Here is a 72,089-nt window from a genome sequence, read left to right as displayed (position 1 = left end):
ATCAAAAGGAGTTGACAACAATAAATTAATCAAAAAGGAATATTATGGTTTGAAAATAACAAATAAAATATGGCAATAAACAATCAAAAGGAGTTGACAACAATAAATTAATCAAAAAGGAATATTATGGTTTGAAAATAACAAATAAAATATGGCAATAAACAATCAAAAGGAGTTGACAACAATAATTAATCAAAAAGGAAATTATGGTTTGAATAACAATAAAATGGCAATAAACAATCAAAAGGAGTTGACAACAATAATTAATCAAAAAGGAATATTATGGTTTGAAAATAACAAATAAAATATGGCAATAAACAATCAAAAGGAGTTGACAACAATAAATTAATCAAAAAGGATATTATGGTTTGAAAATAACAAATAAAATATGGCAATAAACAATCAAAAGGAGTTGACAACAATAAATTAATCAAAAAGGAATATTATGGTTTGAAAATAACGAATAAAATATGGCAATAAACAATCAAAAGGAGTTGACAACAATAAATTAATCAAAAAGGAATATTATGGTTTGAAAATAACAAATAAAATATGGCAATAAACAATCAAAAGGAGTTGACAACAATAAATTAATCAAAAAGGAATATTATGGTTTGAAAATAACAAATAAAATATGGCAATAAACAATCAAAAGGAGTTGACAACAATTAAATTAATCAAAAAGGAATATTATGGTTTGAAAATAACAAATAAAATATGGCAATAAACAATCAAAAGGAGTTGACAACAATAAATTAATCAAAAAGGAATATTATGGTTTGAAAATAACAAATAAAATATGGCAATAAACAATCAAAGGAGTTGACAACAAAATAATCAAAAGGAAGATTATGGTTTGAAAATAACATAAAAATATGGCAATAAACAATCAAAAGGAGTTGACAACAATAAATTAATCAAAAAGGAATATTATGGTTGAAAATAACAAATAAAATATGGCAATAAACAATCAAAAGGAAGTTGAGAAATCCATCCTTTTGGTTGAGATAGTACTGAGGGATGTCTGATATCAACAAGAATATTACAGAACGACCGTTGCACGAAGAAGCCAATGAGATCAAAGACGCCATTGTGAAAAGCCAGAGAAAACGATCCGAGATCACTCTCCCACCGTTCATCAGCCTTTCAAATGAATATGCACTTGTCATCCCATGATGACCGAAGAATGGATCGACTATGTGCCCGACACCTTTTTCTTTGGCCAATTATTACGAGAATTCATTCCGTCATAATGAGCATTGTACCCCACCAGCATTTTGCAGATCTCACCTTAACTACTGTCAACTCTACGTTGCACACTTAGTGATGTTCCTGATCCTACAGGCTCATCAGAACCACGTGTTTAACCCAGAGATCCAACAGGTCTTAGATTCTTATCGTAGCTTAAACGTCAGCAATCTTCCATTTCCGGATTATTATCTAGAATGGAACAACGCAATTGGTGATGTCAAAGTTGCGAAAGAAAGCCTTCTCCTTCGTTTGCAATTGCCGAAAATCGAGAGATCTGGTCCTGTGTACAACGAGTATTTCCGGCACTCTTCAGTGGCAAATTTACTCCCTAACTTCCGATCAATTTTAGTGAAGGCGTATCTAATGTCTGATCTTCACTCTATTCAGAGGAATGATCGCTATTTAGAACGTTACCGCGACACAAGCCGTCTTTCCGAAAACGTTTTATTCTGTAACACTTTAGCGCGAGCGAACGACGCTCTGCTCCAGTCCTCATCTGAGAGCCTCAGAGTTGGTAGTCGGACGAATTGGCAACGTTGATCCAAAGTTTCCTGTTAAAACCAGATTCAAGGAATCCATATCTACGATTCAATGTGTAATCAGATCATGGAATATGCCTGCCAGGGAGACTCTCAGGAGGCATTCTTATCAGCGCTGGTCTACACCCGCTCTCCTGCCGCAAATGCCCTGGGAGGTTCCCCAGGCACGCACAGCTTAATTCCATAATAAAGCGTCTGCTCGAGACAACCGGCATCCCGTGCCAACTGGAGCCCTCTGGCCTTAACAGGGGCGATGGCAAGAGGCCGGACGGCGTCTCGCTCTTCCCGTTCAAGTGCGGCAAAGCGATCGTCTGGGACGCGACATGCTCTGACACTTTTGCGTCAACATGCCTTCTCGCGTCCGCGATCGAAGCTGGCACAGCGGCGAGGAGGGCAGAGACCCGGAAGAAAGACAAGTACGCCTCGCTCGCCGACAGATTCCTCTTTGTGCCTGTTTCAGTCGAAACAGCAGGCACATTCGACCCAGCCACGCTACGTTTTCTCACCGAGAGAGGCAGCCACCTCGGGAGGATTAGAAACGACCCCCGCGAGGTCAAACGGCTTTTCGAGCGCGTCTCAATAGCCGTACTCAGGGGGAACAGTTTCTCTATTCTCTCTGCGGCTAGTAGCTGACTTCCTGTTCCATTTTCTTTACTATTTGTTAATAATAATTAGTTCTTTGAAAAAAAAAATATGGCAATAAACAATCAAAAGGAGTTGACCACAATAAATTAATCAAAAAGAAATATTATGGTTTGAAAATAAAAAATAAAATATGGCAATAAACAATCAAAAGGTTAAAAGATTAAAGTTTATAAAAGCTTAAAAGATTTAAAAGAAATTGAAGATTTTAAAGAAAAATAGTTCAATCTCTCCGTCATAAATAAAAGTGTGTCATAAAGAATAACAATTTTCATTAAAAATAGGATGAAATTCAATTTTCAAAATTTCAAAATACAGTACCGCTCAAATGTTTCGGACCACCCTATTTTTCTCAATTTCCAAGTCAATCCTAAATTATTTTTATACGGTTCTTTAGAGAAACTTATTAGATAAGCTTAAATACATTTATTCTATTCTAAAATTTTCTTTAAATATTTTTGTTTGGCGCCAATTGAATATAATTGATTTTTGACTCGATCATATGTTCCGGACCAGTTGCAATCATATGTTTCGAACCAGTTAAATCTCTTTAAATTTAAATAATTTTGATTCAATTAAAAACAAAAGACTAATAAATAACAAATGCCGCGTGTTTCACTGGTTGATCGGGTCGCTATCATCACTTTTTTAAAGATGGAGCTTCACAAAGAGAAATTGCCGAAAAATTAAAAATATCCAAAACTGCTGTTCAAAGAACAATTTCCAGATATTCATCCGTTGGACTATATTCCGACAGACCCAAATCTGGTCGACCGAGATTGTTATCCCCAAGATCTGAACGCAAATTAGTGAGAATTTCGAAAGCAGACCCCACAAAAACGGCAAATCAAATTAAATTTGATATGAAATTAAATTCTATTGTAAGCACAAATACAATTAAAAGATGCCTACAAAGAAATAATTTGAATGGGCGAAAGCAATGCCCAAAACCAAGTCTTTCCATATGCCATAAAAAGGCTAGAAAAAATTGGTGCATTGAGAAATTAACTTGGAGCCAAAATGATTGGGGTAAAATTATTTTTAGTGATGAATGCAAAATAAATTTGCATTCAAACACAAAAAATTATGTTAGAAGGCTACCAAACTCTAGATTTGACTCAAAATATTGTTTAAAAACACGAAAATTTTCTCCTAGCATTATGGTCTGGGGAGCTATTGCTGCAAATGGATGGAGAAACATTGTCTTATGCATTAAAAATGTTGATTCCGGAGAGTATCAGAGAATTATAAATGTTGGACTCGAAAATTTTTATGATGAGACCATGTATCTCCAGCAAGACGGCGCTCCTTCCCATCGGTCCATGTCGACAATGAATTTTTTTCAAAGGAAACAAATTAAAATCTTAGAAACTTGGCCGAGCCAGTCACAAAAACTTTATGATCTGGAACCAAAAACAAAAACTTTATGATCTGGAACCAAAAGATCTTCCAGAGCTCTGGAATTTGACCAAAAAAATTTGGTACGAGATTGATAATTCGTACATTGAAAAATTATACAATTCACTTCCAGAGCGAATAAATGCTGTTATAACGAACAACGGAGAAAATATTAATTATTAACTTTTTATAAGTTAATAAATTTTCGGTTTTTTTTAAACTGGTCCGGAACATATGATCGAGTATAAAATCGATAATTTTAAAATTGCGCCAAACATGAATATCTGTCCAAGTTTTTAAAATAGAATAAATGTGTTTAAGCTTATCTAATAAGTTTCTCTAAAGAACGTATAAAAATAATTTAGGATTGACTTGGAAATGAGAAAAAATAGGGTGGTCCGAAACATTTGAGCGGTACTGTAAGTAGAATATACAGATTGAAGGAATAAACTTACAAATATTACAAAATGATGAAATTTCAGATAATTTAACCATTAAAAGAAACTACATCGCGAAATATCCCTTCTGAATCCAATTAAATAAAAAAATTATGATCTACCAAATAATGTAACAAAACAAGGCATGCCAACCGTGTGTTTACACGTGGCAAAATTTATTAGGTTTTTTATTAATAATTGGATAACCAAAAATTAAGAAATTTATTAATAAAAACAAACATTATTTTAATTAAAAACAATTCTACCTAGTAGCTTATAAAGAGTGTAAATATTAAAGCGCATATCTCAGTGATGCTCCAGATAGCTGAAATAAGGATACAAAGTGCGATCAAGATTGTCGAGGTGTCAAAAGTCGTGTTTAGTTATCTACAAATTCTCATAAACCAACTGTACTCTCAAAAATGACAGTGAATGCATTTTAGAGGTCAAAATGGATTTTTAAAGTATTTTATTAAACGGAAACAGCAGTGTTGTCAAAATCCTTGCAAACATGGTTGATCGACAGCTAAGGTGAAAACTCCACTACGCTCCTCGACTTGCCTGCCTTTAACGGACACAAGGAAGAGGTAAAATTTCTCATTGAGAATAACGCAGTCATCGAAGCCAGGTTGCATATTTGCATGAACACAGAAACTAATTTTTATGGACACCTCTCGACTGTGCGGCAACAAATGGCAATGTATGTCGAATATTGCTTAATGATGACACCCCAATTGTTGCAAAGGATCGTGCAAATTTTAAATTTTATTTATTGTGTTTATGATATTAACCTTATTCTTATATAAACGGATAATGGAGAATTAGACATAACAAAAACAAATGAGCAGCAAAATTTTAGTCATTCTTATCTTTTATATTTTGATCATTTTCATCTTCAATGTTTCCGCAATTTTCCATTTCTTCTATTGTATCATTTTCAGCATATTTATATGCAAAAAATTCTTCAATATCCAACGGATTAAAAAGACAGTGCTGGTAGAAAAATGGATTCTACCCTTATTCGGATTCTTTGACCCTTGAAGGAGAAAATGGTAAACTGAAGGAAAAAATAATCTTATGAATACCAAAATGCACTAAAAATACCCTTTCTTGCTATAAAATATCTGTTACTACCAAAACATACATAACTTTTGACAAAACTAAGAAGCTTGTATGAAAATAATGCCGTTTCTATGAAATCATTCGAAAATTTATACTGGAAACAGGCATTATCTATACATGTCTGTTCTGCTTACTTCTCGATTGTCTAATTCAGAAAGCTGTTTGATTTGATCACTATTTCTACTCAATGTATTGCCTCAGAATTTAAAACAAGTCCTCAGTGTCTCCCACCTAATGAATTGCCTACTACTCCACAAATAAATCCCTTTCATTCTCCCCTCTACTTTCAGACAAAATAAATTAATCAGTGTGGAGTATTTAGTTCATTAACCAAGACACTCCGATAGGCGTCAAACCCCTCAGAAATAATACTGACTTGGCCTCCATGCACATGCCACAAATCAGTGCACACAGAATTAAGCAAATGTCCCTCGTGGGAGACGAGGACAATCCCCCCCTTATAGGCCAATATTGCCTTTGCCAACGCGTCCACTGACTCCACGTCCAAATGGTTTGTCGGCTCGTCCAAAACGATAAAATTTGGACTACAAATTATTATAAAACAAACTTCTTCAAACACAAAGCAGCAAAGGCCACTCTGCTCTTCTGTCCTCCACTCAACGTTTTAATCGACTTGACCCCCATCTTGCCAGATATCCCAAAACACCCCAACTTTGACCGATAAGTCTCCACAGATTGGCCTACAATGCCCAATCAGTCTCACCAGGACAACAGGAGTGCATCAATTCGACAGGAGTCAAAGAATAATCCAACTGATCCACGTGATGTTGACTGAAATACCCAATTCGGAGACCGTGATTCACCACCAGGGTCCCCGAACTGGGTTTGAGTTGTCCAATTATTAGTTGAGGAGAGTGGACTTGCCCGATCCATTATCCCCCACCTACATCTCTCACTACTCTCCTTACTATGCAGATTCGACTAGTCATGGATATTGACACTGAGAGGTGCTCGAATATGGGTTTGTTGGGGTAGGAGAAACACACGTTGTTGAATTCCACCACCGTCAGCTCGGAGGGGGGGACCACTGGGAACTTGAATACCACCGGAGACTCCTTCTCGACTGGGGACACAAATGACATTTTTTGCAACATTTTTATCTTGCTTTGCACTAATGATGCTCTTTTGGCATTATAACGAAATCGATCGATAAATTCCTAATACTTTTGGCGCCATTTTTAAACTTGAGTGGTTTTCCGAAGTGCTTGTTGTGACTCAAATTCTTTTTGCTGGTTAACCAAATCTCTTTCCCGCGTTTTCGTGAATGTTTCATAATCCCCCTTGTAGTGAACCAGCTTCAAGTCCTTCATCAAATAAATGTCAGTGGCCACGTTGTTCAGGAACGTTCTGTCGTGGGAAATGACCAAAAGAGTGCAAGTCCATGTCTTCAAGTACTCCTCCAGCCAAACCACAGCCCTCAAGTCCAGCATATTCGTGGGCTCGTCCAGCAATAACAGTCCTGGCCTGAGAATATCCCACAAGCATTTACTTGACAAACAGAGCTCTCGCCAAGGCAATTCTCATCCTCCAACCACCAGAAAACTCCCTTGTGGGTCTTTTTTGATCCACGTGACTGAAACCCAGGCCAGAGAGAATTGAGGCAGCCGGGCTGGGGCTGTATGTGCTCCAATGGCCTCCAATTCTGCAGCCACTCTACTCATTTCAAGGTAGGAGGAGGTGTTTTCCAGTTTGACTTGCTGTTCTAACAGATTTGACCTCTCCGTGTCAGCAGAGAGCACACAGTCGATCACTCTGCTGTTGTCCCCTGAGACTTCCTGCTCGACATGCAGCATTGACACATCACCAGAAAATTGTAAATCTCGTCTATAAATATATTTAATTATTTATATTAATTTAAATATAAATAAATTGTATTTAAAATATGTTCTTGTGTGACCACGTTTAATTAATACATTGCAATGGCCTTCATTAGAGTAGTCTTCCCCACACCATTCCTCCCAACCAGTCCATATCTCCTTCCCTGACAAAGAATAAGCGAACTGCCCAGCAAAAGTGTACTAAACTAACATAAACATCACAAACTTGCTTCCATAGTAGAGATCAAAGTTAGTAATCAATATATCTTTCCCGCCATTTTCCAAATGGTCTTGTTGGACCACCGTCGGTGTCTCTTCCGCAGTCCGATCTGCCCGAAGTTGTTTGGACAGTTCCTCAAAGTCTCTCTCGTTTACTTTTTTTTCGTTTTTTTTATTGATAGAATTCAACTTTCGGTTGTCGAATGCCTAGGGTGACAGGTTGGGTATAAACGAGCATTCTGTCCTGGAATTTGGTTTCCCGCTCAATTCTATCCTCCTCCATGGCGTCCTTAATGCATTCTGGTGTGGCCAGTAGTTGTATTTCTGTCTCCTTTATTTGCCCAAAACTGGCGGGAATTATGGCGGGAAAACTTTGATAGAGATTGGAAGAGTATTTGTGATAAATTTTGTATTTTGTCTTGTTTTAAGTAATCTTGAATAAAAGGAAGAATTGTCTCGGATAGTGACTGAGAGTCGGTTATCTCCTGACGAGAATCAATGAGGAGACCTTGGGGATGTCAGTTATAAGAGTACTCGATATATATTCGAGAGTAGTGTCATCCAAGTCGGGGATCTCTGCCCTTAACGTGGACTCCAATACACCCACATCATCATTCATGCAACTTTTATTTCAAATAATTTATTATAATTTACTAATAAATAAAAACAAAAATCCTCATTAATAAATAATCAAATAAGTTTTTTGGCCAAGAAGAAACCCTTAAGATGCCAGGTCATAAAGAAGAAGGAAATGACCACAACCACAGCAAAGAAGAACATGAGCATAAGAATAAGGGAATGAATCCTCTTAGTGGCCATCACGTACCGCCCTTCCCGATACTACCATAAGACCCCCCCCTTACCTTCAATTCGTCCTGCTCTTGAATGATCTCCAGGAGACTGTCCACCACTCGCCGAGCCCTCAACTCCAATTTTGTGTATTTCTCAAATTCTTTTAATTCTCCGTAGTTCATGGCGTTTTCACCGTGGTGGAATTTTAGGTCCACTTCCTGGAGGTTAACCACACTAAAAAACCTTGGAGACATTCAGTCTCAAACATATCACGTATTCTCCCGCCAAATGTGTTTTAAATGTGAATTTCCCCTTGTTGCCGTATTCTCTGTCGAGGACGACTTCCTCTCGGGGATCTGACACGGTTACTTCGAACGAGACGGGTTCCGGTGATTCCACGGAATATATTCCGGCTGCCAACATTTTTTCTGGTAGGTCTTCTATGAAACATTTTTCCCGCCCATCCTGGAATTGCATTTTAATTGAATTTGAGTCAAAAACAAGCGCCAAAACAAACAACCACATCAACACGTTTACGTGTATATTATTAATTAATATTTATTAGTAATTAAATAATAATCCTTAATTATAATTAATTAAAATTAAATTAATCAACTGCATTAAATGCAATCATCTTCTTAAGCACTTGTGCCTGACTGGTTTCTCTAATAACCCCCCCAAGGAACATCTCATCCAAAATAAAATAAACCTGCCAACCTAACCCCCCCAAAAAAACCTTAAAAAAGTTGAAAACAATGTCCAATTCGCACACATTCTTGAAATATGTGTTCAAAACCTCCACAAAGTTATGAATTGCCTCAATATAAAGCAGATTGTTCTCCTCCAAGTCCACACAGAGGATGATATATAGTCCTGCATATCGTCTGTATATCAATTTGTCCCCTCTGAACTGAGGAATGACAGGAGGGGGGTACGGGGATGAAGTTTATGTGGTTGCTTGGCCGGACTGAGACACAATGTGGGCCTCTTCGATCAGTTTTGCTTCTCTTCTTCGTCGTAAAAATTGAACCACCTCCCAAGACGTGTTTTTCCCGCACGATTTTGAATTAGAAAAAATTTAATCTAAATTAAATATCCCACATCAACCATTAATAATAATTAAACAAAAATATTTATTAATTAAATATTTAATAAAAATAATTATAAATCATCTTCAAATGTAAATTTATTTCAACACGAGCCCTCATTTTACTACCAGGATTGAGCACACTCATTCCCCTTTTAGAGGACTCTCCTTTAAGGTCTCTGCCTTGTTTGGGGTCCTATACTTCTCCGATCCCTGCACTCCTGGGCAGATATTTTTGGAGGCCATTTCGAAGAGGAGGACAGAGAGGAGGGACTCTTTGATCTCTATATCCTTGACAATCCACAATTCGAATTGTTGTGGGTGTCCTGAGAGGGTGACTTTGAAGGATGTTTGTGTGTTGGATAGGAGGCATAGGGGACAGAGGGTTTTCCTGATTTGTTTATTTATTGGAATGGGGTTAGAAAGCCATAGGTTTTTTATATTTGTTAATCCGATTGAGAAATTGTTGTTTTCTAGTTTAATAAATGAGGTGTATTTATAAGGGGGAATATGACTAGAAAATATCACACAAGGTCTAACAACATCCATTAAATATTTATTATTTATTTTTTTTTTTATTAATTTATTTCAAATTAAAAGAGAAATAGTCATTGGCAGATAGCCAGAGTATTGCCTTGACTAGGCTATAGATATTCTTTCGATTAAATACCGGGCTACACGGGTCGCCGGTAACCCTTCGATTAATGAGGCAATGCGCTGGAGTAGGGTCCGAGTAGAAGGCCCCTGTATTCCTGAGGTCTCAACAGCCAGGGACAAACACTCTCCCATTCCCAATTCCAGCGTATTTCTCAGCTTTTCTCTTTTCTGCCCGTTCTGACGGGGACTCCAGGATCTCGATGCATAATTTGATGTTCTGGTTAGAAAAGGAGTTCACACACGTGACGTCCCAAACCAGACACTTTCCCCTCTGGAATGGAAATGTGTCATCCCATCGGGTCTTCTGCCGTCCTCTACGAAAATCCCTGCAGGTTCCAATTGTGTGTGGAATCCAGCAGTTCGAAGAGATCGACAGATGATCTGGTTCAGTTCGGAATGCCGTGAGGAACGTCCAATTCCGTTTCGACAGGAGAGGGAGTGATATCCAAACTCGTCAGTCCACACGCCGCACCGGAATGGTTGTTTTTCATTAAACGCGATAGACCGAGGCGCAGACAACTCCAATTCTTACGGCTCATCATTAAGAAGCAGCCAGTTGTATACAAGGGTAACAGTTTAGCACGCGCCGCTTAGGGGCTGGCTGCCCGCTTGTAAACAAGCCAACCTTCTCTGGTCCATGGTTTCCTTTAGGCATGAAACGTATTGGCGTGGACTTTCGACGTCCACTCCGAATATTTATTATTAAAAAAAACATTTTTTACTATTAAATTTTAAATATTAATAAAAATAGTCAAATACATTCAGATGCTTTTAAAAAGAACTACATTTTGTTACTAATTTATAAATACAAAATAACTAATTATTTATAACTTATAATATTTAAATAAATTAATAAATTAATAATTTTATTAATACGGGCTCGACAGAGGCGACGGTAAGCGCCCGGAGGCATGACAATCTTCCCGTTTGAAAAGGGGAAATGCCTTATCTGGGACGCCACCTGTTCCGACACTTTCTCCGCCCAAGAATCTAATTGCCTCCGATGCGGAACGGGCTCAGTTGCGAAGCAGGCGGAACTAACAAAACAGAAGAAGTATCGGGTCCTGGCCAATGAATCACCTATTCGCTGCAGTCGCGGTGGAACCTCTGGAGTCATCGGTCCGCAGACGCTATCGTTTCTCCGCCGCCTTGGATCTAAGCTCGTGGTTGCCACGAAAGATCCAACGAGTCGATCAGACTCTTTCAAAGGATCTCATTGGCCATCATGCGCGGGAATTGCCAGTCGATTCGCTGCGCATTTTAACTCTTTTCGTTTATTAATGAAATTCAACATTTAAAAAAAAAAAAATTTTATTAATTAATAAATACCACGTGTACTGTTGTGTTTTAGTGAGCTATGCAGATATTCGTGAAGACTCCCTCTCAAGGAACACTGTGCTGTAATGTAATGCTCAGTTAATCCATCTAATCTAGGTCTCAGAGACCGACCAGACTCGAACATTACTTGAACAAATTTCCATAAAGACAGGTTCCGCTTAATTCTCGAACATTTAAAGGAATTTCACTCAATGAGGTGTATATTAGCCACAAGGGTTCAACGTTGAGTGCAGATTGTTCGTTGGATTCGTATGGAATAAAGGATCTGTCAACCCTCATCAATTGTGCCCCTCCTGGGAGGAAAGAAGAAGAAGAAATCCAAAAAGCACACCACGCCAAAGAAGAGGAAACACAAAAGAAAGAAAGTCGTGATGGCTGCTCTGAAATACTACAAAGTCAACAACGACGGAGAAGTCACGTTGTTGAGAGATCGGTGCCCCAATCCTGAATGTGGGCCTGCATCCATGATGGCCAAACACAAAAATAGGAGCACATGTGGGAAATGTACCAGGACAATCATGGCTAATTAGGACGTACTCTTTTTTTCTATGTTCGTAAATTATTGCCTTATATTTGTTGTGAGTTTAGGCTATAGAGGACTATTAATTTTGTCTACTGTCATTACCTGGTTGGTTTGTGGTTAAAGTGAAGTTTTGATAAGTAATATGTCGCGAGCGCAGCGCGCGACCGAGCGCTAGACGCAACTTTGACACCTAACAAGCCTATCATCAACAAATATATTTATTAAATTATTTAAAATTTTAACATGATTTAAAATTAAAATTGAAATAACTTAAGTTTTCCATTGAATCCCATAAAATAATTTATAAGTAGACCTTAGTATAACGTGGACTCTAGTACTGAACAACGTGGACTCGATTCTTTTCACCGCAGGCAACTTAGATCCCTACTGGGATTGAAACTGGCCTATAAGAATCAACCAGGAATCGCTATACAATAGATGCAGAACTGGCCCTCTGAGTGTGGAAATCGTTAATATGCGGTGGAGGTTATTTGGCCATATTCTACGAATGGACATGCTTGCCCCAGCTAACATAGCAATGGAGGGCTACTTCCTGAAAGAGGGATCGAGCTTCCGTGGACGTCCACGTGTTACGCTGCCGGAAACACTTGACGGAGACCTGAATGTGTGAAGAAAAGGCTAAGGAGTGGTGAGGATCTGGACGAGCTGAGGAAACTCGCTCACGACAGAGGAGGTTAGAGGAGGCTGGTTCAAAGGATTGTTTTTAATGCTGCACGAGTAAAATTATAACTAATTATGATTCTACGTATGTTGCAAATAATAATAATAACACGTTGTTGTTGTTGTGGTGTAATTTTTTTCAATTTATCTGTTATTTTTCATATCTTTTGTATAATTTAATACATTATCGAGTTGTCTTAGTTGTTACTATTTCTTTCGTCGGTATTTCTGTTATCTTTCTTAATACTTCTTTCCTATTTTTACATGTCATCCCTTTTCCACGATCCATTACCATGTGGTAAATGCAGTAAAATTAACTGCCGCAAAAACGGCATTTACTGCGCCAAATGCCATGCTTACTTCCATATTGGATGTCTCAAGATTTCGAAGAAATCCGTTTCCAGCATCCCAATATGGCACTGTAACTCTTGCCTGGCAGCTGCCTCATTCCACGACACACCCACATTGTTTGATAGTTCCCATGATCAATCTCCCAATATACTAACTTCATCGAACGCAATACTATCCTACCTATCAAGATATCGTCATTCGAGAAGCATCCCTATCCGTTTACCGAAACCAGCTCGTCCAGCAGCTGCGGAGGCCTTGTCTCATCTGATATCCAGAGCTATGTCCTCAAACAGGGACGAGGATTGGGCAAAAGCGTTCTGCTTCCCCTTTTTCGGACTTGGCCTGACCCGTGGAGATAAATTGCCCGGGAATTTCACTTCCAAACTTAAAAGATCTATTTCTTCTTACTTCCCCTTTTCCATCGACACATTAATATCTCAGGAAAGCCACTCACTGTCAAAACCAAGACTAAACCACAACGAAAACCTACGCAAGAGAGTACGTTCCAAGTTAATGTCGGGCGACTTCTCGGCCGCCTTGAGAATAATTTCCTCAGACGATAAAGTTGCGAGGGTTGACGAACAAACATTACAGTCCCTCCTAGCAAAACATCCCACTCCATCTTCTCCTACAACAGTACCAACACCAAGCCCAGATCATGATTTTGTGCATGTCGATAAAGACGAAGTGTTGAGAGCCCTGAAGTCTTTTCGCCCTAGTAGCAGCGGTGGAATCGATGGCCTCCGTCCAAGTCATATCATGGATCTGGTCTCCTCTTCAGCTTCCGCAGCCGGAGAACGTCTTTTGACGGATATTTGTGGTCTAATGAACGCATTCCTCGAAGGGTCTCTGTCTGATTTCCCACGCTCCCTTTTTCTCTCGGGTAACCTGACCGCGCTGAATAAAAAGGACGGTGGAATCCGTCCCATATCCGTCGGTAATGTTTTCAGGAGACTGGCGGCTAAGATCGCTTGCGCCAGGTCTTCACATCTGTTTCCGAAAATTTTCCATAACATACAGATGGGTGTCGGTGTTAAAGGTGGCTGCGAAGCCACTGTCCACGCCGTGAGGGATTTTACAGAGTTTTCACACTCTGCTTATAACGACTGTATTCTTGCTAAATTGGACATGAAAAATGCTTTTAATTGCATCGACCGCTCATACTTCCTTAAAGAATGCAGCAAACATAACATTCCATTACTCCCGATGGCCAGCATGTGCTACGGTTGCACACCTGAACTAATGATAGACGGACACACGATCTTGTCCTCCTCTGGGGTCCAACAAGGTGACCCCCTTGGTCCATTACTCTTCTCCATGGGCGTTAACCCAACAGCACACGCCGTAAAATCACCGCTCAACGTTTGGTATCTGGATGACATTACTATTGGTGGTCCTGCTCACCAAGTCATCTTGGATATAGAATCAATCGCTGTAAGTCTGAACAAAATTGGATTACAGTTGAACCCTTCAAAATGTGAGATCATAAACCTCAACGCCAACGAGGAAGATTTCGCGACTATAGTGGAAAAATATCACTCAATCTTACCGGGTGGTATTATAACCAGGAAAGGGTCGCTTGAAGTCTTAGGATCTCCCATTTTCTCGGAAGGAATCGAGAAAATACTGTCCGGAAAATTATCCACTTTTGAGCTTATGTCAAGCAGGCTATCCATCCTGGACGCTCACGAAGGGTTTTTCTTGTTGAAAAACTTCATATCACTCCCCAAGCTACAACACGTTCTCCGCTCTGCCCCCTACTTTATAAACCCTGAACTTCTCAAAGAACTGGAAACAGGGCTGAAACACAGTGCCGAAAATCTCTGCAACATTCGTTTTGACGAAGCCTCGTGGACCCAAGCCACGCTTCCAATACGATTCGGAGGCATTGGTCTCCGGTCCCCAGCAGATATTGCATTACCGCTTTCCTCTCTTCTCGATTGTCGTGTGACTCACTGGTGGTTGCTGTTCTCCCCCTTTCCACTGAACGCAACGCATCCTCCTGGTATCAGATGGCAATCGAAATTTGGTCGAACAAAGGCCTCAAGACACCTGCTAACTCATTCTCACAGAGATGTTGGGACGACCTGTATTCTATGTCAATTTACCACCACTTGGAAGAGGTCTCTGATCAATCTCGTCTTGCATGCCTTAGAAGCGCTTCACAAAAACAATCCGGAGCGTGGCTCAATGCATGTCCTATCCCTTCAGTCGGAAACAAACTGGACGACGAGACATTGCGAATTGCAATCTCCTTACGCCTTTGCATGAAGATCTGTCGCCAGCACCGCTGTAGTTGCGGGGCTTCCGTTGACGAATTCGGACGGCACGCTCTCTCATGCAGACGCAGTGCAGGCCGGTTTCCAAGACATCACGCAATGAACCTAATTGTCAAGAACGCTTTGCATGCAGCTGGTTTCCCGGCACAGCTGGAGCCTCCTGGTCTCATCCGCACAGACGGAAAAAGACCTGATGGGATAACAATTTTCCCGTACACCAACGGGAAGTGCCTTGTTTGGGACTGCGCTTGCACCGACACCTACTCAGAGACAAACCTGATCGCCTCAGCCTCCTCTCCAGGATATGCTTCACAGAACTACGAAAAAATTAAAAAATTAAAATATTCAGAGCTCAAGGACAGGTTCATAGTGCAACCGATTATTGTGGAGTCATCTGGAGTCTTCGGTCCGGAATCAATCTCTTTTATTAGGAAACTTGGATCCCTGATCTCGGTTCAGACGAAAGATAGAAGGGAGACCGAATGGCTGTTTCAACGCCTTTCAACAACCGTTGTCAGAGGTAATAGCCACGCTATCCTTTCTGCTCTTAAGCAACCTTAATTAACTTATATTTTCTTTTATAACATTGGCTTATTATAAGAAAAAAAAAAAAAAAAAATAATAATAATAAGTAGACCTTAATAGAAAAAGTAAAATCAATGAATACTGAACGCTAATTTGGTTTAGGTTGTGAGGGGGGTAATAATTTGACAGATCTCATTGCTATTTTTTCGTTTTAATCTCTAAAATTAGGTCTTCTAATCAAAAATGAACTGTGCAGACAGGCTTGCTCCTTCAGAAGATTCTTGTTTTGACATTTTTATAAATTATGAAGCATTTAGATTTTTTCTCATTATTCTAAAATATCAATTATAAATTTTAAAATATTATTTTTATTTATGAAATCGGTTTTAAAGCTCATTCTGCTTTGGCATCGATTTTAATTTTTGTTATCGAATATATTTAATCCCAAATACAAGCCTGGGGATTTGTCAATTTATAGATTTTTTGATTGATCGAATCTAGAAATTGAGTGGTCGCTCGCTGCGCTCGCGACATAATATATCACTATTCGATGGATTTGTAATCTTCTGGAATATTGGCTTGAGGGTTGGATTGTCAGGGGGACAAGTATTTAAAATCTCAAAGCAGTGTCTCCTGACACTTTCTCCTAAAAGACTTTTTGAGATATAGAAAACCGAACGAGGAATATAAGTTTTAAATATTTTTGTGGTGACTGAAGTTTCGGTGTATTTCAGTTCTGATATTTTTTTGATAAACATTAATCGTCGAATGTTGTCTAATGATTGTTGTGTTGAGAATTTTGTGAATTCCCGGCATTTTCAATTCAGAGCCAACAGCCATTTTATTTTTGCTGCCAGAAAATGTTTGTCAACGTTTTACTAGATTGACACTAAATTTAAAACTTGGTTTTTAAGGAAATAGGACGTAAAATAAAGACTTTGAAAAACTTGCCTAAAGTTCTTCAAACTAAAAATCTCTTTATAAAAGTCGAAAGAAATTAATTTCGTGCATTATCTGACTATTAATTTTGTGAACTTGCAGGCAGTTACTGATGTTTGGAATTTAACTGAAAAACCACTGTTTACTGTATTTCTAGTTCTTATTCAAGTTTTTTCTTAACAATTTGAATCGCCTTTCATTTAATAAACTGTTCGATGGTTTTCATTCCCCGAAAATCAATGACCTATTTTTGATACACCCTCCTGAGGGGGATCCCGTGTCTGTCCGACTTATATCTTACAATGTTCTCTATTTGTTGTGATTTTATTAGTTTTTTGATAAAGAAAGTGTGTCGGAGAATATTTCTGACGATTTAATAATTCACTTCCATGGGGGAGGGTTCATCGCCCATACATCTGCCAGTCACTTGGTGGTCTCCTATTTCGTATTTATAGACGTATTTGACTGCGTTAAGTCGAGCTACCAATTTGCCCATTCTTTCTGTTGACTACTCGCTTGCTCCAACGGCTCCATTCCCAAAGGCGATTGATCAATGTTTCTATTCTTACAAATGTTTCTATTTGTGATTTCTTGCGGAGTGAGGGATAATTTCCAAAACTGGCATAATTCAGAGATTTTCGAACAAATTGTTTATATAAGATTAGTAGGCTTAATTTTCCTTGACCGAAAAAATAACCTGATATGGCTTTTAGGGCTTTTAGTTTGCGTTTGACTTGCCTGCATGTTAAGTCAATGTTCCGAGGAAAGGCAGGCACTTATCGAAAATAACCCCAAAGATTCTGGTGTGTTTGACGACAGGTAGTTTTTCGTTGTGTATATATACTGGCGTTAAATTATCTTCGGTCTGAGGTGAATAAGGTTACAGATGATTTTGACGGGAAGCCATTAAGTCTTAGCAAATTAATTGAAACATCGCTTTTTGTTCCAATGAACAATCATTAGAATCATTTTTCTCACGAAATTGAAAATTTTTTCTTAAATGGGTAAAGTTTTAAAGAATTTTAGATAAACTCAATGACATTTTCAGTAAAAATTATGATCACTTGCGACTCTTATTGCACTTTCCATATTGTCTTGAAACGAATGACCTGCTTTAATTATGAGGTTACTGATGTATCTCTTCTTCTATGTGTTCGACTATCATAGTCGCCAACATTTTTTTCAACCGATTGACTGTATTTAAATCCGAATTCCTTTTTCAATAAATAACATGAGCAAATTGACTTTTTTATACGATTGTATTTTTACAAAAAGTCATTGGCCTGGTCATTAGTCAATTATATTCATCTAATGACTTGCCAACAAGGTAGGAGGATTTTTTGGTATATCTATACTGAAATCTTAAAAATTTGTAAAGGAGAGTACATACCGAACAATTGGTTTTACACTGGGATTACTTACCCCACCCCAAAGAAGCCTAACTCGAATTTGCCAAAAGACCTCAGATCCATAAAATGCATGCCAAACCTGTATAAAGTTTTCACTAAATGCGTAAATACGAAATTAACGGATTATTTGGAATATTATTCCCTTGTTTCGGATAATCAACTTGGATGTAAAAGAAAATATCAATGAGCCAAAGAACAGGCTTTGATTAGCAAGAGTATAAACCTGGCCTACGGAAACAATCTGTTTACTGTCTGGATAGATGTGAACATTTTTGTCTATGACAAAAAGAAAACATGATAACAATCATTGAAGTAGAATTACGTCGCAAGACAACTTGCAGAAGGTGGAAGTGGAAAAACTCCACAAATACGACTTACTTGCAAGTGAGATCGGACTGTTACATAGTGCCAAAGTACAAATTGTACCAATTGTTTTGACGTAGGATGCAATTACAACTAAATTCTACCCGAAATATTGCCAAAAACTGAAGTTAGTGGATAAAATTAAATCATACATACAGTCTGTCGTTCTCAGAGCAACTTGCCAAAATATGAACACAGAATACAAACCAATAACGTCGGAAAAGACAACGCCGATACATTGTGTGTCGATACTAGCGATGCCGACACTCCCAGAGCCAATATGTCCCAGAGCGGGAACAGGAGACAGAGATTGGAATGACCAAATTAGTAACACTATATCTAAACTATCAAATAACTAAACTTGATATTTTAACAAAAAATTGTTTTTTATTCAAATAATCTGTCTGCCCATTCGTACAGTGAACGTTGGCCCTCAGAGGACAAAGTCTTTTTCAAGAGTGCATTTGCCTCCTCACCGATTCCACACTCTTGCGATTTTTCTTGAATATTATTATCTATTAAAAAATTATTAATTTAAAAATGTTATTAAATAAAATATTCATTCGGTTTTTACCGTGGTTTAGCTAATTAAGTAAATAAAACCAATACTTGTTGTTCGGTGATTACAAAGCTCTCACATGCTGAATTCCCGTCGAATAATATCAACAATCATCAAATCCCTATCCACAACCGCCCCTCCCATACTCCGACCAATCTATATGGACTACCAAGCCACGACCCCAATGGACCCACGTGTTTTGGACGCCATGTTGCCATACATGACTCACTGTGTTGGCAACGCTCACTCACGGACACATTTCTACGGCTGGGAGTCCGAACACGCCGTGGACCGAGCCAGAGAGCAAGTGGCGAGTCTAATAAATGCAAATCCCCAGAAATAATATTCACATCGGGGGCCACGGAATCCAACAATTTGTCCCTCAAAGGAATCGCCCATTTCTACGGAAAAAAACGGAAACACATAATCACATCACAAATCGTAAAAAACAAAACTAAACAACCCAGGAACACAAATGTGTCCTCGATTGCTGCAGGATTCTGGAAAGTGAGGGTTTCAGGGTCACCTACCTCCCCGTCAACACGAAGGGGATCGTCGACCTGAAGGTATTCCACGGAAAGTAGAGAATTGTAGTTATTGGAGTCGGAGATCACCCCCGACACGTGTTTGGTGTCGATAATGGGGGTACATAATGAAATAGGAGTAGTTCAGCCTATCGGGGACATTGGTTTGGGTTGGTTGTCATTGGCAGGGGAGTTGTGTCGACGGAATAAAGTGTTCTTTCACTGCGATGCAGCCCAGACGGTCGGGAAGGTGCCTGTTGATGTCAGAAAGGACAAGATTGACCTTCTGTCTATCAGTGGGCACAAAATATACGGTCCTAAGGGTATTGTGTTGATATATGGAAGGGATTGGGGCACTTTTTGTGAATAGGGCTCAAAGGGTGCGACTGACCCCCCAAATGAGTGGAGGAGGACAGGAACGGGGTTTCCGTAGTGGGACATTGCCGGTCAGTCTGGTGGTCGGACTGGGGGAGGCTGCCAAGGTCGCGGGGGAGGAGATGGAGGTGGTGTGTGTTGTCTATTCTAGTATGACTACAAACACGTCAGTATGCTCAGAAATGTGTTGGTTGATGGACTGTTTTCTCGATTGGACAAACTGGAGAGAAATGGAGACCCCGATCGTTCATATCCGGGTGTGTTGTGTGGGTGTATTGCAGGGTGTGTGAACATATCTTTCAGTTGTGTGGAAGGGGAGAGTCTGTTGATGGCCATAAAGAATGTTTCGGTCTCCTCTGGGAGGTTAGGAGTGGTGGTTGTGTAGTGGCAGTGCCTGCACGTCGAGTACTCTCGAGCCGTCCTATGTCCTGAGAGCCTTGGCTACGTCTGAGGAGTTGGCTCATTCGTCGATTCGGTAGTTGGTGGGGAGTGTTTGGTAGGTTTGGAATAGGCAGGTTTACTACATTAGCACAGGTGGAGTATACTGTCGATTTGGTGGTCGAGAAGGTCAATAAACTGAGGGAAATGAGGTACGGGGGGTCTTATTGTGTAGTCCTCTTTGGGAGATGGTTCAGGATGGGGTCGATTTGTCCACTATACAATGGAAACATTAAATTAATTTTTTACATTTTTAAACAGTGGACAGTCTGAGTTTGGGAATCTTTTTATCTAAATAGGTCAAATGAATTTTTTATGAATTTAGTTTTTAGGAACTAGAAATTAAATTTGCTTTATTAAATGCTATTAAAAATAAAATTATTCTCAAATAAATACTTAGGAATTTAATTCAGCGTGTCTTATTTTAAATTAATAAATCGGTCTAATTTATATAATTTATGTCCATGACTTGTCAGATACGTATTTTCCCAAATTAAATCTTTCTAGGCACAGAGGATTCACCCTTGGCCACTAATTCAAAAAAATCAGGTCCTTCAAATGGTTTTTGATGTCTAAGGTAGCCAAAATAAGATCCTTGCATATATTCGGATATTTCTAAAGACTGTAGTTATATTTTCAGTCTTGTACTTGTTCATATTTTCTCTCAAACTAATGGGGACATCCTTAAAACTACTCGGAGGTAATTCGAGTCTGACATTTTTTGAGGAGGAAACTCTTCAAGTTCGCTAGAAAAAATAACTTTGCTCAAAAACCCAATCGTGGGACTTGTGATTGGAATTCTTATCACAATCGTCGTCCAAAGCTCGTCTGCTTCGTCCTCGATAATCGTCACGATGGTGGGAAATAAAAGTAGTCATTTTTCATGTGTTTAAGTAATTTCCGTGAGTGTGGCCATTCCCGTGATCATGGGGGCCAACATTGGCACGTCCCTCACCAACACCATCGTCGCCTTCGGAAACATCAAAAACCGCGGTGATTTTGCACGTGCGTTCGCGGGGGCAGTGATTCACGACATTTTTAATTTGCTGACTGTCGGAATATTTCTTACTTTGGAGGAATTGTTAAGTTTTGTTTGTTTTGTGAGTTTTTTTAGTTGCGACTGTTGGTATTGGGTATTTGGAGTACATTTCGTGGAAATCGTGTGTGCCTTTGGTTTGCAAAAACTGCACGAAGGTCTCCAAAGTTGACTTTTTTTCAAAAATCACAAAAAGTCTCGAAAATCTGATTGTTCAAATCGACAAGAAAAAAATCAGTAAATCCAACGAAACGAGCATTTTAAAGAAAAAATGTCAAAGAATGATTGACAACAAGACAGAGAAATATAGCTGTTGTGTTCCGTTGTAGATCCCTATTAGTGAGCAGGTGGCTTTCTCTTTGCTTACTCAACTCTGACTGACTCTCAAATCGGGGCCATTCTCCTAGTTCTGTCACTTGTGTGCATTGCAGTGGGTCTTGTATTTCTTGTTAAACTTTTGTATTCTCTGCTCAATTCTAAACTCGTTTTTGGAGTCAAAAAAGTATTTTTGATAGATTTTTTAGATAATCAATTCTGACTTTCCGGGGGTGTTCAAACACTTGACGGGCTATTTTGCCATCGTAGTTGGAGTTGTCTTCACCATGCTGTTGCAAAGTAGTTCAGCATTCACGTCTATTTTAACTCCGTTGGTTGGAGTGAATATTATTTCGATTGAGCGATTTTATCCAATGTGTCTGGGTTCGAATCTGGGAACCACATTTACTGCAATTCTCGCTGCGTTGGCGATTGACCCCAAAACACGATTTCCTGCTCTTCAGGTTGCTTTTTGTCATTTGTACTTCAACTTGAATGGCATATTGGTGTGGTACCCTGTCCCCCTGCTTCGGAGGGTAGTCCACTTTTTGATTTTCAGGTCCCGCTCATGGCTGCTCACAGATTTGGGACGATCACGGAAAAGTACCGTTGGTTCCCCTTGGTCTACATTGTCTTGGTTTTTTTCATGTTTCCTGGATTTATTTTTGTATTGTCGTTGGGTGGGTGGAAGGTGTTTGTCGGGGTTTTGTCGCCGATGTTTATTTTGCTGGTCTTTGTCGTGGTTGTGTCCATTTTTCAAAAAAGAAAGCCCGGGGTTTTGCCGAGGGTTTTGAGGGATTGGAAATTTTTGCCAGAATGGCTTCGCTCGTTAGAATTTTATGACAGAATTTTTGCCAAAATATGCTCGCGATTTAAGTCAAGGAAAAAAATTTTTCAGAAAGTTGATACATCTAATGAAAATCATAATTGCAATTTATGACATTTAATCATTTTTTTGTTTATCAAATTTATTATAAAAGTTTTAAATAAAATTCAAATTTTTGTAATCACGTGGTCATCTCACTAAATGCAAAATTTTGAAATTAACAAAAAACGGTGTTTAAATTCTCCAGATTTAAGCATAAAGAAATCATTTGATGATCGTTTACTTAAAATAATCACTTTTATCAACAACCACAACGACTACTATACCACTAGTTCATGCTCAGGCAGAGTCTCCCTATCTATCACCGTATAAGAATAATATATTTTTAAAGAACATAACCAACGATAAACAATCCTGCAAATGGCTGTACGTTACACACGATTTTTGCGACCCACGTGCCCTGGTCTAATTTTGTGTAGTCAAAAAAGACCGAAGCCTTGAAAAACACGGAAGAGACCGTCGGACGTGTTTCCGTCAGATTTGAGCCTGCCATTTTGCACGTGGCCTGTCGGTCTGTCGAAAAGGCACAAAAACTGGTATTTTTACCATAAATTTCCAAGTTGGCCATCGCCTTGTTTTCCGGGTTCAAAAATTCAGGAATTTCAATCGACAAAAAATTTAAAAAAATTTTGTTGGTTGAAAGATGGTTTTTTATGTCCTTTCAGGCAATTCGATGTACATCCAATTTGGAGGTGCCTGTGGGTGAGGATGGGAGAGTATTTGTGGACTGTGATGTATGTTTGTCGTTGATTGTAGTATATTACATATTTGTGTCGTATTTCGAATGAAAAGCAGACGAGAAATTTCAGTTTGATTCAGCGGTTTTATTTTTTTTCTTATTGGGATTTAGATTTGAGGATAATTTGAATTCTCTTTAATTTTATTTTTTTAATTTTGATATATTTTTGATAAAAGACAAAGTCCTGGGTGGTTGTCCTAATTTCAGAAAATGTTTTAATGAAATAAATCGTCATTTTTTTCTGTCGTAACATGTTTACTGATTAAGTCACAGGAATTGACGAAATGAAATATATTGGCGTGGTTAGAGAGCTGAGATATCAAAAAGTGCTTAGATTTTGGCTGGGTTCAGAAATATTAGGCTAGAAAGAAGTAAATAAGGTCAAATTTAAGTTTAAATTTAGTTGAGATAGAAATAAAATAGTTGATGTAGTTGTCCTTTCTATATATTGAAAGGTGAATAATTGATTAATCAAGTTTATTTTAAATTAGTTATTTAGTGAAAACAATATTGTTAATTCGTAGAATATTTAATTTGTTCCTCGACACTTTTGGGGTCAAAACAGATCCAAATGTGAGACTTCTGCAATTATATTCTCTTGACCCCATTTGTTCGTTTTAAGTTGTGATTTTAAAAAGTCTAATTATGTTATAAATTTAAGTTTTTAGATAAAAAACCAATCCATTAATGGGGCACTATTAGAACATTTCGATCGATTTTATCGAATTGCTAATTAAATTAGTTAAGTATATAAAGGTGAGCTTCATGAAAGTTTATTTGTGTGATTGTTCATTTTGAAAAAAGATTTTTAACAATTTTAAAATTAAATTTTGGAATGTTTTTCATATTATTTCTAACACAACTACAACATGGTTCCTAATTAAACTATATTTTGTAGTAAATGTATTGTCAACTGAAAAATTGCTGATTAAGCAAATTCTAAAACGCTATCACGAATCGGGTAAATCGAATCGACCAGTTGAAAGCTCATTAGACACATTAAAGATTTATTTTGGACTTACTTTAATCCAAATCCTCAATTTGAACGAAAAAGAGCAAGTCCTCACAACAAACGTGTGGCTCACATTTGTTACGAAATATCAAAAATTATTATTTTTAGTCATGGCACGACCATTTCCTCCAATGGAACCCGTCGGAATACGACAACATCTCCGTCATTCGCGTATATTCTCACCTCATCTGGAAACCAGATATTGTACTTTATAATTAGTATACAACACATATATTGATACATAGTGCGGATATGAGATTAGAAGACAAACGAGACGCCTTGGCTACAATATACGCAGATGGAAGAATCCTGTGGATCCCTCAGTCAATTCTCCTATCTTCGTGTCCCATCGATATTTTCTACTTTCCATTTGACACTCAAAAATGCGAACTCAAGTTTGGGTCCTGGACATACACAGGCGAGGACGTCGATATGGATTTCTATGATAATAAAGAAGCATTCGAACTGACAGAATATGTGGAAAGCAACACGTGGAATCTTCTCGAGTCTAACGCTGTAAAAAGCATCAAGAATTATCCTTGCTGTTCTGAGAAATTCGTTGATATAACATTTTATTTGGTTCTCAGCAGAAAGGGAGGGTTTTATCACTATATCTTGGCCGTTCCTTGCATTCTTCTGTCGATGCTCACACTTTCGATATTTTGGATTCCCGCCGAGTCCCCTTCCAAAATGTTACTCGGTTTTTTATATATTTTTTACTGATTAGGAATGAATATTTATGTTGCGTTTTTTGTTCTTCTTTTGCTACTTTCCGAATCAATTCCGCGAGCTGCCTCGACCGTGCCGCTGTTGGGTTTTTGTTGTGTGGGAAGATTTTATTGTAGGGAGTTATTTTGTGTTCAACATGGTCCTCATAACCTTGTCCACATTTTTGGCTGCCATTGTTGTTACTTTTAATATGAGGGGAGAAAAAGTGAATCCTCTGCCGATTAAACTTAAAAAAGTTCATTTTTGTGATTATTTGAAGGTTATTTTTAAACTTGGACGAATTATTGGATTTCGTAATCTCACGGAAAATGACAATATAACAACTATTCCCAAAAATATTAGAATTTATAAACCAAATGTTCGACAACGGATTTTGCCGAACAGTGTGGAGGCTGACGTTCGTCAAATTGCTGAGTGCGTGAGAGAACTCTTTGGAAGGAAGGAATCGAAAGACCGAATTAACTCAATTCTCTCTGAATGGAGGCTTTCCGCTTTGATTTTGGATCGACTGTTCTTCATTATTTATGTTGTCACTAATATTGTGGCAATATTATACATATTCATAAGTTTGTTGCATTTTTTATTTATTTAGAAATCATGTCGTGATCGGATTTACTTTTTTTAAAACAGTTAAAAAAATTTTCTATCTTAACTCTATTTAATCAGAAAATTAGACATTTTTAAAATCAAATCGAGATTTACTGTCAAGTTTTAATCGCCTCTCTCCAGCCAAAGTAGAGAGACTCTACAAGTCCAATGTACATGCTGGAGATCCGGTTCAGATCCAAACATTATAATAATCGAAATTCGGCTATTTTCTATATGTGTTGATAGACCCCAGGATATGCCGACAATTAAAAACTGTGATGAAGGAAATTCAATTTTATAAATAATACAATTCTCGTGATATAAATTGAATATATGTTTTCTGTCATAAGAGCACTTAACGTTTCAAAGTATACAGGAAATCTATAGCAATCAAATTCATCATTAATAAGAGAAATAATCAACATCGAAAAGCCACGAATGAGTAATAAGGCAGGTCAAAAAATGACTATAAACCAGAAAAATACTCCTTCCAGAACAGAAAAAAAGGCAAGCCTGAAACCTCCGGGGAAAATTGGAAAACTTACTCAAGCACAGATCCAAGAATTCAAAGAAGTGGTCCATTCTTTGACCTTTACAGGGATTTGCCATCATTGATCAAAACAACGACGGGAAAATTGATCTTGAAGACTTGAAAACTACTTATGAGTCATTAGGTTGTGAATTCTGATTTTATGTATAAGGGCTCACTCCGGACGAAATACGACTCAAGGAAATGTTGAATGAAGTGAAGGGACCGATAAATCTGACGGCGTTTCTTAGCATGTTTGGGGAAAAAATGTCTGGTAAAAATGAATTGGCAACTTTCAGGGACTGACAGTGAACAAAAACTGATTAGTTCTTTTAAAATGTTTGACAAAAAAGGAGATGGGACAATTCATCAAGACTAGTCGTAGTTATTTAATATTTTCTAGTCTAAAGGATATCCTGACCAATATGGGGGACAACTTTTCGGAAAAAGAGGTTGATTAATTTTTTTTTATTAAAAGTTAAAAGAAATGTTGAAGGACATACAGTTGGGAGAAAATGGAGAGTTTGATTACATCTCGTACACGAATTTTATTAAAAGTGGAGATTACAATAAAGAACAATAATTCTTTAAAACTAAAATACTAATTGAAGAAATTAATTAAATAAAGAAAAATATTTTTAAAATTGAATAGATATTTTAAAAATTCGATATTTTTAAAATTACCTTGTGTGGAATGTAAATGACGTACAATTCCAATTAAGAATGACGATTAATTAACGTAAGTAACAATACGATTGACAATATATACTAGAAAATCGTTTATATTTAGATTTTGATATATGTAAATTTTAATTTATGTTTATTAAAGGGTTAAGAAAGCAGGAAAAGTAGTAAAGCCAAGACAAAAAAAGACCAAGGTTTAAAAAAATAAAATTCGTTGTTTAGACCAAGGTCAAGACGAGCAAAAAACCTGTGACCTGCAAACAAATCAAAAAGAGGACTCCTTCAAAGAAAAGAGTATGCTGCAGGAAAAAGTCTTCGAAATGCTGCAAGAATGCCTAAAATACTAATTTAATCCTAATAATACATTAACAAATGTTTTAATTCTTATTAATTCACTAAAATTTTAATTAATATTTTGTGCTGCTGATTGTATATTATATTTGACTTTATTGATATTATTATTATTGAACCAGAAAACCACCGTCATAGCCAAAAGAAAGAAGAATTCAGGTGATCCCAGCCTCCCTCAGCAGTTCGCGCAGCCTCTCCTGATGTTCCGCCGTTGTCCCGATTGATATTATTGGAAATACAGTGGATTTTTTAACGAAAATCTAAAATAATTTTCGTTGTAGCGTCAAGATCTGCATAAGTAATTTGGTGATGCTACTTTTAATCAATTTGTCTCATTGATTTAAAGTTTAGAGTTTAAGTGATTTTATTAGGTTACGAAAATTGATGACGAATTATAAAAATCCGATAATAATTTTATATTTTCCAAACAATGGGATAAATACTCTCCATCATAATGATTGTTTTGGTCCAAAGAAAAATACAAGGACGCCATATAATGGAAAAAAATCGACCACATCCTTAGAATTAACCTTCCCCGAAATTAGCACCAATTATTTTTTGGACGGTAAAATATGACCAACAGAGTGATCACAATCCAATTATTATACGGATAAACCGTTCTCCAATGACTCGAGAGAATCATGATTCCTACTGCGATTAAAATAATGCAAAATGGTCAGCTTATAAGAAATACGTCGATACGAAACTTTCCACATTCTATCCTGGACCCAACTCCCTCGATAGGGCAGACAAATATTTTAATAAAGTGATACTCGAGGGAAGGAAATTAAGAGAGGAACGAACCAGAATCATACAGGCCAATATCTCTATTATGTGCCCTTCGAGAATTTCTGAAAAGTTGATTCTTGGCCGTATTCGACATTTTATTCCGGAAGCAGACTTTCAACATGGCTTCAAGAAAGGATTGTCAACTACATCTCATTTACTGTCCCTGAAACAATTTGTTACAAAAGGGTTGGAAAGAAAACCTAAACAGGAAAAAACGATTGTATGCTCAATTGATATTCACAAGGCTTTTGAAACGGTCTCCCAAAAAATTCTTACGCAGAAAATTTACTCGTTGAATATGGAACCAAATTTAAAACTATGGCTTGCTAATTTTCTGAATGGACGTCGGGGTAGAGTCTACAATGTCAAGTGTGTTGCTACATTCAACAAATTGGATCACTTTGCCATGTTTCTTTCAAACGGAAGAATTGGAAACGCCGAGGAAACGAAGATTTGATGGTTCAAGCGTACCAGAAGTTTCGACTGATACTGGTCCAAAAATGAATCTGCTTTCGTCGCCGCTGTGCTGGCTTCGATCGAGGACACAAGAGACATAATTTGATATGTGTATAACCATGGATTATTGAATTTATTAACTTTATTCCTCGATATCTTTTGAAAGCCCTCTTGTTAAAAAATGAATGGACATATATTATAACTGCACACAGCATTTTCTCACTTTTTTCACTGTTTTCCATCATTTTTGACAACTTTCTAGTTAACGTTTGACTAAATCTTTCGACAATTCTTTGAGTTCGAGGATTATTGGGTTTTTCTTGGATTACTGGTTAAAATATACGCATAGTTGTGTTATTTCTTGATTTTTGAATTCAGACCCATTGTCTGATTGAAAACATTTAAACATTTTAAACACTTTATTAACCAAAGGACCAGGGTAAGCCAGTTAATTATAATCCCCCGTGATCCCCCGATTCATGCGAGGGAGATCCTTCTGAAAGGTTCGATCCTGCCCACAATGAACGGACTGAGACGACGATGTCCCAGGGTCTGAGATCTAGAAGTCCTTTTTCGGTAGGCATTAAGTGCCTCCTGAGCGTTGCCACATCCGATTGGAAGTTCCAACTGACATGGTGGACCCCATAACGCCACGCTAAGACCGGAAAGAAGGTAAGAGATCCCCATTTTTCAACTGTGTCGTGCCAGAAGTACTCGTTGCCTCACGGGCAGGGGAACGATAACGAGAATTGACCCCAGGATGAAAACTGGCCTCCTTCGGAATCGAACTCACGACTGTCCAAATCCATTACCCATAGCTTAGTCTTCAGCCAAGGAAGAAATTTGCATGGTCCATTTAGGCGAAACAAAGATGTTTAGTTTTGACATACTTCTTTACCTGACTTATAATAGAGTGGCCGTGCAAATGCAAATCTATAAAAATTAAAAAAACCAACTTACTATTAATGTCAATGAATAATGTGGACAGATGTGTAATCAGTCACCGTGTTGGAACATTTGTTAGGGAATATCAACAGTATTAGTATTTTTAGTGTTATAGAGATGTAACACATGGGATTGATACCCTTGCAGTTGTTCTGTTCCGTTTTGGAAATGTGCACTCCCGAGCAGCTAGTTGGCGAGGACTGAATATTTTAATCTTGTTATGTGTTTTGGCGACTTGTAGATGTTTGTGAAACAAATACAGTCATTGTGAAAATATTATTGTGCCAGAATTAACACTCAATCCAGTAGCGGGAAGAAGCAGGACCAGAATTGGCGGGAATATTATTTGGTTAGTGATTTGTTTTATGGGAAAGCAATGTAGGAAGGAGAATGAGAGGATGTTGGTCAAAGTCCATGAGTGTCTCTTTTTGCGAAAAGACAAAGAATGTTGTATTGGCCGTCTATATAAAAAAATTATGATTATATGTATTCAAAAGTATAGTGAGCTATTCAGTCATGTTTATCAGAATAATTTGAGTTCTTGACGTTAAGGTCTTAGGCAGGAGAGGCAGTCTTGTCAGTAAAAAAGTTTTAGCTACCAAAAAGTAAATAGCAAAATGTTACTTTCCTCGATTACTTTTAACAAACAATTAAATATAAATTTCTCCATTATCCTTTAACAGAGACTGATAATTCTTTATATTTGATGTTAGTTTTCCTCTTTTTCCAACTATACGGACAATTGTTCTCTTTCAGGACAAAATACGACAAATTATTAAGACAAAATAAATACACCAATTAGTGTAGAATCTTCATTTTTATACAGAGGAACTTTGTTTTTACAGCCTGGATTGCAATTCTTACTTCTTCAGATGAGATTGGTGTAAAACGGGCATTGTAATAAAGATTTTTGCTTTTCGAGAGATCCATCACATAACTACTCATCGCATATGCACACGACTCCGCACAGCGACTCCCTCTCCGCAACCATTTGTTCTCAAATGATTTTTTGACAGAATTTTCCAGGATTTCGAGTTTTAAATTTGTGAATTTTTTGTCAATTCATTTTCTTGGTTTTCTGCACTCAATTGTTTGAGGAAGATAGTCCCTTTTTATGTTGTGCTCCGCATATGAAAGCTCGCACATTTTTCTCGAGTTCTAGAGCATTAAAAAACAAGTTTTTTTCTGTTTGCTGCAAAATGATTGATTTCAAGCAAAGTTAATATTTTTAGTTTTCCAGACCTCGTTTATTTAATAAGACATTTTCCGTCTTAACTTTTACAATGTACCCATAGTCCATATATTTAGCATTTAAATCACTAGAATTGGTTTGTAATTGCTAAATTGTCTATAATTCATGGATATTCACATAATTTTTTGGAGTACATTTCTCCAATTGTTATTTATTGTGGTTGGTTCAAAAATATTTTTAATTCTAGAAATTCTAGTATTCAAATTCATTTTTCAATATTTTAAAGGTCTAGGAATAAATGCCGACTTTTAATACACAGAAATTATATCCATCGAGTTTAAATTGCATCTTTTTATTTTATTTTTATTTATAATTCAAACATTCCCATTACAGTTGGAACCGGTCGGCCTGATTCGGGAGAATGGTAAAAGTCCTGACGGCCTAACGACTTTCCCCTTCGAAAATGGCAAGTCGCTCATCTGGGACGCAACTTACACGGACACCTTCTCTGCCGGAAACATCTTTACGTCAGCCGCAGAACCGGGCTCCGCACCTAAAAATCAGGAAATACAGTGCATTATCTCACCGCCATATCTTTGCCCCGATCGCAGTGGAGACATCGGGAGTCCTCGGTCCCAGAACTAAAAAATTCCTTATTAAACTGGGGGATTTGGCAAGCAGAAGAAGAAATGATCATCGGGAACGGACACGGCTTTTCCAACGCATATCAATAGCCATCTTGCGTGGGAATTGCCATTCCATCTTATCCTCTGCTGCTAATTAAATACTAAATAACAGATTCTTTGATTATTAAAGGAAAAATTAAAATTCAAACATCCATTTGAATTGTGCTGGTCAAGCTTTGATCTCTGTTGTCCGAAATAAGGGTTATCCTGATTAATTCTGATTTTTTGAAAGCGAGCCTTCCTTTCTTTTAGAAAAGTATTCGAGTACAGTCTCTTTTTTACTTTTTCATATCTTAAATGTTTCTCTTTATTTTGTTGAGACTCCGGATTTTATTTAGTCATTTTGTTATCTTCAATTGAGAATTTTTCTAGTGTAATTTAGTTTTGTAGTCTGAACATTTTGGAAATTCACTATAAACGACTTTAAAGGTCATTTTATCCAAAATTACTTGATTTTTTATCGTTTTTATATTACAAAATTATTGGTTCTAGGCAACATGATAAACCACAAATAAATTAAAAAATTTCTTTCTAAGCACGTTTGGAGCTTAAAAACTTTTAATAGAGGCATAAGTTTCTAAAATCGAATAACCATTGATCCTAATGTGAAGCTTGAGGCATCAAATTATAAACTTTTGATGTGGGACTATTGTGTGAATCATATATATTGTTTTACACTAATTTTACATTTAGTTTGTGGGAAAAATCGCTGTGGAATCATAACGTGAGGTCTCGGTTTAGTCCGACTCGTAAAAAATGTAAAAAAACGTACCAAAAATGATAATTTGAAAGATCAGGTTTATAAAATTAACTTGGAAAACTACTGAAATAATAAAGATTTATTTTTAGGTATAACGTAGAAAATATAAACAATATTCTAAATTTAATTTTTTGATCTTTTGATTTTAAAGTGTATTTTTTCATGTCTTTTTTTCTCATCACTGCGTGCAAATTTTTTAGAACAAATTCCACAACTGTAAGGCTTTTCCCCAGTGTGAGTCCTGTAATGAGTCTTGACATGATCCTTCCTTGCAAATCTTCTTTGACAAATATCACAAACGAACTTTTTGTGAGTTCTGTCTACATGATTGATGAAGTTGTTCGAATTGGATTCAAAATATAAATCTGAACATAAATCCTGATTTGAAACGCATTCTGGCATATCAAAATAAGAGATATCTTCATATATTCCGTAATCTCGATGAAATGGGTCATTAACGGTGTTCGGGTGATAGTTGATGGCACTTTCTAACAGGTCTGGCTGGTTATACAAAGAATAGTCCCAGGAGTTGGTAAAATTACTTGATTTTCCGAACATCTAAAAATCAGAATTAAGTTTCATTAACCTTATATCAAAAAACTAGCTTTTTTTGCGTAATCCAATTTAATAAATAATTAATTGGCGGAAGTTACTTGACAAATTGCGGCTAAAATTTGTGGTCTAATTAATCATTAAAAATGTTTGATTAATTGATAGACTAAATTCAGATCATTTTTAAGTTATTAAACATATTTTGAACAATTTTGTTAGTTTTATGGTCTTGTGATTCGAAAAAGTCAGAATTGACGACTCCTAGAAAATTGTTTCGCAAATTTGTAATTTTAATCCGAGTTTATTAAAATTTTTTTAGAAATTTTTATGTGTTGCCCATTTTGGTAGAAAATTTCCAGTACATATTGTATTTGTCGAATCTCGTTCTTCTGTTTATTTTCAATTTTTTAGACACATCCGCTAGGAAGATTATATAAAGATTGAACACAATTGACTTTGAAAAACTTAAAACAGAAAATCAGACTTACAACGAGAAAACAGAAAGACGGAATGAAATTTGAAACTGAAATTTAAAGTAGGAAATTCTAAACCGGAAAAATAAAATCAAGAGCAGCGTCGAAATCGTAAGAAAATTTTGATTTTGTGCAAAAGTCGATAAGCGAAAAAACCCACGTGTATGATAAGGTCTCACAAAAACTTTTATTTATTTTTTGAATCAAAAACACCGTCGAGGCCAGGAAACAAAATTTTTAGGTGATCCCGACAATCACAATCAATTTACACATCTTCCCTCTGTGTTCAGCCAAAGGTCAGACGCATCTTCTGATTGGGCTGTTGCGAGCATGTTTTAAAATAAAACTCAGAACTTGTCGTCCTTACAAGCGTTTCGAAAACAGTTGGTTTTATTAGTTGTTCAGTGAAACTGGAGATAGACTTTGCAGCCTTCCGCGGTAAGTTTGAGATCTTTTCCAGATTTGTTGGGGTCAGATATGATCCCTAGGTACCACAAGCATAACCAATGGAGAGCTTGACATATTGTTTGTATATGGTGTTGAACCAGGGTTGTTGTATTCCTGTGCATGAACCAAGAAAGGCCCTTAAAAAGTTCAATATTTTTGATAGTTTAGTTGTAAGATTGTCAATGTGCTTAGAGAATTAGAATTTGGTGTCAAAAATCGCACCGAGTATTTCATGCGTTTTGTCTGCGGAATTCTTGTTCCGTTCAAAATAACATTGATTTCGAAATTGGATATTTTTTTGTTCGTCGTGAATAGAGTGGTCATGCATTTTTCAGGGCTTAGATTCAGCTGGTCTGTACATAGATTATTGGAAGGGAGGACAACCCGGTTCTGAATTTAAGGAAATGGTCTTGTTCATGTGCGAAATGTCGACCAAAGTTTGAATGAAATAAAGGAAGCAAAGACTAGACTGAAAGGACAGGACTATCGGGAAGTGTTGTGGCAAAATGCAAGGTTCAGGTAAAGGTTTTCCACAATTCAGTAAAAGGTCTGCTGTCCACAAACAGTGTTTTTGAGTTCTTGAGCAGTAATCATGTACGGTAAAGAAAACCTTTATAATAAATGCAAATCCGGTGTTCTGTCAGACGATATCTTCAGATCGAGATAGAGCCTTTTTGGTCATGTCCTACGTTTAAACGACCTGGTTCCAGCAAAGATTGCAATGAATTATTTCTTCGCGCAGACGGAGTCTGGATTCCGTGGCAGACCAAGAATGACGCTTCAGACAATCCTAAATGAGGATCTCTCGATGGTTGGTCTGCGACTGAAGTCGACGGACGACCTGGACAACCTCAAAGATATCGCGCGCAACAAAAAATCCTGATCGAGATTAACGGAGAGAATGTTATAGAACACGGCACAAGGGAGACTTAATTAACTTTATGTTTTCTCGAAAGTGCTCTTAATAATAATCATTTACGGTCCTCTATGTGGTAGTTTGGTATTTCACAATTAAATCTAATGAAAGAGAGTTAATAAAACATGCTACGACACTCCCCACCTGACTATCTATAGTTCCCCCAGTGACTTTGCTCATAACCATATTTGCTGAAAATGTAGCAGCGACATTACCAATCAGAGTAGTTAACACTGTATTGACCGTTTGTCTTGCTTGACTGAGTTTTACGGTTGTATTTTTAAATAGTCATGGCTATCCGCGCGACAAATGCATTGTCGACGACCATCAATCTGCGTACTGAGTTATTGGGATCCAGAAGGCATATTTTCTCACAAAATTTCAAGGGATTAGGTCTCCCGTAAAGTGAAGTTCAACATTTTCCATAATTTCATAAAAGAGAATACCCATAAATTGCATGTCGTCATATAATTCCGACAAACTTCCAAACATTTCGAGGACATATCCAGCAGGAATGTCAATGAATAGTCGGCAATAACGGTCGAGGGCCTATCAAATTATGGACACTCGGTTTTCGGAGAAGAGAACAAAAAGGGGAAGTTCCCTATCCACTCTAAAAGCTCAATTTTAATTAAATATATAATTAATATATTTAATAAATCATTATTAAAATAATTTTTTAATTACCAAGGAAATAACAAAATGTACATTTTAATGCTATATTTATAAATTAGGGAAAGTAATAAAAATGAGATAGAATACGAACTGTTTGTCCTAATGGACGACATCTTCCACATCCTCAAGCTCCTTGACTATGAAAAAGAATTTCTTGTCAAAAACCAATTTTCCTACCAGCCCATAACGAGGTACCTCCAAGCAAATATCGTAGACATTATTTTGCCACCCAAAAACCCGGCGGAGAACAATTTTTCATGTTTGTCTCAGTTTCTGCCTGGCTAATCAATAAATGCGGAAAAAACATCAGCTATCCTAACGAAGTAGTATTTTTATACATTTTTTAGTCTGACGACCCAAATACTCTTCTCCAAACTATTTTAGAGCTCTCAAAACAACTAGTATAAGCATAACTTCATTTTGAGGGATTTGATAAAGAAATCCCCCTAAACCGCCTCAGAGCAGGATGGGGACTTGAATGTACACACGTGCTCAACTTTCTGGCTTCATTGGCCCTTGAAACCACCAACTTTCGGTGGAACAGGTTTGCGGATGTGACTGACCTTTCAAGACCAACTTATTTCGAGGAATCCAATGATGAACAAGTCACCGAGAACGAAGAGGATCTCACTCAAAGCACTGATTTAGAGGAGGAAGATGAAGGAATGAATTTAAACGTCTTATCTACTTTAAGCTACAATATTGAGGACCCAGTCAAGTCAATTTTGAGCTCTAAAACTGACAAAATTCAGTGGGAACTTGAAGTAAATCGAGTTTTGCCTCATTTGAGAATCACTGTGGCAACAAATGACAAGGTACTGACTTTGGGGGAGATTCAAGGACTGGAGATCACGATTAAGCCAAATGAAGGACTCACAGGCCGCCATAGACTTGGCATTTCCCGCCCTGACAGCCAAATTGAGTCACATTCGTACAGAAATAGACAAAAGTCTTTCTCTTATCAAATCACGTGATAAATATTTAAACGACGAACTGAGTGGGATGATGGCCGAATTTCGAGAGGTACAGGCCCAACATGCCCACGTGACTGACAAATGCAGGCAAACAGAAGCACGTGTCCAGTCTAGCTTGGAGGATCTACAAAAAGTTCATTTTTTGAACGAATGTAGATTAATGTTGAACTTGGAACTATAAAACAACAAATGGAGGAGAGGGGAAATCAAATGACTGATAGCTGTAATTTTTTGTATTTTTTGAATCCGGCAGTGCCCTTAAACCGGATTAAATTGGCTTCTGGCAATTTAGAAAAGGCTTTGCGTGGCAGTAAAGTTCAAACTGCGGTCCTCGAAAATATTTTATGGCATAAAATGGGATATCAAAATAATAATTTAAAAATTTGATTAATTAAATTATTTTTTCCTGGAACAAATATTTCATAACAAAATTGACTGTTCTTCTATTTCAAAATAACATTTTCTAAATGAGGAAAGTAAATTCCCTAGGGTCCTTGGCCGCGAAGAACAAAGATGTCCCAGTTTCTTTAGGGAAGTGAGGGTCCCGGAGCCAAAGACGCCGGAAGTCTCGACAACGATTGGCCAAAACCAAAAGTCATCCATCAAAGACTGATATTTCCGGCACTTCGAAAGCTCAGCCTTATTAGCACGAGACCCAGCAAGAGAGGCCGATTCGTTGATGAAAGACTTTGAGAAGGTATCCACACAAGTGGAATCCCAGACCAAAGGTCTCCCAGAATAAAACGAGAACAACGTAGAGCCGTCCGGCCTTTTCCCGTCACCACGGTCGAGACCCTTAGGCTCAAGGACAGAAGGGTAGCCGGCCTTTTCGAGTGAGTCGAGAATGATTCTGTTAATCGCCGAATGGCGTGGAATACGACCCGCGCTTTTCTTGCAGGAGAGGGCATGGAGCCCGTATACGTCCATAGTAGATCCGCACCGGCAGGGGTGGGGACTACAGATCGGAAGTCCGAGGCGGAGGCAAATGCCAAAACGGAGGGCGTCGGAGTCAAGACAGGTGTCCAAATGGGTCGAAGGAAGGCAGTTAAGCCAAGAGCCAGAATGCGGTTGGCGGCTGGCACGGTAACAAGCCAGTCTGTGCTGGTTCAGGAGAGCCTCCAACGAGTCCGCATGATGCTTACTAAGAATTTTATCCCATTCACGTTGGAGGGACCTGTCAGAAGGGAACTCAAGCCCTTTTTCCTTCCAAAGCAAAAGTGCAGAATTAATATCAGAGTCCAAACGAGATCCGGGCGATTTTTCAAGAATCTTATGGACAAGAAGATACAATCCTGAAGACGATGAAAGGAAAGCGGGAAGAGAATGTCGAGAGCCGAGCGGAGCCCAAGCCCACCAAAAGGAACAGGAAGTTTGGCCTGACGCCAACCGACATCATCGAACTTGACGTTAAAAATAATCTCGGCTGAAGAACGCACCAGAGCGTCAAAAGACTCCAAAGCAGAGGGAACAGAAAAGCAACAGGAACTCCTTAGGACATAATTGATCCTCGGAATCAAAAGAAAGTTTTTGAGGATAAAAAAAGCGGGATGGGGATCGATGTCCACAAGTTTATCACAAAGAGAAGCAAGAGCATTTCTCTTGGAATCGAGAATACGAGAGACCGATTGGTGGTGGATCGGGGCACCCAGGATTTCAAGTTCAGAATAAGAGGTCTGCCTCAGATCGGGCAAGAGGCCACGAAACTGGGCAAAAAGGTCTTCGAAGGTGAGGTCTTCGACGTTAAGATTAACGATTTCAGATTTTAGAGAATTGATTTCAAGACCAATAGATGACAACGCCGGGAGTAGAGATTGCAAGTCGTTTAGCAAAATGTCGGGCGGACCACCAATAGTACAGTCGTCCAAATACCAAATATTAAGAGGGGACGCAATCCTGCGGGCGACAAAGTCCACCGAGAGGGCAAATAATAAAGGACCCAAAGGATCGCCTTGCTGTACGCCACAGGAAGACGAAATGAAAGAATCGCCAGCAACCAAGAGGGTCGGGTTACCATAAGAAAGAAAAATGAAGGGCAGCAGAGAAGGAATTCTGGCCTTGCAAACCTCAAGAAGATGCTTTCTATTGAGCGAATTGAAAGCGTTCTTCACATCCAATTTTAATAATAACTGGGGCCGCTCTGAGAGACGAGCCGATTCAATGAAACACCGGGCAGCGTGGACCGGGGCCTCGCACCCACCAGGTACCCCCACACCCAACTGAATGGGCTGGAGTTCGTCGCTAATAGAAGGAATTACAAGCTTGCATCCGACCTTTGCAAACAAGCGACGAAAAACGTTCCCGACGGCAATAGGTCTGATGCCGCCGTCTTTCTTCCCCAAAGCAGACAGGTTCGCAGAGAAGAAGAGCAGTCTGGCATGCTCGGATATGTCCCCACGGAGAAATAGGTTACAAAGCTTGGCAATGGATTGAGAAAGACGGTTTCCAGCCTCAGCAGTATTGGAGATGAGGTCCATTAAGTGAATGGGACGGAGACCGTCAACACCACCACTACAGTTCCCCCTGAAAGATTTCAAAGCTAACAAAAGTTGTTGGACAGATGAAGAGGCGATCGAGACCTCCTCAGGGGTCCGGGCACAAAAGGCAGGGACATCGCCAGCCGGGTGCTTGGCGCTGAGAATTTTGAGGACATCCGGGGTTATCGAACGGACGGAATCGGAAGACGAAAGAATACGGACCGCAGAGCCGACATCATGCGCCATAAGGCAGGAATTGACACGTTTGCGTAAACGAATACGATTATCTTTAAGAGTAGTTGGTTCATGGGACTTGCCCAGAAGAGGAGGCAGAATGAAGGAATCCTCCATGAACTTATTAATATTTTCCTTGATGGAAGAGGAAAGGGATTTTACCGAGCCCAAGCATTGAACTGGGGAGCCCAGGGCAAATATGGCAAAGCAAAACAAACGGTTCCAATTCGGAATGGACTGAACACAAATGACTGACTCGATCAAAGCAGACAGAGCCTTCGCCGCGGAAAAACGGGCAGAACGAGGAATTCTTATAGGAATACGATAGGACGCCCGGTAATCACGAGCGAGTCTTAAGACAGACTCTGGATTAAGCAGGAAGGGGTCCGGCGAAGGGATAGGATTAGTAAAATCAGAGGACCCGGTACAGATGGCAGGAGCGAATATGACGGGGGGAAAGAAGAGCAAGCAGAGCAAACCCATCGGGAAAGGGAAGAGGCAGATTTCTTAGAAGCTTGATGCAGGATAAATGGAAAAAGGCATAACAACGGTCACAACGGATGGTCTTTTTCCGATTATTACGGATATTGCAAACAGAACAGACAGACATAGATATGGAAAATTAGAATTAGCAATAAATGGATTATTGGTGAGATAGAAGAAAGAGAAAGAGGAAAAGAAAAACAAAAAAGAGAAAGGGAAGCAACAATGGATTATTGGATGCGTGGCAACAGCTGTTCCCTCCGTCTCGCTGGGAGAATTTATTAGTTTGTTGACTTTACTTAGTAGATTGATTAATAAATCACACATTTTCTATAATTCCAAAAATAATCCGAAAAATAATAAATGTAACTGCAGTAGATTAATTCTCAAAAATAACAATTTACAATTTTCTGCTCATCAGCCTAACTTGACTGTGCGAAGATTGCCAACAAAATTCCTTAAAAAATACATTTTGGGATTAAAAGACATAAAACGAATAATAAGCATAGTCAGTAGCTAAAGATTTCCATTCGCGTATTCAACAACTTCGTCATTAGTGACCGACTCAGTATGAAATCTGAACTGAGTTTCCCTGTTCTTTTTTTGAAGAAGAATAAACTCTTTCATTCTCAATTTGAAAGAAGTCGACAATAACTGCGAATTTCTGCATTTAAAACTAAAGCTTCCACACCAGGGACCACACTTTGAACCCGCCTCGATCCCAAAAATAGTCGCACCCTTCATAAAATACTTTCTTATTTTAGTAAAGTCCCATTTGTAGATTACTGTAGGCTGGGAAAACGATTTGAGCAGAATCGAATTATTGTTTATAACCAACATGTATTTTCCCAATAAGTTCAGACGTTCGGTGATCTCCGAAGAGATGATAGTGACAGGATATTCTTCTAAATATGACTAAAATGAATTGTTGCCTTCGGGAAGTTGTTCGCGTTGGGGACCGGGGATATTTTCGTAGGGAATTGGACAAAATTGGTTTTGGATTAGATTATAAAACCACTGGACACATGTCTTGGAGTCCATAGCCTTCATGTGAATTTGACGTCCGTCTTGGAATAGAATCGAAAATTTGTTGCTTGGTTCGGGGAATCCGAATATTTCACAATCGACGACATTCTTGGACTCAAAAATTGTTGCAATGTCCAAATCTATTGCACTTCCGTGACAGATGATCAGCCGAGACTGTTTCCGTGACTCCAAATCTTCGACGAGTGCACAGCGACTACGGAACCACTGGAAAATATATGGGGAAATCTTTCTACCGTTTCATCAGAGGAGTCGCTCGATTTAATGAGAGTATCGAGGCTGTCTTCTAACTTGTAAGATTCCATCTTTAACCCGATTATGTTTATGAATTAATTATTTTATTGCTAAATTAATATTTATAATAAATAAATTATTTATAAAATTAATTAAATTATTTATTTTAAAAAATTATTCTATTAATGAGTTTTGAATAAAAATATAATTTTTTAATTTTTTTTTTGATTTTAATGAATATTTATCTATTTTAATTTATTTATTAATAAATAATAAACATTTTTTAATTAAATTTAAATTCAACTTCACATTCCGTTTAGGTGATAAAAATCATGGCAAAAGGCAAAAACAAAGTTCTTTTAAAAAATGCATCGAGCTCTTCGGATAAGCCAAAAGAAAAGAAGTTTACTTCCGTGAAGGTTTAAATATCCCTGAAATCGTCAAGGTTCGCCACATTCTGTGCGAAAAATACACAAAAATAGCCGAAGCCCTCACTAGGCTAAAAGGAGGCGAAAACTTTGGGAAAATTGCTGAGGAATTTAGTGAGGACAAAGCTCGTCACGGGGTTGTAAAGTGACACGTGGAATGGTAGGGAGATTTGGGGTGGATGGCGAAAGGGTCGATGGTCCTCGAGTTCCAGGAGGCTGCATTCGGACTTGCAAAAAGTAAGGTGGATTCCCCAATATTCACGGATCCACCAATCAGGACTCAGTTTGGGTACCACATTATTATGGTCGAAGATAAAAAATGACTAAAAATGTTTTTTTATTTTTCATGTTGTACAATATTTTGTCATGTTAGATTTTTGATATCAGTTTTGTGAAATTTAATCTCATGACTGAAAATAGTCTTTTTTGTAACCAACGGGTGTTGCATTTTTTATTCTAACTATGTGACTTTTTTGATAATAGACTTCTTAATAATATTTGTCACGAAAAAACCAACAGACCGATGTTTCTTTGATGTCTGTTAAGATGTTTCTTTTTATGTCAGCTTTGAATGCTGACCAAATATTTTTAATTGGGTTGAGAATAGGGCTATAGGACGCAATCTTTAAACTATAGGGACGCAATAATATCCGATGAATTACTTTTTTGACAATTTATTTAATTCCTGAATGGCATGGAGCATTGTCTACTACCTCAATAATTATTTTTTGTATTACTTTACTTTTAGTAAAACCCACTTTAAACTTGAAATGGTATAGGTGTCGGAAAAATAGAACTTTAATTGAAAACGTATCTGGTAAGACCGGTTCTTTTATGAGAAAGCGAAGTTTATGGTCATTCTAAGGATTATGTTTGTAATCTTGAGAATTTAAATAAATAAAAAAATTTCTCCTCACATCAACTCGATTATTTTATAACATGTTATTACTCGATTATTTTATCCTCGTTGAATTATCGTGCTTCCGCCGGTCTCTAAAAATCCCTCTCCGAATTCCTAAATCTGCCCGCATACAAGCAGCCATGTGCCTGTCAACTGTTATCAACGATACGCTTCTGTTGGACACTTGGGAAGCATGGACCCGCTTCATCAGCTTTGCCCCTCTGACCCTCGGGACTCAAATTCGCACTGAAAAAAACCCACAACCTCTCTCCTCACGAATCAAACAGAACATCAGCGAAATCTTCTCTCTATCAAAGACTTCTCCCGCAAACTTGTCCTTCACACAACCCACGAAGAATGACAACAAGCACCCCAACCTGCACTACAATTCCGGGCGGAACTTGAGTGAACGTGTCAGTAGCAAGCTGGCTGAAGGCGACATCCGAGCTGCTATCCGCACTGTCATGAACGACGACACGGTCTTACTTCCAACTCCCGACGCTTTCGACAAGCTGAAAACCAAACATCCAGACCCTCCCGTCGACCTCCGACCCCTTGAACGCCCAAGAGACACTCCAGTTCTAACTCTGACGAACGAGGAAATCAAACGCTCAATTCAATCTTTCGGGAAAAGCAGCTGTGGGGGCCTAGACGGACTACGCCCAGGGCACCTAAAAGACCTTATTTCTCAAACGACAGCCGAGGCAGGCCAAACTCTACTCACTGCCATCACCACACTTATAAACCGGTTGTTGAGCGGGAACATCCCGAATTTTGCTACGAAGCTACTTTTCTCGTCTCATCTACTGGCATTCAGAAAAAAAGGACGGCGGTATTCGTCCGATCGCTGTTGGCAACCTGTTCCGCCGGCTTGCCGCTAAAGCTGCCGCACGACACGTCAGTCTAAGCCTCAGCGCCGAACTAGCTCCACTTCAACTGGGAGTCAGGATCCCGAACGGCTGTGAAGCTGCCGTACACGCGGCCCGAACTCTCTTTCTTTCAAAGGACGCCCTATTCCATTGTCACGTGGCTGTTAAACTCGATTTGCGTAATGCCTTCAACAGCGTCAGGAGGGACCGTATAATGGAGGTATGCGTCGAGAGGGCTCCGGAGATTTCCCAGCTTGTCTTCCTCTCGTACGGGGAAGACACCTCACTTATCTTTGGGGATAAAGTCATCCGTTCTCGGACAGGAGTCCAACAAGCGACCCTCTTGGACCATTACTATTCGCCTTAGCAATCGACGAGGCTGTAAGATGAATCCTCTCACCATTCAATTTATGGTACCTGGACGACGCCACCATTGGCGGCTCTGTGGAATCCATCACCGAGGACCTATCCCGCCTAATCCCTTCTCTGCGCAACCTTGGCCTAGAAGTTAACGTGGATAAATCGGAACTCCTAAACCTCAACTACCCTGAGGCGGATTTTCCGAATGTCAATATGATAATCCAAGGCTTCATCACTGGTGCACAAATAACCCAGCCATCAGAAGCAACCCTCTAAGCCCATCTGGCCTAAAGGCCCATCTGGCGAAGAAGGACATGGAATTCCGTAACCTCACAAGCAGTCTCTTGGAGTTAGACTCGCACATCGCTTTCTTCCTCATGAAAAACAGTATACATATGCCGAAACTTCTGTACACGCTCCGCTGCCTGCCATGCTACTCGCATCCAGACATTCTATCTTACTTGGAAAAATCACTGAAATCCTGCACGGAAGCAGTTCTGAACATTTCCTTTGACGAAATCGGTTGGACTCAAGCGAAACTTCCCGTCAGGTTCGGAGGGTCGCTCTTCGGCTCCGGCGGCAGGAGAGGGGGTGAAGGCCTTTCACGTCCACCGTACCTCCGCATCGACAGGGATGAGGGGCGCAGACATCGAGCCCCAGCCGAAGAGCGACCCCGATACGCAGTGTTTCGTTGTCTAATAGGGAACCCGTCGATGACGTTGGGTAAGTGTCGAGCCAGGATCCACTATGCTCGTGTGCTGCAGAAAGCAGGCAGTCTTGGCAGTGTTGGTCCAAGGCCGGTCGGGCCGCGTGTACGGCAGCTTCACAGCCGTTTGGAATCCCGACTCCCAGTTGAAAAGGAGCTAGTTCGGAACTTAGGCGGGGACATACGATCCTCGAGGCCAATTTAGCAGTCAGGCGGCGGAAATAATTTCCAACAGCTATGGGACGGATTCCGCCGTCCTTCTTCCGGAATGCAAGTAGATGTGCTGAGAAAAGCATGTCCCTCGCACAGTAGGGGATATCCCCATTCAGAATCTTTCCGACTAAAGCGGCTATAGCGGATATCAGAGAGTTGTCTGCCTCGCCAGTTGAGGGAGAGGTGAGGTTCTTGATGTGGCCCGGGCGGAGGCCATCAAGTCCGCCGCAGCTGCTTTTGCCAAAAGATTGAATTGAGAACTTAATTTCATCTTCTGATGGGTTGAGCGTGCAAGACACAGATGGGTGAGTAAGCCTATTTTTTGATGATTGGCCCTGATATTGGAAAATTTTGCAAGCCTTGATTTAGTGAACATCGCCTTTTAAAACATTTAATAATCCATATTGTTCAATGTTTAAACTGATTGTGTCATTAAAATCAGCAATAGATTTTTCATCAATGCTTTCCAAATAAGAAACAATGTTTAGTACTAAATTTTTAAACAACAATTTTGACAAAAACAGCAAAATATCACACTATAATAATAGGTGTTAGGCCAATTGCCACATACTAAAAAAAGTGAAAAATGTTATAAATGAATAAAAAAGAATTAATATAGTTCTGGTGGAGGTTGCTGATTTTTCTTAATTTTTGAGTGAGCCATCAAATTCCTTATGTCGAGAAGGACGTCCTTATCCCACACTTTCTGTTCCAATTCCTCAAGGTGGGGACCTCACTAGTAATAACCTGACTAATATAATCAGTTCTAACTTCCCCCGTCTCCATCCTTACACATTTCAAATTGATTTTTGTACGGAATTTGACCAGAGGCGGTTTCTGAGGGTATTTAGACCCACATTCGATGGCCAGGGAGTACGTGTTGTCCTCGTAGGCAGACTTGGGAGTCCAATAAGTAGGAAAAACCTTGAAAGGGCCCATGATGATCCCATTCCAGTGGGTCAGGGTCGTGTCAGAACTGTCACAAAGTCCCCAACTAATTGTCCCTCTCCAAAACCTTTTTCAGAAAGTTCAAGTTCGTCCAAAAGCTTAAAGTTCCGAGGTACCTCTGAAAATATGTCAGCATTAGGACTACCAATTGTGCCAAGATTTGATCTCATATGAGACAATGAGAACGTGCCAACAAGAAACAAATTATTTATACAATTTATTCTAAATTAAAAAGTATATTTAAATTAAAGAATATTTAATCCAAAAATCATCTTTAATTATATCACAATTAAGTTCCACAATATTATCCCCATCTTTAACCAAGACAGTCCCCTTCCTATACAAGAGTGGCACATCGTTGTAGTTAATCCCAAAATCCGTGAACAAAATCTCATTCTTATCCCTGGCCAATGTCCCCTACAACTTAAAAATGTCCCCCACTCGAAGGACCTCTTCACTCTCCCTTCTACTTTTCCCGCCTTGTTGAACCAAGGCCCAAAAGGCAGTGTTATATAATTATTAATGTGGCCTAACAGTCAGTATATAACACAACAGTCGGCCTGCCTCCAGGAAAAGTAGTCCCGCACATTGGCACACGTGGGCAGGCAGATCAGGCGGCAGTCAAAGACGGGGGGACGAAGGAGGGTCGCCACCCCGAAATATTCAGGCCAGTAAAAGACGTAGGCCGAACTGAGTGCACTTACCAAAGTAGAAATTATTTTACTATTTTTTTAATATTATTTTACTATTTTTTAAATAAATAAATAATAATAAAAAACCATTTTCTTCGCTGGAAAAGCTGACAATTTCGGTTGAAGAGAAAACTGAATTCGTCGCTCTGTCCATAAGCGAGGACAATATCTTTGAAGAGGTCGAAGAGGGAGGCTGAGGCACGTGACAATAGGGCGAGGGCACGTGGGTCGTTGGGCTTCTGGAAGTTGTGGTCTTCGGAAAATCTGTTTTTTATATGTTTTTGAGGACCTGTGGAAGGACTTGCCGTCTATTCGGGCTACTATGTAGGTGTTGTATAGACATTTGGGATCTTCTTCGAATTTTTTAACATATTCATATTTGGAACCAGCCATGCACCACAAGAACTTGAAAATTTAAATTTTGAAAATGTAATAAAATATTTAAATTTGTAATGTTGTGTGCACGGAATTTATTATCTAACAATTTAATAATTTCCCTCAATACAATAGCACAAAAATCAAAAATTAAATATCCATTCATCAAAGATAATGAAATTGAAATTAAAAAAATAAAAAGTTCTGGTCCTGGAGGACAGAACGTAAACCGACGGAACACCTGCTGTTTTATAAAGCACAAGGACACCGGAATCACAACCAAGGTTTATTTTTATACCAAAAAACTCGTTTTAGTGTCAAATATCGAGAAGTGCTTCTTTGAATTTAAAACAGGCCAAATATTTGTTGGCTGAAAAGTTGGATAATTTAAAAAATGGCCCTCAAAGTCTCAAAAATATCGAATATCTTGAAAAAATTGAATTTAAAAGACTTAAGAAAGAGCGTAGTCATGAGAGAAGAACGCTTTTAAAGTCATACAAGACACTTATTGACAACCCAAGCTGAATGACGTCACTAGAATGTTCTAGAACTTTTCATAAGTGGTTAACCAAACAATTATTTGTTTATTAAATAATGAATAAGTAAAACCATAAAAATACTTAGTCCAATGGGAACCCAGGTTTAATGACGTCACTGGAATGTTCTAGAACCACCAGTGAATGTTGAAAAAATTTATTAAAGTTAAAAGTAATTTTGTGGTTAAATATAAACAAAAACATTGAAATTAAGCTGATTTTTTTAGCGTGGTTTATGATTCTATTTATGGTTTCAAGAATCTTCGTTTACTAATTAATTGGCTCAAATAATGAAATAAAGGCCAATTTGTCATATAATTTTGGGAAACAATTCCTTCTCTACTTATGCACCACAAGAGTCTGTATGCTTAGAAAATTGTTGCTCACATTAATATTTTAAATTAAAATAACGAAATTCACATCCAAAGCTTTAATGGTTTAATCCAAGATAAATCGAGATTAGAAGCATCTGTAAATTCTAATTTGTATCAATAGTCTCAATAATTATTGCAAAAAAGTTGCACATAATTTTGGGGAAAAGTTAATTAAACCGGCGGCTAATTACTTCTTATTTTTAGGTGTCAGATGGCGAAAGAAGTCCCCATTTTGAGTAAAACTGCATTGGAATTAATACTTGCAATCCCAACTACTTATCCCTGTGAAGTGTCCTGTCTGACTTTTCTAAAAACAAAATATAGAAATAGACCACGGGATGATATGTGAGTAGTTTTGTCGACCATAGAGCCTGACATAAGTAAAATTATTCACAACAAACAAGATCAGAAATCTCACTGAACTATTTTGATAATTTTCATGTTATTTTTATATAATAAATATTCGAACATGTCTAAACCTGCCCCTGACGAGCCTAACCAAACAATTATTTGTTTATTAAAAAATGAATAAAAGGATTAATTTATAAATTCCAATCCCTCATACTTCGAATCAGCAAATTTAGTCTCTTGGTGCAAAATATTTCCCACCAAGTCAAAAATAAGAAAATACGAAGCCAAAACTCCCGCCATTTCCTCAGTCTTGACAGCCATAATAACCCTGTCCTCAGAATCCGGCAAAAAACGGAAAGCAGAGAAGCCCCTCGTGCGACACAAATCCCCCACAATCACCACATCAACCCTCTCAAAGTCCTCATCCGCAATCAACAAATAATTCCCGCCATTCGATGCTTCTCCCCCCTGCAAATACCCCTCCATACTCACAGCACGTGGCAGAAAAAACCAGTGATTGTGCACTTTACTCCACACAACTGCCTCATGAATCACAAACCCAGGATGTTCAATCAAAAGGCGCGAACTCAAAGCCAAATATTTTTCCCGCCAATCGACGTGGTGCACTTGTCCATTTTTATTAACAATTTTAATCCACATTGGGAACGAATTTAAAATTGTCCCTGTCGAGTCAGTGAAGACCTTTCCGTACCCACCGACGTAGAGGAGCCCGTTTTTGACAGTGGACCACTCCCCCTTGAAGGCTGTGGATGAGCCATAGGGGACTTACGGGCAGGGGAAGACCCGTCTCCGTCAGTCAGTTTGACCCAGACAGCCACAGTGCTATTTTCGGGGAAGATTTGGTAGATAATTCCTGTCTTGTCGTCGATGGCCAGGAGTTTTCCGTGGAAGGTGATCAGGTCGGAAAGTTCCATTCCACGGTTTCTGTGGAGGATTTTTGAACATAGTTTTTGTGGGGAATTTTTAAAGTTGATTGAAAAAAGTTGGGATTTTGTATCCCAGATTAATATTCCTTCGAGGAATTCGCTGCATGCAGACTGGCCTGGAAGGACTTGGATGTCTCTGTCAGAAACCATGGCTAGTTTTATACGAATTCGACGTTTGTAGGGGATATTGGTCCATAGTTTGTATAATATTAAAGAAATAAGTACTATAAAGAGCATCAATAGGTTCCTCATTTGATGGTACACAAGAACATTATTTTTAAATTATTTATTTAATAAATATATATATTGTTAAAAATAATAATTTAAAATTATTAAGAAATATTGAAACATGAAAATATTTTAAATTTTAAAATTATGACGGCCATGGGTGGATTCCACCAGACTGTTGGCTTAGAGATAAATTAGAATTTATTTTGAGCCATAAATAATATGAAGTCTTATTTGTCATTTTAAACACAAGTGAAGATCCACAAGAATATATTTAATTTTGAATACATAGGTTTGCCACATTAATAAGTAAAAACCAGCGATCCATTCAAAACAAATATTACAAATATTATCAAAAAACAACATATAGCAATAACAAAAATAAATTTTTAAAAAAACGTCGACAACCGGTATAGGCAAAAAAGTCAATTACAGGTGATGAGATTGTATACTTCATGCATAAAAATCATCTTTTAAACTTCTTTATTAGACAAAGAAATAACAATTTGAATAACAGAAAGAATATTTGAGAATTCATGACTAAGAATATAACGTTGGTACAGAAGGTCGTTTCGTGTGTTGGCACGTGTAGGAATATAACTCTTTTCTGTTTGTCCCTACGGAATGTGCTAAAATAATAATAATCATATCGGATAGAACAAATACAACATGGTCATGTCTATTTAAAATAATTTTATGTTTTTTTCGGTTTTATTCCACAATTGATAAATTCATAATCAAAATAACAACGTCAGGAAGTAAGCGGCCAAGCTCGATTGCGAGCGCATTTTATGTTTATTGTATAATTCGAGAAGTGAAGGATAGCTAATAGTTCCCACAGAATCACCACTGAGATCCTCAGGAACAGTCATGACGTCTTTTTCTTTCCGAGTGTAGGTAGTCAATCAAGGATATTTGTTTTCTTGGCAAACACAAACAAAGTGAATATATCTCACTATTTTATTTAGATAAAAGGCAGTTGAGTGTGAGTAGGCAAAGTGGGAGATAGAATATAAAGAGAGAAGCGTAAACAACATTGATATGATTATATTGGGCTGAATTGAAAATTCCAGACTATCCATTAGAAAACAGGGACAAACGCACCAATCAGTTTCTCATTCAGAAAATAATCAAATGAGACATAGAGTTAGCCACGATAATCTTAGGTGATTTTAGAATTTGATCGAAAGGCAAAGTATAGAAAAAAACTTCAAGAGTTGGGGATTCCGAGAACAACTTTGGGTTGGCGGTAAGCACACAGAAAGAACGGGAGACCGGCGAACCCAATTTCAGAGGGATCTAGTAAAAAAGGTAAAAATATCATCCGAAAAAGACTTAAATTATTACTTTCTGAAGAAAATAAATTATAAATTATAATTTTACTTTAAATTATTATTAGAAATGTTAAAACAGAAATTATTTAAATTTAGTTATATCATAATCTATTTAAATAACTGTAAATATAATGGCAAACCAAATATGTTATAATATTATATTTTGTACTATTGTTACTATCGACATCGTTAATAAAGTAATTAGTTATTCCAATTTTAAATGGCATATATTTTGAGCATCATTTTTCACCTTTTGAAAATGATGAACAGAAATTAATTATTTTGATATAATCATTGTTTCTCTTAAACCACAAATATTTGAATTTACTGGGGCTCCCATTGTACTTTAGAAATAATTAATAACCAAAATGGAAACCAAAAATGAAAATCCCCAAAACAAAACGAACCTTCATCTCGACAGTCTTATCGAAGAATATTCAAAATTGTGCAAATCTCATGCAGCAGAACGAGACACGTGGATGCAAGAACTTTCAAAATTATCTGAGGAAAGTTCTAGAAAACAGTAAAAATTAAATCAGTGTTTATTTTAGGCAAGAACTGAATGAATTAGAACTGAAATGTACTTGTTTGAATATGCTGGAAGAATCACTAGAAAAAACAAAACAAGAATTGTCCCAAAGAGATTTCGCGTTTAGAGACCAACGAGAAAAATTTTTGAGTCTACAAAAAGTATTTTAATAAAAAAATACAAGAATTTTACAATTGGAAATGAAGATACGGTTGCCTTTCTACAGGAAGAAAACACAATTTTACTTCAAGAACAAACAAACATGAAATCACAACTCGAAAACAAGGACCGAGAAATAAATTCACTTCGCATACAAGTTGAGACTGTTTTTTAATCAACAAACATGATAGATTGCTAAAAACGAACAAAAAATCAAAGAATTAGAAGCTTTAAATCAGAAATATATCCACGATTACGAATTTATGTATTCCACATCTAAAAACTATTCCAACGCTCTCGAGAACTTGCAGGACTCAAAAATTGCTCTTTACACTACGCTCTCTCCACTGTTTGCAACTGCAGACGACAATCGTCTGGAGACCTCCGAAAACTTGGTTAGACAACAAAAATCTGATTCGGACGTAAAAATAAACATTGATAACCGTTTGATTGATTATAAAACAACTTTATTTAGACACGAGTTTATCTGAGGATGAGAACTTGGAAAATCAAAAAATAGAAGAAATCGATTTTCCAATCAAGTTTAAACATGGACTTAAAAAATCGATTTTAGAGATTTCGAGAAATTTGAACAACCTGAACATGAGATGTCCTATCAGTCCGAACCTGTATTTTACATAGCTCTTAAAATCTTTAGTGCACTGCAGAAGGTGTTCCTGGAATTGTTATTGAATGTGAGTTGGACAGTTTGGGTGAACTTGGTCCTGAAAATATAGGAGAGACTTTCGAAAACTTGAAACCAGAAGTTTGAATCGTCAAATGTTATGATTTTCAGAATTCTGGAATCAGAAAGGCTAAAAAAGTGACATTTGATTCAGAATCTACGGACGACGAGACTGTCCGACTCGAGGCGGTCATCCGGGGCAAGGATATGGTCAATGACGCTTTAAAAACACAAATTCGAGAATTGGAAAAAAAATTATCAAAATATCCCGAAAGACAAACAGAAATACAAAATGTAATATTGTTGTATTAAAAAAAAGAATTTCGACAATTTTTCGGACCAAGTTATGACTGAAGAAATACAAACCGCAAATAAACCAGAAAAAGACTATTTCAACGTTGAAAATGAAATCAATGAAGAATTCATTCTTCAAGCCAACAACCAAGAAATTATTTCTTCTGAAGAACATCAAGAATTGGTAGATGACCTGTCTAATCGACTTTACTTAACTCAAATGGAACTCCAAGTATGTCTAGATATATAATTGGTAGAATTTGAAAGACGACTATGCCGACGCTTTGTATATGATTTCTGATTTGAATGCTCAAACTGAAATCTCAGAGTCTAATTGGCAGGCAAGAATGACAGATTTGAAGGAAAATATGCTTTTTTATGAACAGGAGATTAATGTAAAATAAAAACTAATATTTTTAGAATCTGAAGGATTGTATTCAAAAAAATAATGATATATATAATGACAAAATTAACGAAAAAGAACAAGAAAATCAAGTAAAATTATACTTGTGTGATTATTAAGAATATTCTTGAACAATGTTCAATCCTTAAAAGAGAATTAAACGAATTGATAAAAAGAAACAAATTTGAGAACGAGGAGATTGCGAATGAAAAGGACTCCCAGATTAGAGTAGACAAATTGAATCAAATTTAGGAATTGCAAACCGCTTTTTCCAGCGCAAAAGAAATCACAGAAAAATTGGAAATAGAAAAAGATGAAAATCAAGTAAAATAACAAAGCTTATTTTATTAGAAACTAAAGTATCATATTGACGCAATCATGACAGATTACAACAACGTCAAAATTCTAAACGAATCTCTTAGTTGTGAAGTAATGAACTTGAAACAAGAACTCAACAACAAAACTGAAAAACTTGAAGTACTTCATTTTTACTATTTTTTAAGGAATTACAAAAATTGGAAAATTCTGATATGAGAACAAATAAAGAGGAGTTGAATTTGAGTATTCGTAGGTTTATTGGATTTTAGACTGCCAGGAATTTAACGGACAGTTGGACGGGCTAATCGTGTCTCAGAGGGAAATGAAGAACGAGTTAGTTGACTTAAAAAACAAATTAAAGTTCAAAAATGAAGAAATATATGTATTTTTTGCATAGAAACTGAATTTTAGGATTTATGTCAAATGTCAGGATTTTTAGACAGCGAATCTGAAAAACTTGCCAAATCAAGGAGCCTTCTTCAGGAAGAAATAATCAAAGTTCAAAATGAAATCGAAAACAGCCAAACTCGATTTGAAATAACCAGAAAAGATTTTACAAGCGCAGGAGAAAACAAATACAACTTTGAAAACGAACCATCTCTCCAAGCAAATTTTGTAAACGAAACACCCTGTAAAGAAGCGATTCGCAATCAGGACTATTTGGTGAGTTTTTTGTGAGGTTGAGATGTTAGAACGTCTCAAATGAGCTGAACTTGGCTAAAAACGAATTGAAAATATTGAAGGGAGAGGTTGATTCACAAGAATTAAAATGTGGCAAATATGAGATTATTTTGAAAGAAAAAGAAGCAAAAATAATCGTTTTTTATTTAATAATAGTTTTAAAGGCTTTGGAAAATGAAATATCTCGTATGGGCGAAAAACTAAAAGCCGAGACAAAACTCAAAGTACTGGAATCGGAAAAATTAAATCGTAAAAGTAATCAAAATGAAGTAGAAGTTTTTATTTTTATTATTTAAGGATTTGCAAAAATACTTGAAAGTACTCATGAAAGATTCTGATAACCTAAAAATGTCTTTGGAATCTAAAAATTATGAGATCAAAAATTTGGAATCAGAATTGGAAGAGAAAAACAAGAAAATGAAAGTAATTTTAGTTATTTTTATTTAAAGGAGTTTGACACCCTCAAAGCCTCTAATTACATGTTGGAGGAAGAAAAGTGTCGCCTTCAAACCAGTAAAAATAAAAATTTATTTTATTAAGCTTGCGATAACTTTAGCAGTCAACTGGATGGACTCATATCTTCCCACAAAACAATGAAATTAGAGTTGATTAGCTTAAAAAATGAACTCAACACAAAAAACGAGGAAATATATGTACAAAACGCTATAAAAATGTTTTAGAATTTATGCCAAATGTCAGGACTTTTGAATGACGAATCCGACAAGTTGACCACCTCAAAGGATCTCCTCAAGGACGAACTGGTTAAAGTCAGACAGGAAATTGAACTTAGCCGATTCCGTGGAAATAAAGAAATTCCAGAAGAAATAAACACGGATTTGACATTTGATCAAAATTTGGGTAGTTTTTTTTGTTTATCTTATGTTAGAAAATAATTGGTCAGCTTCAAAACCGCCCTTCCAAGCAATGTGGCTAAAGGACGAGAGCAGTGCTGTAATCAAGTATTTGGATGTTATATCTAAGTTGGAAGGGGACAACGAGGTTTGTTTTTAAGTTAGCTTGTTGTAGAAATTGAGATTTGATATTGAAAATGCGACTAATCAACATAAGGCATCTAGTTTTGTTGATTTTTTGTAGAAAAATGTTGATAATTTGAATAATCAAGTGCAAGATCTACAAAATATTGTGAAAAATAAAGAAAAGGAGGTCGAATTATTATCGAAACGTCAAAAAGAAACAGAATCGAGTGAAATGATTAGCATGAAGGGAGACGACCAGTCCATAATCGACAAGATTCTGAATCAGTCGACAGAATTTTTGAAGGGAAGTAAAAGGGTTTGGGCAGGGATTTGATTTTTTAGGAATCATTGGCAGGAAGCATTGGAATTTCACTTAATGAAGTTTTAATTTATCATATATAATTTTAGGGCAGTTTAAATAAAAAATTAAATATCTCTTTGGATAAGCCAATTATCATGGCTAGCTTAAATGATGGTAAACCTAAATCAAATGTGGCGGGAAAACAAAAAACTGGAAGCAACTTTGCTTATTCTACGAGGTATGTCTTTTTTATGTTTACTGATCAGTTTTTAAGAGAATTTACTAATTTAATTTCAGTTTGTTTGGCTAATACAAAAATTTTGTAATAATATTGAATTCAGAATTTATATTTTATTTAGACAGATATTTAATAAATATAATAAATTAAATAAGACGCGTGATATTGGTGATCTTTCTGGTACATCGTTGAGTTAAAATTCCAGATTCCCTCCAATAATTTTTTTTCCATTTGAAACAAAATAATTTACGTGACCCGGATTTGAATCAGATGCATTGTCTTTACATAATTTCTCATTATATTCAGATAAACATGTGTTTGTAAATGTACTATTTGATAAAATGTTAAATCGCATTGACTCGAATAGAACCTAAACTGTTATTATTCAATTATACCTCATTCCTTATTTCAAAATCATATTTTTGTGTACTCTCATTTTTTATTTATTCTTTTAAAATAAGATGAATTCATGCCTATTATTATAACACATTCCGTAGGAACATAAACAAAGTTATAATCCCACACGTGTCACAAGCGAAACAATCTTCTGGACCATCCTCGTCCATGCTTCTCTGTTGCGGACGAGATCCCGCAAAGATTATAGGTCGCCCCAAACTCGGCTCCCTAGTTGGAGATAGTGAAGACATTTCTCGCAGAAAGATGCTACCACGGCTCTGAGCAGAATACGTAAAAAATGGCCCTCAGATCAAAGCTTTATAATGCATTCGTAAAGACTGTTCTACTATACAACTCGTCAACATGGGGGATCTCGGAGACTGAACTGAAGACTATAGGCTCTTTTCACCGTAAACAACTACGTCTCTTACACGGAATATACTGGCCATCAAAAATTAACAATCTATCTCTGTATAAACATTACGATGCTACCCCGTTGTCTCAAGAAATTGTTGGAGGCCGGTGGAAATTATTTGGCCATATTTTGCGAATGGACCCCAGAGCTCCGGCCAATCGGGCAATGAACGATTATTTCTCCGAAAATGGAGACAAATATCGTGGAAGACCTAGATCCACTCTTCCGGCAATTCTGGAAAGGGATCTCAAACTTCATGGCAAAAGTTTCAAAAACTGGGACGACCTGGAATTCATGCCTAGGGGAGTAAAATCAGAAATTTTATTATTCGTTTCTAAAAATAAATACATCATTTTACTTTCAAGTTCATCTTCTACAAACGAGACCTCATATTTTAATCTAAATTATAAATGAGCTTATAACTTGTATTTCATGAATCACACTGTTAATTCCAGAAATAATCCCAAACTTTTTGAAAAGGGTCTCATTGATCGCCGAGTAATGTGTCGTATTATAGGAAAAAGTAACTTTGTCTAAAAATTGTTGCCAATTTTTAGTTCTTTTTTTATCCAATAGTTTTGGCATAGCTCGTGTCAATGTTTGATTAAAGCGTTCAATTAAACCCTGATTTATTTCAAATTTTATAAAATTGTGACTGAGCATGAAACCTGAGTGTGCGTGTCGTAGGCTACAGGTTGCTGTGGATGGACTTGTAAACTGGTGTGGGAGTAGGGGTCTAAAGATGCGTGCGGACAAGTGCAGTGTTCTCAAAGTCTGTAAAAGGACGAGGGGTTACACTAATTACGCCCCTAGGTTATTGCTGAACGGGTCAGCAATTGCTCAGTTGATCGGATGACTTATTTGGGCGTGCTCTTTAAGCCGTCCGGTAAGTTTGATGATCACATTGCACGTACGAAAATGCGTGCAATGCAGCGATTAGGCGCGTTGCGTGCTTTCCGGCTGCGGAGAGGTGCTTAGCTACGTGTGTTTAACGCCATAGTGTTACCCGTGTTGACCTATGGCGTACATGCCTGGCACTTCTGATTGTTTACGTTCTTCTGCGAGGACCGGGAGAAGTACGTTGACGCGCTCAAGAAAGTCAGAAGACGAGCCATCCGGCTAGCCCATGGCTTAGGATGGCGAGTAGAGCTCTCGGACACCCAGGAATTGTCCCTCAAAGGCTTCCCTAGGGTCTTAGAAAAGATAATGTCTGGGTGGCAGGTAAGGCGATAAGTTTTAGTGCCGAAGATAGCATTTTTTTCAACCAAGTCATTCAAAGAGCTATTACTCGATTTTTTGTAAGGGCCATCTCCTTGTTTGTAAGAAACACAGGATAGTCTTTGAAAGGAACACAATGACAGTCCTGTTTTGTCAGAAAAGTTCTGTTTCCCCAAGCCTTTTTTTCAAAACGAAAGATCAGAGATTTGTCAGATTATTTACGTTCTCACTGACCTGAAATTCAAAATCTCAAACGGTCAAAAATTTTAAAAACTAAATATTATTGATTTGAAGTTTGAAAAATAAACATAGGATTCAATTGTTTCAGCACACTTTCCATGTCAATTTAATTTTTTGGTGTAAAAATGAGGCTTTTCCTTTTAATGCCCCGCAACCACTGAAGCTCGCTTTGTTATCGAGTAGTCGCATTTATATGCTTTTTGTTGTTTTTGTTGTGATACGTACGTTTGAGTTTATGAATTTCTATCCATATGGCCATACGGCCACTTATTATTTACTATTAAATTACAAGTAAAGTGCTAATCACTGACAGTTTTAGTCTGCTACAATATTTTAATTTATTCGTCAATCTTTAGTTAATTCTTGCAAATGAGCTGTTTTATTTCCAATTCAGATTTTTCGTATTTATTAAACAAATTTATAATAATATTTACAAAATCGGTATTGTTCTTTTTTTAGTTTTAATTCTATTAATTTATTTAGAGCTTTATGCTAGAGTGAACTCTTTTTCTATGCTGAAGATATTGTCATTGTTGCTAAAAACAGATTTTATGAAAACCCATCCAAAAGAGCACAAGGAATACTTTATTCATTAACTGTTTGGTTTAAACAACTACAGCCTGGCGGATTGCCAAACTGTTCCCCCGGATAACGGCGATCGAGAACCGTTGCAATAGCCAGTCTACCTCCCGAGGATGGTGGGTACAGACTAAAACTGACATTAATTAAAATGTTCTAGCAGACTAAAACTGACATCGATTAGCTTTTTTCTTGTAATTTAATAGTAAAGAATAAGTGGCCGCATGGCCATATGGATAGTGTTCTATAAACATGTCACAGCAAAAAGCATTTAAATGCGACCAGTCAAGTTGAAAGCGGCCTTCAGTGGTTGCGGGGCATAAAAAGGTAAAGCCTCTTTTTAAACACTAAAAATTCAATTTTTAAACTTCAAATTAATTATAATAACTAGGGCGATTCTATTAAGCTAAAAAATAAAAATTTTAACCAAAAACTAACTTTATTGACCTAAAAGCTAAAAAAAATTAACCAAAAAATTTAACTTAGTAACTAAACAATTTTTTAGTTAGAACTTGCAACTAATACTTTTTCTGTAAATATTTTATTGTCTAGTTTTTGTCAATTGTCTTTTTTATTCTAAAATTACCTATTTCGTTCCATTTTATAAAATTTGAACAGAAAGACTTTAAAATCTGAAAGTTATGAAATTTATTATATAATAATCGAATAGTTACATAACAATTAATATAAATTCAAGTATCGGTAGTTAAATACATCCTGTTAAATTTGAATATAGTTTTATCAACACAAGTTAATTTAAAATTCTCCAGGAGCCATCTCGTCTCCAGAGGATTGTGTGTTCTCAAGGTCTCGAGACGTCCAATACACTTGAGGAAGCACAACGACTCCTTTCCAATCAATCCCAGGGTTTCGACAGCAACCGGCCAGAGGAGTAACCAGTTTAGAGATTTAAAATTCTTTTATTAAAAAATCATTCGTAACATAATAACATTCTAAATATACATTGAAAGAACATAAGCTGCAAATACAATTCAAGGATTCATTTTCATAAATGAATCAATTTTTAATTTATCATATTAAAATCAAAAAAACGTACTTATTAATCAAATGTGACAAATTCAAAGAAACAAACAAACCATTCAAACAATATAATTTATTTGATATAATGTTCTCATAAAAAACGACATAATCCAACTTGTATTCCATCATTAATTTCAATTGAATAAATTATTTTTATATGAGTCAATAATTGTGTAGTATAAATTTGAAGGTAAATATTAAATCTGCAACAAATAAACAACAATCGGTATTAATAGGAGTATTAGCACCATCAGTATGCATAAATTGAGATCAACAAAACAAATTAATAACTGAATCACTATCGACAATCTCCTCATAGTTTTCCTTTATCGTATCTTCGTCCGCCTTATCTTCACTTTTTTTTGAATATTTATAGAATCCGATTTTCTTTTTAAATTAAATGAATATATTTGTGATGAGGTCGGCCAGAACAGTGAATTTTGTGATTGTAGTCTCCGTACAATTTTTCATGCATTTTTGATTAGTTTTTAGAGTGTTAATACGATTGATTTTTCATATGCTCCCAGTGCCTAATTTCAAATATGTCCAACATACCACAGAGTCTGGGATAGGATTAGTGCGTCTATTGTCGCTCATGTGGATAAACACGGGGAGATATTAGATGTCACGTGTGTATGTCGTGTGTGTATGGAATTGACAGTTCTCGCTAGAAACAGCAATCGAGCTTCTATGTAAATTATAAAAGTGAGTGTTGGCAACGGCAAAGGAAAGGAATGTCTGATAACTTTCGTAGCAGTTATTAAAATTGGTGTATTATTTGTATTGACGTTATAGAATGATGTAATTTTATTGAATTAATAAACAATGTCATTTTATGCAATTCAACAACATTAAAACTGCCAAATGATCCTGGAAAGTTTGTCGTTAATGCTAGAAATAATATTTTAAAAAATGCAATATAAAAAAAATTGATTCATGTTGACAAGATTTTCATTATTAAAAAAATTTGTGAATCGTCATAGCCTCAATCTATAAAAAATTAGCTACCGTTAATATGGACAAAAATCATCGATTCAACATACCTGCTAGTAAGATAGCTAAGCCAACCGAAAATTAGTTCTGATCTTGACAGCATTAAATAAGAATAATTATTTTACTACATAACTCGCTGTCTGTCCTCGTGGAATAAAACCAGAAACAACGCTAATCGTTACAATAAATATTTTTTATTTGAATGGTTTTTATATTAATCCAGCAAGAAAACAATAGTCCTTACCGAATGGAAAAAATGTATAATCGGAAATTCATCGCTTAACAGGCAAACAACTAAAAAAATACTCGGTATGAATATTAATTGAGGCAATTATTAGAAGACATTAAACTTTTAAATAGTTAATTAGTAAATTCCGAAAAACTGTCAAACGCAATCTTGATTTCTGTGTCAATTTCTTCAGCAATTCCGTACAAGTGTAAAAACCCATGAGGAAATCCGTCAATGACGCGAAGCTGAACATTGTGACCAATATCATAAAGACGCTTTGCCATAAAAATCGAATCATCCAACAATGAGTCATAACTCCCCACCTATTCTCGGTTATTAGGGCTTAATACAAATATTCTAACAGGAGGCAATGTCCTCAGTATTTCATCACTGAAATTAGCTGGAGAGACCCAAGGGTCGTTTCTAATGTCCTCGTCCAGAATTTTGGATGCAACGTCGCCTATCCAATACCCCAGATTGTATTTGGACAACATGGAATCGATAGTGTCCGAATCAAAACCAGAAAATTGAGGAACTCGCTGGTTTTCGGAACGAATATCAACCTTCAAATATGCTGCCAAATTTTCAATAAAAAGAACCAGAAATAGCAGCATAACTTGACGAAAATGAGACAACAAAATCAACAACTGAGAGAAAACGAGAAGGAGTTGCATTCAATGACAGTGAAAAGTAAGGATATGCCCAAAAAAGCACATCTGGCTTACGTAGACCTTCCATTATAGTTTTAGCCGCAACTGTCAACACCAAATTCGCACCCGCACTATCACCGAACATAATAATTTTTCGACCTCTAGTGCCTATATTTATTAATATAATTTAACATACCAAGAAATTTAAGATTTTCAAGGGCCCATTTGTAAGAATAGAAACATTGATCAATCGCCTTTGGGAATGGAGCCGTTGGAGCAAGCGAGTAGTCAACAGAAAGAATGGGCAAATTGGTAGCTCGACTTAACGCAGTCAAATATGTCTATAAATACGAAATAAGAGACCACCAAGTGACTGGCAGATGTATGGGCGATGAACCCTCCCCCATGGAAGTGAATTATTAAATCGTCAGAAATATTCTCCGACACACTTTCTTTATCAAAAAACTAATAAAATCACAACAAATAGAGAACATTGTAAGATATAAGTCGGACAGACACGGGATCCCCCTCAGGAGGGTGTATCAAAAATAGGTCATTGATTTTTGGGGAATGAAAACCATCGAACAATTTATTAAATGAAAGGCGATTCAAATTGTTAAGAAAAAACTTGAATAAGAACTAGAAATACAGTAAACAGTGGTTTTTCAGTTAAATTCCAAACATCAGTAACTGCCTGCAAGTTCACAAAATTATTAAAAAAAGCAATCTATGTGAATAAATGAATAAAAACAAATTTCGATCTGAGAAAATAGTCGGAGTTGGTCAATCTTGCAATGTCGAACATACTTGATAAAAAATTACCTTTCGTCGCCGTATTTTTGACTCGACAGGCCACAAAAAATGAAGCCAAGAGATTTAAAGGTTTGTGGAAGGCACTTGGAAACTCGAAAATTATCAATCAATATTACAAAAAATGCCATTTTTGAGCGAAAAAATACAGTTTGGTCAACTTGGTTTATCTTTTCGATTACTTGCTCCATTTGCCGAGGATTGGAGCTGCTTGTATTTGGAGACACAAGTAGGTCCATCACATCAGCCAGTTTTAGCATCTGTTCTAGAATATCAACGTGCTGACGTAGATTATTTGTTTGGGCTTTGCTGTTGTATTTTTCTGTGGATATTTCGACGGTTATGTCATAGATTGGTTTGATTGACTTATCCAAAATAGAGAAATAACTTCGAAGGCCATTGAAAGGAATTGATGGATGACAGTCAAATTGAGGAGCCTTTTCGTAAAGGTCAAAAAGTTTTTTTTCAAGTTCCGTATCAAAAAAAATATTTTGAAGACAAGTGGAAATATGATTTGGTACCCTTTCTAAATTTTTATCATCTTTTATGAATTCGCGAATGCGAGAGAATAACACAGCTGTATTTGAGGTCATTAAATGAGAACAGTATAAATTTAATTCTTATAATTTAATGTAATAAAAATTATGATAAAGTTAAATAAAAATAACTAATTCATATCAAATTAATAAAAGATGGAATTCTCAACTTTTACGTCATTTTTGTGAACTATTCTTATTATTTCTGCAAAAACTTCTTCATCCTAAGATTTTTAGAGTTGAGAGTCTTTCTGTTCATTTTTTAACCTCCTTTTATTGTCCTCGTCATGTCATTCGTTAAAGCGTCGTTCTTTGAATTCTTCATCAAATCATTGACCTCAATCTTGTAATGTCGAACAAATCATTGACCTCAATCTGCTGACAGTCATCTTTGTCATCCACCCACAGCTGTACTCAACTCGAATACTTTCTGGGATCTTTTTTATTAAACCGGTCTTTTGTAGAATTCTAAAAATAATCACTGATGAGCATTCGGTCACATTTTGTAGCCAAATAATCAATGTTTTTTACAATGTTGGAATGAGTGCACTTTAATTCGGTTTTTCGAAAAATAAGTTCCGATCTCGAACAAACGTAGCATTTCTTCACATATAAACCACCGGAAAGACTCAGTAAGCTTCACATTTGTATTCATTAGACAATTAATAAATCTTTCCACAATCTCTTCTTCAGACTTTTATAAAGAGACTTTCAGTTTAAAGAAATTTGAACGATTTTAGGATAAAGTTGCAAGTTTTTTAAAGTCTTTATTTTACGTCCTATTTCCTAAAAAACCAAGTATTAAATTTAGTGTCAATCAAGTTAAACTGTTAAAAAACATTTTTTGCAGCAAAAATAAAATGGCTGTTTGCTCTGAATTGAAAATGCCGGAAATTCAACAAAATTCTCAACACAACAATCTTCTCAACAAAAGTTGCAAATACATTTCAAGGATTCATTTTCATAAATGAATCAATTTTGGATCAGTTTTTAGAGTGTTAATACGATTGATTTTTTTATATGCTCCCAGTGCCCAATTTTCAAACATGTCCAACATACTACAGAGTTTGGGATAAGATTAGTGCGTCTATTGTCGCTCATGTGGATAAACACGGCAAGATATTATATGTCACGTGTGTATGGAATGAATTGACAGTTCTCGCTGGAAACAGCAATCGAGCTTCTATGTAAATTACAAAAATGAGTGTTGGCAACAACGGAAGAAAGGAGTATCCAATTGATATTAGTCTATTATTAAAAGAAACAAAATTTAACTTAAGCTAGACTATTTAATTTAGATTCTCATTATTGGAAATCTCTCTCCTCCTTTTAGGAGAAGAGTTTGCAACCGGTTCCTCCTCACTCTCAATCTCCCAGTCAGATAAATTTTCTATTTGTCTCATAGCTTTCACCGGCGTGTCACGGCAGCATGCCACTTCTGCAAGCTGGTAAACAGCAGAGGTGTATTCTTCGGCAGATACTCTCACTCCATGTCTGCGTTCAACTACCATGTTTTCTAGAGTCCTTTTTAAAACAACAGACTGAATGTAAATTCTTGTGGCTTTTTCGATCGATAATTTGTCCATATAGTTTTTGAAATATCTCGAAACAACACCGTCCCAGGTCAAGACAACCGGGATAATCTTTACCTTTGCATCATAAAGTATCGAAAGTTCGTTTGCGAGCAGATCATATTTACGAAATTTCTCGATTTCTACTTGTTTGAGGCGATCTTGTGACGTGATGCCAACTTCAATTAAGGTTATCTCTTGTTTGGTTTTGTCATACACGAAGATATCTGGTTTGTTGGATTGAACTTTAGTTTCCGTCATGATTGACATATCGACTCTGATTTCAACATTCTGCGTCGATAATATGGACTGAACAGAATGAGTCTTTAATTTGCTTCCTCTCTTAATACCGTAGGTTCGACACAAATGAAGGTGAATGCACTTCACAACTTCATTGTGTCTCCGCAGATAATCACTGTTTAACATCTTTCCACACTGCGTAGCCAAATGATCAACTGTTTTCTTGCATTTTTTGCAGTGACTGCATAAAGATCCCATGGATGTGAAGAACAAATTCCTATCCTGCAAGAGACAGTACAATGCTTCACTCCGTGGACCATTATTTCCTTTAGATAACCACTCTGAGGATGTGGCTAGATCAACATTTTGTTCGTCCATGCATTTGAATAGAACCGAATGTAGCATTTTACAATTGATGTTCTTAAGCAAATATTTTCTTTGAGCATCTTTGATAAATTCAACACCCAAATTCTCCATGTCGAGAATTGCATACTTGGAGGCGAGAAATCCTGCAATTGTGGCCATATGCCATTTATTTATTTGTATCACACGCAGGATTCCCGATCTCCGTAAGCATACTGTCGACTGTCTTTCTAAACTTTTCATGAACTGGAAAAGTATCAGTTCACTTCTGAAAGAGACTGAAGCAAGTCCTCTCCCAAGAGATTTCCGATTTAAATATAACCTCTCTTTATTTGCAGGTTTGAGATGGAGTCTGAGAGTCGTAAGAAGTTGTCGTATTTGACGGTCAATACAATCAAATTCATGAGGTTCAATATTAATGAGTCCAATGTAATAATTATATAGAGAAATGGCATGTTCATTTATAGCGTGGAATAAATTTACCGCATTTAATTTCGTCTTTGAAAGCATGGTTATCCTTTCCTTTACATTTCCAAGGATAGAATCCATTACTTTACTCTTAAGAACATTACTTCCTGCATCTTCAAGTACACCCAAGTAGCGATATCCTTTGACTCCTTCCAAAGTCTCACAACAAGATAAAGATTTGACATTTGATGCAGACTTTTCTGAATTCATCTCCAAGCCAACAGTTTTAAAGAATCCATCAACAGCTTCCATCATTTTAATTACTACATCTTCTTTAAGAGCGAATATCTTTAGGTCGTCAATGAAGAACAAATGATTAGTAGAATAGGTCAACATATTTGGGTCCTGTTGATTAATCTGAACCTTTGGAAACATGGCATTAAGAATCCTGCTTAGTGGGTCCATCACCATAACAAACAGTTGCGGAGATAACGAGTCTCCTTGTAAAATCCCTCGGCTCAACTTTACAGAACCAATTCTCCTTCCGTCAACATGGAGCTTTACAGTCCACATTCGTACAGTCCTTTTCACAAAGTTAACAATCCATACAGGTATCCCAGAGCACTCCAACACATGAAATAGAAAGTCGTGGTCAACAGAATCGAAAGCCTTCTTGACATCAATCCATGCAGAGTATAGCCCATTTCCATACTCTTTATTTAGGCATTGGTTAATAAGGGCCTGTTCTTTAGCACCCTGACACTGTCTCCTCGTACCAAGTTGATTGTCGGAAATTAAGCCAAATACATCCATGAACTCAGACAGTTTTCCATTAACACACTTGGTAACTAACTTATAAAGTGTCGACATGCATGTTATAGGCCGTAAATCTTTCGGGGTCTCACAATCGTTCTTTTTAGGAATTAGATATGTAATTCCAGTATAAAACCAGTTTTCTGGCATGTAATCACCGTTGATTATTTTCTTGATTTCAACACATAAAAATTCATGCAGAGATTCTAGTCTTTTAATGAAGAAATTATATATTCCGTCACATCCCGGTGCCTTCCAGTCAGGAAGATATTTAATGATCTCCATTATGTAATTATTTGTTAAATCTGGCAACATGTCTTCACTGCCGGTTATTCTTTTACTAACATTGTCCAGTGACACGGATATTTCGCGCCTTTTGCTCCATACTTTTTCCCAGAACGACATGCACTCCTCATCGTCAAAAGAGTATGTTGTGACTTCATTACTCTTTGATAAGTTTCTGTAAAATCTTCTTCTGTTTAGTTCGAAGCAAACATTGTCCTTACGGAAGTCCTTCCTCGAGTTATATACAGCAATTTGTTTTTTCTTAACTCTGATTAGGTCATGTAGTAAGGATTCGATTCTCGAAAGCTCTCCTTTTTTCTTCTTTTTATATCCATAACGACATAGAATATCCATCACATTTTGTTTTTCACACTGTGGCAGAGCCTGTCTTACGTAACAATTTACAAGTTCTAGTTCTGCGGATAATTTTGAGATCTTCGCCTCGGTATTTCCCAACCATGTGGTCTGTGGCTTAACTTTCTTAGTTAAGACTGAGTAGGCACACTGGGCAGCATATAAAATATCACAAATTGCATTGATATCTCGAGGTGGATCGTCCTTTGTAATATGATATATTGCAGAGTTTAATCCCATTAAAATATCAGCTTTGACATATTTTCTTGGAATTTTCCATGTAGGCTTACGAGCCTCTCTCGGTATCGATTTAACTTCCTTAATTTGGAAATTAATCTCTTCCAGGCAATTTCTGAAATTGGAGATTTCCACTTGTTCCCTTGTTGGGAATTGTTTGCTATTAGATCCACCAGCTTCATTATTGTTACCAACTACTGGTTTGAGATTGGCCATATTTTTCAATCTGGTTAGACTCGTACTCTCAGAAAATTTCACGTTGAACTTTTCAAGGATAAAACTCCAGCCACCTCTGGGTATTCTCCCCAGTCTTTGTCTGGTGGCATGAACAGCCTGTGACACCCATTCATTCTTAGAGACACAATCGACATCCTCAATAATGGCAGAAAGAGTGTGAAAGTTAGTATTGGCAACACGACTTCCAAACGTAGGGTTATTGTTTATATAAGCTCTTGTGGCATTATCCAGCCCCAGAGACATCGTTCCTGCATCCACCATATCTTTTTTATAATTTACTTCTGCAGGAGGGCCCATGGGATTCATTTTCTTCTTATCGAGAAAAACGGACATGAACAGCACCACAACAACACTAGGAGTATCCAATAAGTTTCATAGCAGTTATTAAAGTTGATGTGTTATTTATAGTGACGCTATATTTATTGAATTAAAAAAATAATTTCTAAATGGCTATATCTTTCCATGGAGGCAGACTTTTCATCTGGGATGTTGTGTGCTTCAATACCTTTTTTAAAATGCCTCTTGAAAGGAATTAAAGTCGACCTTGAACAATGCTAAATTAATCGCGTTTGAGACGAGTTATGGTCAGAAATAAAAGGCATTTTTGAACTAAAGTCGTGAACGTATATTTTAAGCTATTCAGGATGGAGGATAGTCCGTAGAGATAACATTTTTGAAATTTCTGTACATTAATTTGATGTGTTTATATTTGTAGGGTAAATTTATTCGTTATTTGATTATAATTGATTTTTTTGTTTATAAATTAGCAATAGTCAGTCCACTTAGTTAGTTCACGAGCAAAAAAATTAAAAAATTTAGTTAACATTATAAATTAAACAATTGAATTGAACACAATAAAGAAAGAGCCAGAGTTCTTTGATGTCTAAATTTAATTTTGAAAAATGTAACTTTTGGTTATTAAAAAATTCAGATTTCATCGTTGCTAAGAGATTTCGATATGTTGGATAGGAATCCTATGTATTCATTCAAAAAATTCGTGGATGACAAATAAAATTTTCAACACGGGATAATATATCGAAGAAGAAATTTTTTAATTTTGGATAATGCTGGGTGCCATAAAACTGAGAATTATTCAAATATAAATCGTTTAAATATCTTTCTGAAAATACGACAGCAATACTTCAACCTTGTGACATTTAAATTAAATTATTTTAACGAATTGATGAAATTACAGAAAATTTGTATATTTACATCGACTAGGGTTATAATATTCTAGTCGTCTTTGATAAAACTGACCTAAATATTTTCTGTTTTATTTTTTTAAGGAGAAAGATTTAACATCTCTAAAAGAATGCTATACCTGCCAGCAAGAAAAGGAATCCTAGCTCAAGGCTTCTCAACATCCAAAGCGACAATTGGACACGAATTGAATGCCCAAGTTTACGAGATTTTTTGTAATCTCAGGTCGAAAGGTTACCCAATCAAATTTCCAGTTTCTGGGATGATAACAGTATTTACTTACTATTATTAAATTTTAACTTTGGTACCTAGTCCGCTCTATTTATAACACAGGCCCGTAAAAGTTGTAAGGTGTATCTATCTAAATTTGTGTCGAATCTATGGTATTAAAAGTGGAAGAAAGATGAAAGTACACAATTGAAGGCGGAGAGATAGACAATTTTATTCAAGAAAATAGACGTGCATTTTTGAGAGAACTTTATTGGAGTGGGAAATAATAATTTGTTGATGTTCCTCAGCAAATTTGGTTCTCAAGGAAAGGTATATCCAAGTGAATGGACATAATAAATCCGCTACGAATTTTATGCAATCGATTGTTAGAGACGCTAATTACATGCTTCCTACAGATCAACATATTGTTGATGTTGAAATGCTGATTCATTCTAATGACCTTGAACGTTTTTAAATCTAAATTGCACTATATTAAATTTAGTTGAAGCGATTGTTGCAACTTGATCAGGAATACAGCAATCATTGATTATAAGAGATCAATAAATTGTAGTTTTGCTGACGTCGTTATTCTTTTCTAAATGAAAACTATTCCTGGATAATTTAGTCTAAAATAGATTACAGCTCTAATTGAAATATTTTTTAAATTCAGTGTAGTTGAAAATTCAGTTAGGAAATCTCCCAAGAAGATACTACAATTTTAAATATATTTTGTGTCTAATCAGACCACCTAATTCAAAAATCAGCAACTACAAAACCCCCAACACCAGCACAAACATAACAATAAAACTATCCCAATAAACTTTAGTTTAAACCAAAAATAAAGTCAAAAAACCAGACAATCACCCTCTTCCATAAATGGACCCCTTAGTGGTCCTCGAATTCTACACATTACAACCACACAAATCTACTTTTCTAGACATTGGCAGACTTATTGGAAATGTCGGCTTATATGTAAGTCTGACACGAAAAGGCAGATCCTTAACTTTATATATCCTCACAATCCAATTCTCGCTCGTAAATGCCTCCTCCATGTGAGTCAACTCATTGACTACATGCCCAACCATCTGTCTCCTCGACTTGTCATATCCATTAGTCTTTAATATATGTATAATACTACCAGCTTGTTATGAAAACGGTAGTAACAAAGTCGGAACATCAAAGAAGACTTCATCCTCTCAGAAACGCCCTTTCCAATGTTATAGTTCCCCTCCGAGTCAAAATACTCATTTTCCTAAAATATCGGGCAATTGGGCACGTGGATCTCGTTAGGGTACTCCCCTTCGGATATTCGGACCATCCACAGAAACTTGGCGATATCGTCCGAGTCATACCCCAAATATCCCCCAAACACCACCAGAACATAATCCACGTCCAATTCCCGAGCTATTTCGGCAGCCCGTGACTCATTGGAGGCCATAGCTTTGCCCACCTAATTTGATTAGGAGAACAGTACAGTGGCAATATGAGTATTATTCCACGTATTATTATCCACTATGGTGGTTCTGTTAGAAAACCCCGTTATTTGGTATCCGTAATCCCACCAGGACATGATCTTGGAGTCCTTTGGGGTGTTCCTTCCCAGCCAGTAGTAGGCCTCTCTGTAGTCGTCGATAATGTGGTGGGCTCTGCCAATAGTTGACTGACCAGTACCCGTCCTGTCCGCTTCCTTCCAGCACGATCGAAGTCCCCGAATACATCACGGCAGTAATCCACGTGCTGTGCACAACAAATAACGCAATCGCGGCAAAAAGTGAAGTTGTGGCCATCGAGAATGAAAAAAATGAATTTTTCTCAGTTCGGTGGGATCGAGAAATTCTACGGAAAACGGACTCCAAGGCAAAGGATGACACAATCGCGGAAATTGGGGTCAGAATAATCACCAGTCTGACCATCATCCCAGAAAAATAAGCAGAAGTGACAGCCAGAGTGAGAACCAGAATCATTTGATCACTCAAACGAGAAAAAGCCAGCCAAATTCCAATCGGAAAAACAGTCGGAATAAAATGCAAGTCAATAAAATATCTCGTCCAAATAGAAATCTGATGTTCAGCGACAGAAGAAATGATTGGAATGTTGATGGCCGCATAGGAAGTGTCAAACAACGAATAAAGACGGCCAGTCCAAGGGGAAATAACCCCTTCACTAATAACCCCCAAAAAGACTACCCAAATAAGTAAGGACGCCCACCATCAACACACTAACGAGGCCAAACACACCCAAACACAACAAAACCACCTTGGCTGCCCAACGAGAGTCACTTAGTGACCCCAAATGCTTAAAAAGTCCGACCAAACAGAGCAGTAGAAACACCACTGACATATTATACGAATATTACTGAGAGAAGACATATGTTCGCTGGTTGTGAGCGGAAGGAATCCCACAAAAGGTATCTGCATAGACATAAGTAGGCCAAGAATATAAAAAGTAGTATAAGCTGATAATAAAACATGTATAAACCAAACCACAAAACAATTTACTAGTATATCGACCAGATATAACAAGTATGAATACATGGAGAGGGATGACGTTGATTACATAAATATATCCTCCCCAGGAAGCCACCTACAAGTCAATAAACCTCCACCAACTGCATATAAGTAGAAAAAAGCAGTAAAAACTGCCCAAAGGAGACTCCCAGACTTGACAGTCCTGGCCCACAGATACAGAGTAAACATGATTATAAATATTGAAATACATTCATAGTCATAACTCCCTGCAACTGATCGGGAGACATATCCGGGGACTGGAAATGAGTGGAAGGGGACTACTTATGCTCATTATGAAGGCGGAGATCAACCCGGCTGATTTATTCCACACTTCTGAGGCAAATAAATAGGCTGTGATGGCCATTAGACCACTGTAGAAGGCAGGAAGGAATACACAGACTTCACGGATGTGGACTGGGAGGCTGAGGGAGTGGAGTGCCCAATGGAGGAGGCCGGATGTGCTCATTATGCCTGGGTAAACTGTTCCGCCGACGTCTCTTCCCAGGGGATACCAGGCTGACTCGTCAAACCAGTTTATAAAGTCATAAAATGAGTTCTCGACCATCATTTTTGTGGCACGATAGTTAAACCAGGGGTCGAATTCGTGGATTATGCTTTCGAATTTTATGACGGAGTGGAGTCTTGTTATGAACGATAAGACACATATTGAGATCAGAATTAGTGTCAGCAGAAATGTCTTTTGCCTTTCTATTTTTTGGTGATACAGGATCCCCATCACAAAATAGAATAATAAAATTAATTAAAAAATTTAATTATTCAAAAAATAATTTAGTTTAATATTCTAACATCAAAGAATTTCATTTTTTAAATAAATAGACATTTAAGGTTTCCACCATAAGGACTAGCCTATAAAAAGAAAAAGGAAATAAGAAATAAAACGTTGGAAATCACGTTGGATGTTATGTTCTGTGAGATACTTCTAAAAAGACATTTATATTTTTATGACCAATTGAAATTCAAACAAAAAGCTTTTGCTACTGCTTCGGAGTGTCTTTTTTTTGATTTTTGAACTCAACAACTTTGCTCATTTTACTGTCCTATCCGAACACCTCATTTTACTGTTAGAAGATGTGATCATCTATATGACACTGATAGTTAGAAACGGAAATTTTAGATCATGTTATATGCTGATAAATAAAATTTAGTCAATCGAATAATTCATTTCCCTAATTAATGTCACCGGTGGTCTTATATTTTTGTGTTGTTAATACATCTGAGCCTAAAAGTCAGCTTAGTGCCGCCGTATTGAGTAGCAGTTTCCGCAAAGCACAGTGACCGATATTTTCTGAAAAAGCCAGCTAACCAAATTGTACATTTGGATAACTTTTTTTATTTTGTAACAAATTCCTTACCATAAATATGGATGTATCCCACATCTTTTCAGGGTATTTTAAAAGAACTTTTCCCGATACACCGAGGAGACCCTAACCCTAAAAATGCAGCGATCAATCACTTCTATTTTTAGATACCACAAACAATGTATTTTAGATACCGCAAACAGTATACACCAATGGTAAAATCAGTCATATCTTTTGGGATATTTTTAAATAAACAAATGTTTCAGGAAAGTATGGGATTCTTAAATTTTACAACAATGAGGTTGGTTTTTATATTTTAACTCTTTCGTGTCAATTTCAAATTCTTTATCCTAAAAATAAGAAAATGCGAACGACAATCAAAATTTCAGTAAAAAGTTAAATTCAACGTGCACGGACATGTTTTCTCATTTGTCATTTATCCTGCCATTGGAAACTCAGAAGTAATCTGCTGTAAAGGCAAAAACAGGACTTGACAACTACTAACTTCTGACTTTATAAATGACATCAGAAATAAGATCGGCTTCCAAAAGAGATGCCACGTGCAATATGATGGCTTTGGTAGAAAATCTTGATCGTCATAATGACATAAGAATCCACAATTATTAAATGGAATTTGTTTTTCTACATTTTCATTCATTATTGGTTTATGTTGACGACTTTTATAAATCGGATTATGATTGATGAAAGCTTTGGATATTGACATAAATTTTATAATCTAGAAAATAATCCTGATAATTGAAACTAGTTTGAAAAAGGCAAAATAACTGAAAAAATATAATTTATGATTTTAAATATTGAAAGTGAGACTCAAATTATTTTTGGGAAATCAAAAAGAAAATTTCGTAATTAATGTACGTAAAATAATAGAAAAACCAATATTC

General features: G+C 37.0%; 3 protein-coding genes and 1 pseudogene across 3 annotated transcripts; 3 read left to right on the top strand and 1 right to left on the bottom strand.

Moving 5' to 3' along the window:
* Nucleotides 1–21,212: 21,212 nt before the first annotated feature.
* On the top strand, nucleotides 21,213–31,182 carry LOC115230033 (annotated as a pseudogene).
* Nucleotides 31,183–35,148: 3,966 nt separating this feature from the next.
* On the top strand, nucleotides 35,149–36,762 carry LOC115230032 (intraflagellar transport protein 57 homolog). Its single transcript, XM_029800272.1, has 6 exons — nucleotides 35,149–35,237; nucleotides 35,591–35,810; nucleotides 35,887–36,069; nucleotides 36,177–36,243; nucleotides 36,274–36,367; nucleotides 36,654–36,762. Exons 1-6 carry the CDS (start codon nucleotides 35,149–35,151, stop codon nucleotides 36,760–36,762), a joined length of 762 nt encoding a protein of 253 aa, XP_029656132.1.
* A 13,561-nt stretch (nucleotides 36,763–50,323) lies between these two features.
* Nucleotides 50,324–51,132, top strand: LOC115230031. Its single transcript, XM_029800271.2, has 5 exons — nucleotides 50,324–50,596; nucleotides 50,631–50,883; nucleotides 50,915–50,981; nucleotides 51,014–51,058; nucleotides 51,111–51,132. Exons 1-5 carry the CDS (start codon nucleotides 50,543–50,545, stop codon nucleotides 51,130–51,132), a joined length of 441 nt encoding a protein of 146 aa, XP_029656131.1. The 5' UTR covers nucleotides 50,324–50,542.
* Nucleotides 51,133–58,316: 7,184 nt separating this feature from the next.
* LOC115230029 lies at nucleotides 58,317–66,284 on the bottom strand. The gene is made up of 3 exons (XM_029800270.1): nucleotides 62,793–66,284; nucleotides 60,920–61,344; nucleotides 58,317–58,428 (listed from the first exon to the last, which is right to left on the bottom strand). The coding sequence occupies exons 1-3, from the start codon at nucleotides 66,282–66,284 to the stop codon at nucleotides 58,317–58,319; spliced, it is 4,029 nt and encodes a 1,342-aa protein (XP_029656130.1).
* Nucleotides 66,285–72,089: the final 5,805 nt, after the last annotated feature.

This window comes from Octopus sinensis, unplaced genomic scaffold, assembly GCF_006345805.1.
Source record: "Octopus sinensis unplaced genomic scaffold, ASM634580v1 Contig14135, whole genome shotgun sequence".
Lineage (NCBI taxonomy): Eukaryota > Metazoa > Mollusca > Cephalopoda > Octopoda > Octopodidae > Octopus > Octopus sinensis.
Note: the sequence above shows the minus strand (reverse complement) of the source record. Positions and strands in the feature narration are given on the sequence as shown.

Bases quoted from the DNA above. Each gene is read 5' to 3' on its own strand.
- LOC115230029 (XM_029800270.1), bottom strand. From the start codon at position 66,284: ATGTCCGTTTTTCTCGATAAGAAGAAAATGAATCCCATGGGCCCTCCT. The intron at 61,345-62,792 runs GTTGCAAACTCT...CTTTACGAAAAG, and splicing joins TTGAGAGTGAGGAGGAACCG to GCTCCTCAATTTGACTGTCA. The intron at 58,429-60,919 runs GTAATTTTTTAT...TATTTGTTGCAG, and splicing joins CAAAAATACGGCGACGAAAG to ATTTAATATTTACCTTCAAA.
- LOC115230032 (XM_029800272.1), top strand. From the start codon at position 35,149: ATGGACGACATCTTCCACATCCTCAAGCTCCTTGACTATGAAAAAGAA. The intron at 35,238-35,590 runs GTACCTCCAAGC...TCGGTGGAACAG, and splicing joins TCCTACCAGCCCATAACGAG to GTTTGCGGATGTGACTGACC. The intron at 36,368-36,653 runs GCATAAAATGGG...GCACTTCGAAAG, and splicing joins GTCCTCGAAAATATTTTATG to CTCAGCCTTATTAGCACGAG.
- LOC115230031 (XM_029800271.2), top strand. From the start codon at position 50,543: ATGAAATCACAACTCGAAAACAAGGACCGAGAAATAAATTCACTTCGC. The intron at 50,982-51,013 runs GTTTAAACATGG...AATCGATTTTAG, and splicing joins GAAATCGATTTTCCAATCAA to AGATTTCGAGAAATTTGAAC. The intron at 51,059-51,110 runs GTCCGAACCTGT...GCACTGCAGAAG, and splicing joins GAACATGAGATGTCCTATCA to GTGTTCCTGGAATTGTTATT.